The sequence below is a fragment of the Nothobranchius furzeri genome, chromosome 3 (genome assembly GCF_043380555.1).
Source record: "Nothobranchius furzeri strain GRZ-AD chromosome 3, NfurGRZ-RIMD1, whole genome shotgun sequence".
NCBI lineage: Eukaryota > Metazoa > Chordata > Actinopteri > Cyprinodontiformes > Nothobranchiidae > Nothobranchius > Nothobranchius furzeri.
The window spans coordinates 51,499,512-51,571,600 of record NC_091743.1 but is presented as its reverse complement, the minus strand read 5'-3'; the positions used below and the strand labels follow the sequence as shown (position 1 = coordinate 51,571,600).

The 72,089-nt window shown below is 41.1% G+C and overlaps 1 protein-coding gene across 3 annotated transcripts; it reads right to left on the bottom strand.

Annotated features, from left to right (window-relative positions):
* Positions 1-21,357: 21,357 nt before the first annotated feature.
* mdfi (MyoD family inhibitor) lies at positions 21,358-55,459 on the bottom strand. 3 transcript variants are annotated; one of them, XM_015959567.3, is made up of 5 exons: positions 54,857-55,459; positions 53,483-53,687; positions 36,424-36,570; positions 24,169-24,534; positions 21,358-24,009 (listed from the first exon to the last, which is right to left on the bottom strand). In XM_015959567.3, exons 2-5 carry the CDS (start codon positions 53,619-53,621, stop codon positions 23,756-23,758), a joined length of 906 nt encoding a protein of 301 aa, XP_015815053.3. In that variant the 5' UTR covers positions 53,622-53,687; positions 54,857-55,459; the 3' UTR covers positions 21,358-23,755. The 3 variants fall into 3 exon arrangements, with proteins under 3 accessions (XP_015815053.3, XP_015815054.3, XP_015815055.3); XM_015959568.3 differs by having other exon boundaries at positions 53,483-53,662; XM_015959569.3 differs by having other exon boundaries at positions 53,483-53,637.
* Positions 55,460-72,089: the final 16,630 nt, after the last annotated feature.

Here is a 72,089-nt window from a genome sequence, read left to right as displayed (position 1 = left end):
AACAAAAAGGCATAACCATAACAGAAAGGAAATCAAATAGATAACGGTCAGTAAATAGCAGCACTTACCACTGATTTGAGACACAGTAGAAAGGGTGAATGCAGCAGGTGAAGCAGATGTGTGCAAAAGGAATTAATAAAGCCTACAGAGGGAAGCAAACATAACTGTTGATTATAAACACAACAAAATTAATGACAACTACTTTGCAAAGCCACTAAATACAAAGCTCACCAAAACACCATCTGCACAAGAAGAATGTTGGGATTCTCCATGGTGGTAAGATTTTTGATTCTGGAAACATCTGAAGTGAACGTGAAGTTTTCTTTCTACACCAATAATCATGCTTGGTGATCCAGGTCTTATCCAATCAACAGCCTTCCAAAACCATAGCTAACATCTACTGAGGTGTTTGTGCAGCTCAAACATTACCAGGCTGGTGATCAGAAATAATTGGTTCTCTCAGATGATTTCTGATCATTGTTCTCATTGACTTCATTGTATTATTTACCTAAACGCTCCAGACCATCAAACTGCAAAATGTTTGATCTTGTAGAAGTGTTTGCAGTTGCTGGTGAAGAAGAAGAAGAAGAAGAAGAAGAAGAAGAAGAAGAAGAAGAAGAAGAAGAAGAAGAAGAAGAAGAAGCTATAAACTGATATTTAGAATTCCTTTAAACCAGATTATCAGGTGACAGCAGTATCACAGGAGGTAGAGCGGGTTGTCCAGTAATCGAGAGGTTGCAGGTTTGATCCCGACTTTGACCAGAGAATGCTGCTGTTGTGTCCTTGGGCAAGACACTTAACCCACCTTGCCTGCTGGTGGTGGTCGGAGGGACCGGTGGCGCCTGTGCCCGGCAGGCCCCGCCCATGTCAGTGCGCCCCAGGGCAGCTGTGGCTACATCGTAGCTCATCACCACCTCTGTGTTAATGATTGACTGTGTTGTAAAGTGCCTTGGGGGGTTGTAGAACCCTAAGAAGGCGCACTACAAATACAGGTTATTTATCATTTTTTAAAAAGAAAGGAGCTTGTATGTTTGTCATGTGCCAGCAAACCTAGCGTGTTTGCACTGTTCCTTAGCAAAGAGGTTGAACCTTAAAGGTTCTTCTCACTTGGGTGCACAGCAGCTTGGCTGACAGTGAAAAGAAATTGAAAACATTAGCATGCATTTTATAATGTCAGCTGGATGCGTCCTGCTGTTTGTCTAAGGCCATGAGTTAGTGATTATGCTAAAAAAACAACAGCAATAGCAGCAACGGCCAAACACGAGGACCGCTCCAAGTTAACCCAGAGCCAACATTGTTGCTGGGTTTTATTGTGTTAGTGCCAGCTCTGAATATCTGGCATCTCCCACCCTTGCAGATGAAAGCCCACTCTTAAGTGGTGATGTCTGCTCCAAGCACACCTCCTCCGTCTGACACCGGAGCTCTGCTCTCAGAAGAAGAGAGGAATGTCGAGCTGCGATGGAGCGAACACATGTGAATGTGTTTGCTAACAAGGTATTCATTATGCATGCGGCTGAGAGTTGCTCCATATCTCCTCCATCTTTCAATTTCTTCTTTTGCATTGTTTCGTCTCTCTTCCCTTCGTGCTGCATTCACAAGCAGCTTGGCTGAATGGAGCATTTTAATCATGCTCACCTGATTTCTTCGTTTGATTTTAATTCACCTTCATTTTGAGGCAAGGGAAAAGTTAGGGCTGCGTTTGAAATTAACACTACTACAGATTGCAGCCATGAACATTTTGGCACATGAAACGATTTTTAACCAAAAGTAAACTTATCTTTAAGGTTTTCAGGATTTCTTTACAAGATGTTCAGGATCAGTTGGTCCAGTCCAGAGTTCATGTCTTCAGTCTAGGAGAAACCCTACCTGATGATATAAGGCCACGTCCACATAGGGAGTCGGGTGTATATACATCTGGACCACGGGTCCCCGGAGGAATTAAAGAATGAATGCAAGTCAGCGGGGCTGAAAATGCTATTTTCTAACTCAGGTTGATATGCCACATGGATTTCACATACAGTGGAATGCAAAAGTTTGGGCAGCCTTGTTAATCGTCATGATTTTCCTGTATAAATCATTGGTGGTTGCAAAAAAAAAAAAAAAAAAAAAAGTCAGTTACATGTCTCATAAAGGAGCCCTGCTATGGACTGGCACTCTATCCAGGGTGTACCCCACCTGATTGCCCACTGACCGCTGGAGATAGGCACCAGTCCCCCCGCGACCCTACGTGGACAAGCGGTTTCAGACAATGGATGGATGGATGGATGGTCTCATAAAGGAGACACACACAATTATTTAAAAAGACAGATGTTAAAAAAACTTCTTACTTATTTGTGAGGAATAAGGGTCAACTTCAGAACCAACAGGCACTTCTGGCGTTAATAACTCAAAATCAATACGGTTTTGTGACTAACAACAGGCAGCATCTCATGTTAAGTGTTATTAAAATGCAAATGACAATCTTTGCCTAAACCTCTGGTTGGGAACTGATCACAGATCAGCACACTAGAATGATCAATGATTTGGAGTTTGACAACAGATAAAAAGAGTCATAAAACAAAGGACTTCACTGTGTTTTAGTGAGAAATACTTATTTTAATTAATCAGTGATTCATTATCTTAGGGATGCTCTGGCAGCCGAGGGGTCCAGCTCAGGGTATTAATCAATCTGTCATCATCTCACAAGGAAGATGTATGATCACTGTCCAGCAGAGCACACGATGGAGTAAGGGGGCGGGTTTGGACACCTACTGGACACAGATCGTCTATCAGCTGGGACTGCTATTGTCCCCTATAAATAACATTTAGCAGCAGCTCTCCATCTGAGGCGATTCCTCCTACTTTACACTTTCTTTTTCTTACTTTTCTCAGTTTAAAATCAATAAATTTATCAAAAAGATCTTTTTTTTAGACTTCACACATAACGGTCGCCTCCCGCTCACTGCTTAGCTGCTTCTGTAACAGAAAAACAAACCCCTGGTCAGCCAGCTCTGCCTGTGTCTTCATGCAAATGCCCATGTGTGTGTGTGTGTGTGTGTGTGTGTGTGAATATATTCCATGGAAGTAGACCAACTTGTGGTTCCCTCTGTAGTTCTGTAGCAACAGTAACATGATACACTACACACACATATTTGTTGCTCATCCAAGATCGTTTGCCAGCCGTGATTTTGGTTCAGTTCAACTTGTTGTAAAGCACCACAGAGCTCAGTTCAAGAGGAAAACATGTAATCAGCATTTAATGAACACTGTGTGTCATGCAGCTGAATGTACGGCCTTTTATGATGATGACTTGTTTATGTGGGTTTGTCTTTCCTTCAGCATTTTGATGGGCTCTGTTCATATTTGGACATGGTGCAGTTCTTTATGGATTATGTTTATGTTTATTTATTTGGCAGACGCTTTTATCCAAAGCGACGTGCACTTTATTTAACTTCTAGGGCATGTTGGGATCTGTGGGGGAAACCGGAGGACCCGGAGGAAGCCCACGCATGCATGGGGAGAAGACGCAACTCCACGCAGAAAGGCCACAGGCGAGTTTCGAACCTGCAACCTTCTTGCTTCGAGGCAACAGTGCTAACAACTGCGCCACCATCAATCAATCAATCAATACTTTCTTAATCCCAGATGCAGCCCAATTCACAAAACCAGACCTAAAAACGTTCTTTGCTCATTTTAACAGGCTTATTCTGATTGTTGTGCTGTGCATCTGTGTCTGCCTCATGACTTTGATGTAGGAAGCTTTTGAACTACATGATCTGACTGAGATGGCTAGTCCACACGTAGCCGTTTTTTTTAAACGAATATCCACCCCTCCAAAAACTTGCATCCACACCACCTCGTTTTAAAACAAAACTCTGTCCACACGTACCTGGATAAATACGTTGTTAAGGACATGCCAGACCTGTAGGCGGCAGTACGTCCCCCGTTCTTAACCTCGTCCTTCGTCTGTGGTCTTCCGCAAGGAGCAGTAATTCCACTTGCAAAAACAAACAAGCAAAAAGCGCTTTTACAATTGATAAAGCGAGTGCAGCTCTGAGGGCATCCATGCTGTCGGCTAGTGTAAACACAGGTCGCACACGTGATGTCAGCATTTTTTTGTTGCGGAAAGTGACGTTGCGGACCTTAAAACTCCGGTTTTGTCTGTCCACACACAGACACCCAAAACTGAGAAAACGCAGATCTTCACTTTGGCCGGAGTTTTTAAAAAGATCTGTTTTGGTGTGAAAAAACTCCGTTTTCGTGTGGATGACAGGCCAAAACTTAGAAAAATGTCTACGTTTTGGCAGATCCCCGGCTACGTGTGGACAGGGCCTGAGATGGCTAGCGAGTCACCTCCCTTCTGATTTACACTCAGTAACAGCACCACACATGTCTGCTCTTTACCTAATACTTTACACCCTTTATGTTCAGGTCTCTAATTACTTTATTACATTAATCACAAATAAGTTAATGGAGTTGAATACTTAATTTCATCATTTTGGATTAGATCATTTGATTTACTTAAGAGTGTTCATGCTAACAAAGCTGAGAAATACTAGCCTAGTGAACTAGACCAAATTCTTGCTTTGCAAAGTTTGGTCTAGGCATGCTCCATTGGAACCACCGTAGCTCCTACCAGGACTCTGGCTGGCCAATCACAACTCTCTAGAGGGGTTTCAAACACATAAAGAGCTGTGATTGGTCCATAATGGTGGGCCAATCACAGTGCTCTATCTGCTTAGTGAACAAATCACAGAGCTTTATCCGCTTTGTGGGCCAATCAGGGCACTCTATATGCCTGGTGGGTGGGATGATGCAACAGAGTGAAACAAGAGGATGTCACATTCATTGTCCAGTGGAATGCGGAGATCATTTGAAAGACAACGGTAGAACCCGCCCCACAACCGAGAGCTGTCAATGGAGCGTGGCCAGACTAAATAATACATTTATTTAGTCTGGCTTGCCAGGCTAGAGAAATACTGAAGTTAGTATCAATCATGTGGCACTGTCATTGTCAGGACCTGCTGCTGTAGCCTCCACTACCTTGTTAGTGTTGATTGAACTCATCTGCCCCTCGTTACCCAACCCACCGGTTACCTTGATTATCCTCGTGTATTTAAACCCTCTGTTTGAGCTGGTGTGTGTCAGATCCTCGTGATGTCATCCTATCTGCCATTATTCAAAGAAATCTGTTTTTTCCCTTTTCCCCCCTGCATCCTGTGCCTGCTATCACCTGCATTTTGGATCCTAACAACAAGTCCAATTGCTGATGGATCCAAAGGCTCCATCTGAGCCATCCAGTTAAGAAGCTTAGCCCAAGCTCCAGCCATCGTCAGCAGTCCCAGCTGTGCCACCTGGAGAGTTCTTGTTCCTGTCTGAGGAGCATTCTGGGTTCTTACCCTGCCCCCTTTTCCAGTTTTGTTCCTGTTTTGGGTGGTGTCTGGAGCTGCCCTTAAGGGGGTCTGTCTGTCTCTGGAGTCTCCCTTGTTAGTGTTGATTGAACTCACCTGCCCCTCGTTACCTTACCCACCTCTATCAGTGTGCGCCAGGGCAGCTGTGGCTACATCGTAGCTCATCACCATCAGTGTGTGAATGGATGAAGTGTAAAGCGCTTTGGACTCCTTACTCTGAGAGGCGCTATACAAGTGCGGGTCATTCATTCATTCACCAGTTTCCCTGATCATGTATTTAAACCCTCTTTTTATGCTTGTCTTGTCTTCCTGTCACGTCCTCCGAACCCACCATCATTCAAATAAATCAGTTCCTTTTACCTGCACCCTGCATCCTGTGCCTGCTATTGTCCACCAGCCCCGGTGATCAGCCAGACATCGCCCCTCCTCCTCCTCTCTTCCAGGCTGCTGAGGAGCACAGCTGAGATGAGTCCTTCTGATGACCAACACCTGTCTTCAGTAGTCTGGGAGGCAGCAGTGCAGGGGTTCGGCTGTCCTCCAGGCCTCATTTTGCTTTCAACCCCTTCGTTTGTGTTGAGTTTCAACTTTTAAAGTTGTAATTCTGAGTTGATGAGTTGTAAAAGTAAAACTCTGAGCGATCCAAAGGGATCTTTGGTTGATGTCAACTTGGTTGACTCTGTTTTAAAGTTAACTCTGTTTTGGTTTTTAGACTTTTATCAACTTTGTTGGGTTTTTCAAACACCTTCAGTTTTGGTAAAACTTTTAATAAAGTTTTAACCAGGTGCTGTATATAGCTGATAAGCTGTTTTTTAACTGTTAACCTTATAGAGAGACATTTTTCGTTTAGCGTCATTTTAATAATGCTCGCCATCTGTTTGCACTTTTATCACAATTAAACCCATTTTAAACCCACTATCATGTTTCTTATGTTACCCCCTCCTTCACATTTTAACACATCCTGTCTGAGACATAACAGTCTGCATTTTGGGTCCTAACAGCAACTCCACATCCTGACAGTCATGAAGCTTTTTAAATTTGTTGTAAGCATTCATCATTAACTTTTATTTCCAAACATACTTATTTTTCAGTTTAAAAGTTTAAACATACCCCAGTAGTTTTTAACATTAGAAAAAAACAAACAAACAAAAATAACTGGAAGTCTTTATGTTGACACTTTTATTAAGTAAATCAGATTGGATGGATAGGATTAGGTTGTTGGGTCAGTTGTGTTTCCTGTTCTTTTGATTGGACACAAATAACTTTAGAAACCTTCAACAGTGAGAATAAACCACTCTGCTGTGAGATGTATACCCTTGGTTATAAAAGGGGTTACACAATCGCTGAATTTGGTTGAAATTTAATCTACTTACCTGAAAAGTATGGATCAAAACAAACTGAAGGCAGAAATTACCTCTGATACGCATTCTCCCTACCGCCTGATGAGGCGTTGCGCCTATGCTTCTGCGTCTGCGTCATACGGAGACACGCAACGCCATTATCCATCCTTGAGAGCCTGCTGGAGAGCCCTCGCAAGGACGGACGGATTCGAGCCAACTTTCCAACGAGACGGAGAACACAAGCTTGTTATTGGTCAGGACGCCGCTTTTGTCAAGAACACTGCCGTTGCGCCCTCAAACCATAAAGAGAGCCTAAGTTATCTAGCGGTTGACACGGAGCAGTTTGAAGAATACCTCGAGGACAAACTCTAAAAATATGAACATTTTCTTACACCCGTGACTGGAGGAGTAAAAAGATACGCAGCAAGAGTTTTATCAGTGGATAGAAATGACGGGAAACGTGGGTGTAGAGGTGGCAAGAGCATGAAGAGGTGGAGGAGGACGAGGGACAGGTTTGTCCATGTTAAAATTGATCTGAGATTCAAAAAACACAATGTAGGAGCCAAATATGTTGTTTCCTTTTCTTTGCTCTCGATGTCTTAATTGATATGTGGGCGTGTCATTGTTACTGGTCGGAATAAAGGTAGTGATGTCATTGTTGGTGTCAGGCACTATTCCGGAAGGGCAAACAGGTTTTTGACCGCTGTGGCGTGAAGACGTTTGAATGGGAAAGTTAGCAATTACTCCTATCATTCACCTGGAATGCAATCAACATTAAACAAGCATTATCATAACAATTCCACGCTTAAGGCTGTTTTTTACGTAATTTAATCAGTCAACATCGGATCAACACAGAGCGTCAACCAGGTCCCGGTCTAGCAGCCTCAGGAGTTCGAGTACTGGACTTGACTTCTACATTTAGTCAAAAACCTCCCGTGGGATGAGTGGACGTCGTTGGACGCTGTTGTCGCTGGTCGAAAGGGAGCTGTGTGACAAGTGGAGCAACTGGATGTGCGTTGGATCACTGCGGGTCTGAAGGGCGTTTCCTGTTTGTTTGGAGGAGGAAATCAAGGCGTCGGATCAAGCTGAGGATCACCGCAGCCACAAGTCGTCACGGCGCCCATCAAAGGTATGCGTAGCGCTACGCTGAGCATGGCCATTTAAATTGTGTGCACACAAAATAAAAACAAAATCCAATGCATTGGTAACCGAACTAAGGGAGCTACAACTTTGTACAAGTTTTCATCTTCGCTGCGAACCTGGGGGGGGGTTGTCATGGAAACCGAGGAAACAAAGTCGGAGATAATGAATCCCGGGACTAACGTGCAATCTATTACTAAATCGAGTAGCCTGTCGGACAGCGCTAAAACGGTAGCGGTAAAAAGAGTGGTAAAGCTCACTGAGAAGGCACTTGTTAATGAGTTGGACAGGTTGCAATCAGGTAGAAAAGCAATATTAAACAAAGCAGCAGTATTAATGAAGTCAATACAAAGTTTGATGCAGAAAAATGAAAAATTAATGGTAAAAAATGCTTTGGAAGACATGCTTGCACTGTATGTTAAGGTAAAAGGTTTGCATAATGATTTGATGGGTTTATTGCCGGTTGATGAAAAAGAAAAACATGAAATATGGTTTAAAGCAAAAATGCTTCCTATTGATGAGTGTGTTGAGAACACTAAGGTGTGGGTTTCAAATGATGATGGTGATAAAAATGACAAGGTTGTTGATGATATAAACCCTAATGACAGTGTTTCAAATATCAGTAAATATTCAAGTCACAAAAGTGGTCGTAGTAATAAATCCAGCAGCACATCAGTGGCAGCTGTCATGGCTCAGGCAGACAAAGCAGCACTTCTGGCTCGTGCTGCAGAATTAAAGAAAAAACATGCATTGGAGGAGGAAGAATTGATGTTGAAGAGGAAAAAGGAACAGCTGGAACTGGAAACAGAAATTGCTGCATTTGATGCAAAACTGGCTGTGTTGCAAACTTCAGGAAGAAAAGGTTCTTCACAAGGATCGAGCAATGGCATGAACTCTTATTTTGAAAGGGAAAAAGGCTCATGATGTTTTAAATCCACTGGCAAAGGAATATCAACCTGGAGCATTGAAAACAACTCAAACAAGTGCAAGGCAGCTATTAAAAGATGTGCAACCTACAAAAACAAGGCAATGGATTGAGGATTCCTCAAAATATCTTCATCGTCACCAGGAAGAGGACAATATTCCAGAAACATCTCATCTTTTGACTCATCCTTTAACTGTTCAACCAATACATCAGCCACAAAGCAATAAAGACGTTTCTGAAGATATACTGAATGTCATGCATAGACAAAATGAAATATCAGCAGCATTGTTACAGCAGCAACAGTTGACCTCATTACCACCAAGGAATATTCCTATATTTGAAGGTGACCCTCTTCAATACAGAGCCTTCATAAAAGCCTTTGAACAAGGAGTGGAGAAAAAGACAGGAAAAGCTGATTGCTTGTATTATCTTGAGCAATTTACAAGAGGACAACCACGTGAGTTGGTATGCAGTTGTCAGCACATGGCTCCGGAGCGTGGCTATACAATGGCAAAGGATTTGTTACAGAAACATTTTGGAAATCAATATACGATTTCAAGTGCTTACATGGAAAAGGCTTTTTCCTGGCAACCCATGAAATCAGAAGATCTGAAAGCACTACAAGCCTATTCCTTATTTTTAAGAGGATGCAGTAATGCCATGGAAGATCTGCAACACATGCAGGAGTTGGACATGCCCGTACATATGAGAGCCATTATTGCAAAGCTACCCTTTAAGTTAAAGGAGCAATGGAGGACCAGTGCTTATGAAATAATGGAATCAACCGGACGTCCAGCATGTTTTAACGATTTGGTCCTGTTCATTGAACGTCGTGTCAAGATTTTGTCAGATCCATTGTTTGGTGAAATGCATGACCCAATCTCTGGTGTCATTGGGACAAAGGCTGTTACCAGTTTCAGAATACCATCCAGCAACAGAGTAAAAGGAAATGTTGTTGCCACCACAGTAACCTCAATGGAGGTATCAAAAGGAAATAAAGAGCCAGCATCCGATGAGTGTCTTTATTGTGCTCACATACATCCATTGGAGGGATGCAAGAAATTTAAAGAAAAAAGGCACAAAGAAAAGCTCTCATTTCTGATGGAAAAGGGGATTTGTTTTGCATGTTTGTGTACAGGGCACCTGAGCCGGGATTGTAAGGCCCGTCTAAAATGCAAAGTTTGTGGACATCTCCATCCTATTGTGTTTCATATAAAAAGAGAAACACCAGTTGAAACAGTGGATACTTCCAACCAGTTAATTTCACCCAAAACATGTGGACATACAGGGGCCGGTAATGAAAAGTGTGTGCTGTCTATCTTACCAGTAAAGGTTAAAAGCACCAAGGGAAATCAAATAATACACACCTATGCATTTTTGGATCCTGGAAGCTCAGCCACATTTTGTACTGAGCAGCTGATGCAAAGGTTGAATGTTGCTGGTCGGAAAACCAGCTTCCTGTTGAGCACAATGGGGCAAAAAACAGTTATGCCAACACACTTACTGAATGGTTTGGAGGTATCTGGCCTACACAGTGATGACTTCTACAGTCTTCCTGAAGTCCTCACACAAGTGAAAATGCCTGTCACTGTTGATAACATGATGACAAAGGAAGAACTGACAAAATGGCCATATTTATCAAAGGTCAATTTTGCAACCATAACAGCGGATGTGGACTTGCTGATTGGAACCAATGCGTCTAAACTGCTGGAACCCTGGGAAGTTATTAATAGTTGTGGAAATGGTCCGTATGCTATTAAGACAGTATTAGGATGGGTGGTTAGTGGTACACTGAATGGTAACAGTGATATCTTCAAAGATGAACCTCTCACAGCCGCAGTGAACAGAATTTCTGTGTGCAAATTGGAAGAAATGTTGGCAAACCAATATAAGCATGAGTTCAACGAGAAAGTCGTGGAGGGGAGTGAAATGTCCCAAGAAGATCTCCAGTTTATGGAAAGCATGGATCGTTCAGCAGTGTTGCAAGGGAAGCAATATTGTTTAAAGTTGCCCTTTAAAGACAAAGAAGTACTTTTACCAAACAATCTTGCAGTAGTCAAACAAAGGATGCAAGTTTTGAAGAAAAAACTCTTGAAAACCAAACAGCTGCACCAACAGTACATAGAGTACATGGATACAATCTGCAAAAAACAATATGCAGAGCAAGTACCTCACCAAGATCTGCACTGTGAAAAAGGAAAGGTTTGGTACATTCCGCATCACTGTGTTTTCCATCCGAAAAAGAAATCACTGTGTGTGGTGTTTGATTGTGGAGCTACATTTCAAGGTGTATCCTTGAACAGTAAGCTGTTGCCTGGGCCAAATCTCACAAGCTCTCTACTTGGAGTTTTACTTCGATTTAGAAAGGAGCCAGTTGCCTACATGGGTGACATTCAAGCCATGTTTTATCAAGTGAAGGTTGCAGAAGAAGACAGAGATTTTCTTCGCTTTCTCTGGTGGCCAGAAGGAGACCTCACTCAGGAGCTCTTGCAATATCGTATGACTGTGCATCTGTTTGGTGCTACATCATCTCCAAGTTGTGCAAGTTATGCACTAAGAAAAACAGCAGATGACAATCAGTCTGAGTTTCCTGAGGAGGTTACTCTGTCTATAAGACAGAAATTTTATGTGGACGACTGAGTCGACAAAGTTCAATTTATAAACTGGACCCAGTTTTGGAGCATGGGTTTCTGAGAGTGGGTGGAAGATTGAGCAGAGGATCAATGCCTGAAGAAGTTAAACATCCATATATCCTCTCCAAAGACCAGCACATCTCTACTCTCATCATCCGACATGTACATCAGAATCTAGGTCACAGTGGACGGACTCATACACTGTCAAAGGTGAGAAGAAGATTTTGGATTACAAATGGAAATTCAGCAGTAAGAAAGATCATTGGTGCATGTAGTTTTTGCAGCCGTACTGGAAGAACAATGGAACAAAAAATGGCTGATTTGCCAAAAATTAGGATTCTTCCTGATTTGCCACCATTCACCAACACAGGAGTGGATTACTTTGGACCTTTTGAAGTAAAAAGAGGAAGATCTACATGCAAGAGGTATGGTGTTCTCTTCACCTGTATGTCCAGCCGAGCCGTTCATCTGGAAGTTGCTGCATCATTAGACACTGACGCATGTATAAATGCTATAAGGCGTTTTATCAGCAGAAGAGGACAGGTGACACATTTGACATCTGATAATGGCACCAACTTTGTTGGTGCACGAAGAGAACTGAAGGAAGCCTTGGCAGCATTGGATCAGGACAAGATTCAAGGAGCCTTGTCACAGGTTGAGGTACACTGGAGTTTTAACCCACCAACAGGCTCACATCATGGTGGTGTGTGGGAACGCATGATCCGTTCAGTGAGAAAGGTTCTCAACTCAGTACTACATCAACAACGGTTGGATGATGATGGACTTCATACAACATTTTGTGAAGTAGAAGCCATTTTGAATGATCAACCAATCACAAAACTCTCAGACGATCCCAACGATCTTGAACCTCTAACACCTAATCATCTTCTTCTTTTAAAGCGTAAACCCGCTTTTCCACAAGGCGTGTTTGAACCTAAAGATCAATACATGAGAAGACGTTGGAAGCAAGTACAGTATCTTGCTGACATTTTTTGGAAAAGATGGATCCATGAATACTTACCTTTACTCCAAGAGAGACAAAAATGGAATGCAAGAAGAAAGAGTTTGGTCCCTGGAGATGTGGTTGTGATTATGGATCCTTCCGCTCCACGTGGCTCTTGGCCACTTGGGAGAGTTCTGAAAACCTTTCCAGATAAGAATGGATTGGTACGTTCAGTCAGGTTGCAAACAAAAACCAATGTTTTGGATAGGCCAGTGACAAAACTTTGCCTTGTTAATGGGGTATAAATCGACCTGATCATTATGGTTGCTCCTACTCTATTTAGTTTAAATTGTTATTGACAATAACAATTAGGGGCCGGTGTGTAGGAGCCAAATATGTTGTTTCCTTTTCTTTGGTCTCGATGTCTTAATTGATATGTGGGCGTGTCATTGTTACTGGTCGGAATAAAGGTAGTGATGTCATTGTTGGTGTCAGGCACTATTCCAGAAGGGCAAACAGGTTTTTGACCGCTGTGGCGTGAAGACGTTTGAATGGGAAAGTTAGCAATTACTCCTATCATTCACCTGGAATGCAATCAACATTAAACAAGCATTATCATAACAATTCCACGCTTAAGGCTGTTTTTTACGTAATTTAATCAGTCAACATCGGGTCAACACAGAGCGTCAACCAGGTCCCGGTCTAGCAGCCTCAGGAGTTCGAGTACTGGACTTGACTTCTACACACAATATAAACCCAATAGTAAACACAATTCTTGACCGGGTACATGCCAGGATGCCCCAGATCAGCGCTACGCCCTCTGTTGTCCTGGCGGGGAATTGCTTTGCAACACTCCCCAGGAGACGTAGAAGTCGTAGAGCTAATTATTCTTGTCAACACATGTGCGTCTCTCCCTTGTGGAGCTGACACAAAAGCATAAACTCAGCTTTAGCCTCTATTCTGTGGGAATTATTGTATTGCTAAGATGCAGGAGTGTGTGACCCAGACTGAAACAGTTTGGGAGTAAGATTCAGAGCTGCATTATAGGTGCTGGAAAGGTGAAACCTGAGGCCTCCTTCTCTATTTAAAGTAGTAGGTTTTGTATGTTTGACAGAGATGGCTCCCTTTACTCCTCTCTCAAACCATCTTCTCTGTCCAGAATGTGTCATCTTCAAAAGTGTGTCCCTTTTAGGGTTGTCACGGTATGAAAATTTAACCTCACGGTTATTGTGACAAAAATTATCACGGTTTTCGGTATTATCGCGGTATTTTTTAAACGGTGTTGCATATGTTCAGAAAGCATTGATAGTCCTGTTCCACACAAACTGAAATAGTTTTGAAAAGGTTTAACAGTGTTTATTAAACCTAAAATAACACAAAGCCTTAGCAAAAGTGCAACTTTTCACAAGTAAAGGAACAAATAGCTTCTTTTTCTGGAATATGTTACAGTAGTCAGTGCAGGTTTAAATTATACAAATCCAAAAATTCAAAACATAAACAATATGTAAACAAATCAAAGAAACACCACTTGTTTTCTCATATACTTGTTTTCTTCAGTATCAAAATGAAAATCTAAAACTCCAGTCCACACTTGACTTGAGCACTGTACAAGTCAACCTTAAAAAATATGTATTTAAAATAAATAGCCACTTTAAACAAATTACTAAAATAACTACTACACTATGTAATCAAATCCAAATGTTCAAGTATAAATGGCATTGAATAAGTAAACAAATCAATGACAAGGAACTAATTGTATATTTCTCTTCATCATCAACAAATAAGATGCTTCATCCAGCAACAGGGTGTCCGTGACACGGTTTAAATGCTGGCAGAGGGCGCTGCGGCTGCAGTATATAGTGACTACCCATCCTTTACATATTGGCGAGCCAGCCAGGAGTCGAACCGAGTCATTCCTCGCAGAGGTGAGATGTCCATTCTCCCTCAACCAAGAGTCCTCACGTCATACATTTAAGCTAAAATGCTAATGTTAACTTACCTTGCACTGGCTGTAGAGACGTGGGTGATGGTCACGCAGATGTGCCATTAGATTCGAAGTGTTGCTGCCTTTTGCAGACACTTGTTTCCTGCACGTTCTGCAAACGGGATAGCCGTCTTCTATTAACTGTCCCTCAGCATTTTTCAGAAATCCAAAATATGCCCATACTTCTGATTTAGTCTTCTTTGAGGGCTGATGGATGTCCTGGGCGCTGCCGTCTCCTCCTTCGGCCATTATTTCAGCTTCAAAGTTTTGGTTGCAAACTAAAATGTGCGTGTGCGCGGGAACTTCAGCAGAAGCGATGGTGGCTGGTAAGGGTCACCGCGCCTAAACCGCGGCCACGGTAAACCCACCGAGATAATTTAGTTTTTTAAAAACTGGACGGTTATTTTTATTGTCAATTTTTTTACCGGGGTTTACCGCTATACCGGTTACCGTGACAACCCTAGTCCCTTTGGATAACCATGACCTGGATGATTGAGAACCTTCACCAGCATTTAACCAGAATAGATGCTTGGATTACACAAAATCCCTCCTCCACTCATTTAATAACATAACGTTACCCCCCGCAGAGCATCATTGACCATGAAGAAAGCAGCTTCTGCCAGCAGAGGTGACAACGGGACATTTCCCAGTGGCCTGGCCGCTCAACTGTCCAGCTCAACGATTACAGAGTGAGAGACTGCCTCTTTAAACTCTGCAATGTTTGTTTAGTCAGTAACGCTAAATTCTGACATTGACTATGCTTTTACAACTATTTGAATCAAATTTTTATTGCTGTTAAATATCTTTTATTAGTTTAAAGCTAGCAAAACATGAATGTTTGGTTCAGATTTTATTTCTTCCTAATGAGTAAAAATCAAAGATTTGAATGTTGCTCAGATTCACTAAAACATGGATGTAGCAGAGGGAGCGACGTCTCAAAACTAGTTTAACTGAGGTTGCTCTGCTGCAGCTCATGTGATTTGCCTTACACTCCACATGACATACATCAAACATACTTCCACAGCCTGGGTGGTCTCCGTGCACTGCAGAACTTCTTCCTTGGTATGTGCGGCTACTGCTCTGTCTTCTGCAGGCTGTGGAGCAGAGATATTCTCATTATTCTTAGTTCTGCACTCTCTGTCGCAGCCTCAACTCAAAACTCTAAATATGTGGACTTAAAAAAACAATAATACATGATTAGTCTGACAAAAAAAGTACGTAGTTTTTATTGGAATTCAAAGAATTGTATTTTTACGCAGCAAATTAAATTAAAACACTTTTCAGATGTGATCGTCCTCTGTTTCTCCCACATCCCTCAGTCAGAGCTCTTGCTTTCTGGCTAAAGGTACAGACAGAATTATTTATTATTTATTGATTCATTGGAACGAGTACTCCATGCCTTTGTGAAATCAAGGCTGGATTACTGTAACTCTCTGTATGCTGGGTTGGGTCTGACCGCTCTTGGATATCTGCAACTGGTGCAGAACTGTGCAGCCAGGTTTCTGACGGGGTTTAAACAACAGGACCGCATTAGTCCTGTGCTGGCAACGCTTCATTGGCTTCTGGTTTCCTATAGGGTACAGTATAAACTTATTTTATTTGTTCATCAGTTTTTTTCAGGGAAGTGCCCCTCCAGACCTTGGGCATCTGTTAAAAAGACATGTTCCCTGAAGGTCATTGCACACTGCAGATCAGTTCCAGTTTGGCTGCTTTTAAGAGTCGCTTGAAGACTAACTTTTATCGTCTGACTTTCACCTAATCTGTTCGGTGACTGGTTTAAACTGATTTTCATAGTTGTCATTTTTGTTTGCTATTACTAGTTTTTTTCTTTTTGATCCTAGTTTTATTGGTGTCATGTTTCTGTGTTTTATTTGCGCTGTGTTCAGCGCTTTGAGTCCCCCTTGAGGACGATGGAAAACGCTATACAAGTAAAAGGTGACTGATTGATTTAAAATATGTTCTCACTCGATTTTTAAAACAATTAATCCAAAGGTAGAACAAAAAGCTCAATCTTTAGTAGAGGTTAGAGCAACGTGTACCTTTGGATTCATCTGAAAAATGTTAAAATTTGGAAATGGTGGTTTAAAAGTCATTGGGACTTTTTGGGACAGCAGCTGACAGAACAGCACAAAGTCAAAAACAAAATTAATGCCTATTTTATAAACTTCAACTTAACTTGTGTGTATATACACTGCCCCCCCCCCCCCCCCCCCAAAAAAAAATATAGTCCCCACCTGGATTTAACGAAGCAAATAGGTACGAGTCTCTTATTGAATAATTACTGCAACGGTGTTTATCTTTCAGCTGGCAATACGTTATTTAACCCCAACTTGTGCAATGAGCTGCTTCTCATTGCTACTCATTTCATGTGGAAACACACATCTGGTGGTCATGGAAAAGATGTTAAATTGTGAAAGAGTGGTTCAGGGAGCACGAGACATCATTTTCATACATGGATTGTGTTAGCTATATTTTACCAAAGAACACACACCAGAGAAGATTGGTAGGTTTAATGCGCTGCAGCGGAGAGTGGAGAGCGTGATCAGAACATTGCTTCCTAACTCTGCAGTCCACTCCCACCACAGCACTTTTTTTAGAGACAAACTGAGGACAAAGACCTATTCATCATGTCCTACGCTAACCAATAACGGCGTTGCTTCTACCTAAGGCGGGACCTTCTAAAAAGGAAGTCTCAAGTTACATGGGTGACTGCTAGAACCTAACATCCCCCACTGAGACAGAGCAAAATTGATCTCTCATTAGACATTTCAGGGCCCAAACACTTAAAAAGAACATTTAAGATGAGTGAAATATTAAAAAAACCCTAACAAATTGGCCACCACAGAGTCCAGAACTTAACCCCACTGAGAATCATTGGGATGTGCTGGAGAAGGCGTTGTGCAGACTCTACCATCATCAATGCAAGATCTTGATGAAACATTAATGCAACATTGCAAGGAAATAAATCTGGTGACACTGGAGACATTGATTGAAACAACACCACAGCGAATGGGTGCTGTAGTCTAAGCTAAAGGCGAGCCAACAAAATATTAGAGTATGTGACCTTTTTTCTTGGTGGTGACTTTATTTTTTGGCCAGGCAGAATGTTGGGCAAAATGTCTTTCCTGTGTTGATTTCTGATTAAACAAGTCAGTCTTCTGATTTTCTTTTTCTTTTCTTGCTGCAATGTTGTATTGTTGGAGAACAGAAGCTCTGCAATGAAATGCATAAAAAATAGTTTTAAATAATCCACATGTGTTGAGATCGACAGGCGGATTGGTTTGGCGTCTGCAGTGATGCGGACGCTGAGCCGATCTGTCGTGTTGAAGAGGGAGCTGAGCCAGAAAGCCAGGCTCTCGATTTACCGGTCGATCTACGTTCCAATCCTCACCTATGGTCATGAGCTTTGGGTAATGACCGAAAGAACGAGATGGCGAATACAAGCGGCCAAAATGAGTTTCCTCCGTAGGGTGGCCGGGCTCAGCCTTAGAGATAGGGTGAGAAGCTCAGACATTCAGGAGCGACTCGGAGTAGAACCGCTGCTCCTCCGGATCGAAAGGAGTCAGTTGAGGTGGTTTGGGCATCTGGTCAGGATGCCTCCTGGACGCCTCCCTGGGGAGGTGTTTCGGGCATGTCCTGCTGGCAGGAGGCCCCCGGGTCGACCCAGGACACGTTGGAGAGGTTACATCTCCAATCTTGTCCGGGAACGCCTTGGGGTCCTGCCGGAGGAGCTGGTGGAGGTGGCCGGGTTGAGGACGGTCTGGAGCTCCCAAGTTGGGATGCTGCCCCCGCGACCCGGACCCGGATAAGCGGAGGAAGACGACGACGACGACACGTGTTCCTAGATGTGTTTCAATTTTTAGCTCAGATACACGTGAATGTTTCACAAATTTCATTTCAAATCTCTGCAGCCAGATGTTCTATCACCCATCTTGAAATGTGCTGCCTGTGTGAGACTGGTGATATGTACAGAACTGAGAAGATTTCAGAGTGAGACACAATAGCCGACTGTGTAATAAAAGAGCCATAAGAAGGCTGAACAATAACCCCTACAGATGTAGCCACACCAGAAGGTTACACGGTTGTCTCTTCATACAATAATCACATCAGAAAAATATCTGGCACGCTGGAAGAGTTCCATGTCTGTTTTGGCAATCCTTTGACCCACTATTAATAATAAATTGAGCATTTCCTTCTTTCGGTGTCTTTCTGACTTCAGTGGAGGAAGGTTTGGCAGGAGCCAAGGGCGAGTGGCTTGTCGTGTCAGGGGTATTAATTTATGATTCCCATCCCAGCTTCTGACCTCATCACCTCCATTAGAATGCAGCCTTTGTAATTTCATGCTTAATATTCAATAGCCACTTGTCCCCTGTGTCTGCTTTGGGCTTGTGAAATGTCTGAAGGGAGAAGTGGATCATTTTTGATTTGTGTATGTGTTTGTGCATGTGTGTGTGTGCGTGCGTGCGTGTGTGTGTGTGTGTGTGTGTGTGTGTGTGTGTGTGTGTGTGTGTGTGTGTGTGTGTGTGTGTGTGTGTGTGTTTGCGTGCGTGTGTGTGTGTGTGTGTGTGTTTTGGAAAAGGAAATAAAGACCGACTGGAGAATGGGTCCCTGTAAAACAGTTGCAGATGTCCAGAGACGTCCTCTGTGTCTCTACTCCCACCAAGATGCTTGAATCGTCTCTCTGTCTGACCTGACTCAGTTGCACTGCAGCTCTCTCTCTCTCTCTCTCTCTCTCCTTCTCACGCACGCACGCACGCATGCACGCACGCACGCGCGCGCACGCACACACACACACACACACACACACACACACACACACACACACACACACACTCACAGTTGCCTCAGGGCTATACTCCAAACCTTTTGTATGAGAACTCAACCCACAGTCGATATGAAACAGAGGCTTCTAGACATCTCACACCCTGTGGACAACACACACACACGCACGCACGCACGCACGCACGCACGCAAGCAAGCAAGCAAGCAAGCACGCACACACACACACGCATACACACACACGCACACACGCACGCACGCACGCACGCACACACAAGAACTGAGACAGAGATTACAGCCGTGTAACATACAAAAACAGAAGACTGAAACGAAAAAAGAGAGTTTTGTCAAATAAAAATAACTCTCTGATGTATTGATGACCTGATTAAACAACAGCAGAAGGATTTTCTCTCAGCAGGGAGGACACTGATAGGTAATTTCTGGGATTTATTGATGCACCATGTTGCAGGTCAGTGATTTAAAACATAGGGGGTGCTAAAGAGCTCAGGGGCAGCATGAGGCTGTAATCTAATGTACTGTATCAATACCATGTTTGACAAGTTTAAAATAAAAGAGCACCAAATGATCATCATAAGTGGGTGTTGTTGTTGTGTTGTTGCATGTTGAACTAAGTGATGAATATTAAAACTTTTTTTCTCTCCCTTCGTTCAACGAGACCAACAAACAGGAGGAGCACCCTGAACGGGACTTTATTTACAAACTTAAGGGCTGAGTTACAGATTGTCAGATGGAAACCTGAATCAGAAGTTTATTTTTAATATTTGCTTATTTGTGCAGCCACGTAATATGGTACTGACACGGTCACTGGACATCTCTCAAGCAATAATGATGCGTGATTCAAATTCACTGTAGTGGAGAGTTTTTACCCGAAGGAGCAACAATTATGGTTTTAGGCTGACTTTTTAAAATTCAAATAGTATACACTAAGATGCCACTACACACTTCCACAGCATGATTAGACACTCATTTATACAGTTTATCAGCAAAAACAGTCGGTTTGGGGAGACTTGCTCATTAGGTGCAGTTTCTGTTCAGCAGACGGTTACAGAGTGGTGTCCAATAAGTCGTTGCTCAAGTTTCCAGCTCAAAAACCACTGAAACCAGTTTAGAAGCAGTAGCTTAAAGTGTCTTAAAGGGTCTTTGCTATGCTTTAAAAAGGACTTAACACTTTTTAAAAATATTAACGTTTAACTTAGTATTTACATTTCAAGGACTGGTTGACTTGTTTAATCAATGTATTTGCTGTGGTCTGTAGGAATGAATGCCTTGTGAATCATTCTTAGGGCGAAACATGTACCGGTGCACCATTTCTCAGACCTGCAAGATACACACATCACAGCTGAGCTTCAGACGGCACATTTTGGAGTCTTAAGCCTGGGGCACATCGGGGTCGGACACACCGCGCCACATAGTGCCGGCGGTGCCACGACATTGTGGAGTACTTTACAATAGACATTACGATGCGTAACGGCTTTACAGCGCAAACTCAGTCGCAGTTTTGATAACTTTAAAGTACTATTGATCCTAAAATTTTCTAATAAATAGCAAACTTACCCATTTTTAATTAATTAAAGTCTCACAAAACACGACGGAAAGTCTGATCATGTATAAATAGTCACTTCCCGCTTCCTGTTCTCAAGTCCCGCGTGATGTTGCGACTATCGCATGACTTTCCGAGAAGCGCTCAGCGGCGCGACATGTCCTGTGTGACCACTTGGCTTCTCAAAATCTCGGGCGTGACGCTGCGCGGTGCATCCTCCTCCAGTGTGCCCCAGGCTTTATTTTTCCGATATTTCAACATCTCACCTCAGATTGGATGACAGCAACGTAACTCTACCACTGACTTGCAACGTGGATGCTGTTATCTTCACAGAGAACACAAGCCTGAAGGGGACTCTGTCATGTGGTGAAGGCGCTAATGCTAGCTAGCTTAAACTAGCCGAGGCGTCCGTTTCTGATTCCAGCCTTCCTTTTTGTGAGATTGGTGAACGCTAATTCAATTTTAAATCTGAGATTTTCACTGTCTGTTTTCTATCAGCTAATGCAGGAGATAGGTGTAGAAGACTATTTCCATGTTCGGCCTGCATGAGAAACTCAGAGTGACTGATTATAATCAGAAAAAAAAACTTTAAAAACCGAGTCTTGTTATAATCAAAAGCATTTCATGCAACAACTTCATATCATAAAAAATCATAAGGGAGAGTGTGGAGTTCACATTGTTTATTCAGTATTAAACAAAGAAATCTGAATGTGACTTCCAGGACAGTAACTCAAACTAAATCTGGGTAATGTAAACAGAACGACATTACAGTGGACTGGAGTCTCTGCTGGGTCTTTCAGGTGACTTTTATAAGCAGCCAGCTATTCGCACCGATTTATCAATTCCACTCAAAAATAACAAAAGTCCAAAAACAGTCAAAGGTGTATGCAGATTTAACAAAACACTAATAATACTGATCAGGTATATCTGAGAATATACTTGTCCTTTTCCAGTATCAAAACCTTGAATTAATACAGGGGTAACATTTAGAGATGGTGGTGGCTTTAATAAAAACAATAAAGTCCTTATATCTAGAAATTGCTCTCCATCACTAGACCAAGTCAAGTCTGCTTCTTGTATTAAAGACAAGCTAAACCATTTATAATGTCAAACAGTTGTCAGACATGAGTATTCCATGGTAGTTTCTACTGATTTTATTTTGAAATGTGCAACCTTCAGCCTTATATGAAAGCATTAACAGAGATCTTGTGACACAAATGATATTTTTTAAATATCTGTCATCTAATTTGCAGAGAATGTTGTTAGGGAAACCAATTTTGTTTTGTTTTCTCGTGCACATGAGATGACTTTGCACACACCAGAGACATTTATCACAATTCACTCCCAGTCTGGTGACGGAGAACCGGTCCGTAACAGGAGCATCACAACTATTATTTGCACTTTTGCACGCACAAACAAATGTCACTCATATTTTCATGCATTTTTCCAGAGCTGCATGTCTTCCAGCACTGTCCAGGATTCAGTTTAAACCAGTTTCCTAAAACTCCAAACTCTTCCGGGTTGACTCGTATTTAACAGTAAATCTTTGAATTATGTGACTGTAAAGCAGCAAATTACATCATGCATGTTGTGTTTTGGTGCCATCAAGTTGAGAACTAAGTGAGTGCTCTATTTTCATCTGATGTGCTAAACTGCAACCCTCAATAGTGTAGCGCATTAAATTTATGCACAAAGGTATAAAAACTAAAGTCTGGAAAGAGTGAAGAGCATTTTGAATAAAAAGGATTTCTCTAAAGTAATTTAATCGAAGGAAAAAGATTTGTATCAAGTCACTTTAAAATGCACAACTGATCTATGCGACATCTCAAGGGGTACTGGTTTAAGGGGAAATGAAGGTGTGCGCCATAGCATATGAGAGTTTGGGCCTCTTATCAAGACTGTACCATTCATATGGCAAGCGTGGATCTAGCTTAGCATAATTTCACGAGATTCTCACTTAAGGAATTAAATTCAATGCTGAGCAACGTCTGCTTTACAGAGAGCCTAGCGAAACCTGATAACACAGAAATGTGATTTTTCACATTTAGAGGAGAAATGCAAATATCTTAACTAAAATCTACAAAACAAGGATTAATGGAGATTTGGTGAACGGCGAGAAACCTGCTGGAAATATCAAGACTTAAAGCTTTAGCCGAAACCATTTCTTCCCACCCAGAGAATGGGAGGATTATATTTAAAAAAGATGGAGATGATGGCTTTTAGTTCCTTTACTAGACGAGCAAAAAACAAAAATCTGCTGAAAACGGTCAAAGACTCTCAATAAAATGTAAAAGTAAACAAATTTTGAAAAATAAATGAGGAGAAATCTGGAAGAAAGCTCTCCCTTCACATGTCAGAGTAAAAACTGTGTCCATTGCTGTGAATCTGTGCAGAAAGACGCATAACAAAAAATAAATCTAGTATTGCCACAAGCCACTTTTCTGTTTCCTGTTTTGTACAATGCAACAAGGACAAAGACAGATTCAGAATCTCCCACTTTATGTGTTTTAACATAATAAAGGCCACTGTGTTCAATCAGAATGGAAGACTTTAACCTTGCCAAGGACAGGAGGACATACTATGCTTCTACTGAGATCTGAGCGACCGTTTTCCCATTATTCTGCTGCTCTTATCTACAGAAACACTAAAATCCGGTTAAATGGAGCCATTTTCTCATTTGCGTTTAGAGGTCATTTTGCATGCTTGAAGAACTCCAGTAATTTAGATGGCACTGGGGCTTCCATCGTAATAATAGCTGGTTCTGAGTGGGTCCAGAAGCTCAGTCTGCAGATCAGTGCAGGAATTCCCTCTGCAGCACAAACCAACTGCCAAGCCAGAGCACGAAATGAAAAGTTACTGTATTCTGATCAATAAAAGAAGTAACTTGCCACAACTTTTACTTGGTAAACCTGTAGGATGCACTGGACACAACGCAGAGCCAGCTGGTATTAAGTGAATAGGGAACACAGCTATTCTTATGTCAGGTAAGAAGCTGATTTACTGAGTGTCTGTTTTGGGGCCTTTGGATGCTTGACCGCCACTCGGTGGTGCCTCAGAAAGACCTCAGGAGGAGAAGCAAAGGCTGCAGCACTCCATACAGATCTCCAAGCAGTCCGCAGACTCGCAGCAGGCGTCAATGATGCCACAGTCCATGTCACAGGGCAGGTCACAGTCACCGCACTCCTCTGTCACACAGCAGCAGCAGAAACAGGAGTCGTCGCCTGCACAGGAGCCGCAGGTGGCGCAGTCCAGCACGATGTTGCACAGAGTTAGGAACTCACAGAATAGGCAGGCCAGGATACAGTGAACACAGCAGTCTGGGTGAAAAAGCAGAGGCAGGCGGGATGTGCTTTAGCATTATACAAAAGGCAATGTTACATTGAACAATAAACAAAAAAAGAGGATTTTCTAGCCTCAAAGAGGGATGAGGCTGTTTTTCCTCCTGTTCTCCGGCGGTATCTGTATTTGTATCTCACCGTCCTGTCCATCGGTGGGAATCTGGGAGCTGTTGCTCTTTGAACTGCTCTTACTCCTCTTGCTGCTCTGTGACGTGATGGAGGGGTTCGACTGGAGTTTCTTGCTGTGCTTGGGTCCCGCTGAAGATGAGGAGGAGCTGGATGAGCTCCCCTTTGGGAGCGAGCCCAGCTTGGGGTGCCTGTGAGCTCCCCCGTTTCTGACAGAATGGGATTGAAGAGAATGCAGGTGAGGCGTTTGTTGAGGACTTTGTGTGTGAGGGGTGTGTGTGTGTTCGTGGCTCTTGGATCCGTTGCGAAGCAGGCTGCCGGGCTGCGACCGGCATGGATCTGTGTGGTGGAAGGAAGTGGATCTGGCTGCTGGCTGAGCTGAAAAATATAAACAACAAAAACTCACTTTCAGGATTAAAGCAAGACTTTTTAATAGTGTAAACACTTTAAGCTGTTGCTTTTAAACTGGTTTCAGTGGTTCTTGAGCCAGAAACTTGAGTTCCTTCACATGGGACAACACTGTAGCACTCTGCATGGGAAGTCTCTACCTGCTTTACGGCAATAGCTGTTTACCGTGGCAGTGAATCATATAAAGGCGAGCAGTTAGCTTTCAATTAATCTGACCATCAATAAAAAGCACAAGAAGACGTTCACTTTTTTGTTCACATCATGGTGGATCCTGGAATTTAAAGGAGGTGAGGTGGAGGTGAAGCTAAGCACTAAAACCAAAGTGAACATCAGCGTGGCATACACTCGTTTGAGGACTCTAAAGGGCGCTACGAAATCCCCAGACTGATGATGAGCTGGCTTTGTTGCTACTGGATTTGTACGTAATAATATTTTTTGTCCAATGGAGTGGATCTTTTGTATGTTCCTTCTGTGTGATCTGTTAAATTCCATGAATTTTTTCTCTCTAAATCCCAGCGTAGTAGATTTGTTTTAAGCTGACGATTTTCGGCTAACACTGTAGCCTTCCTGTAGCCGATCACGGCTCTGAGAAAGACTACAGTGTTAGCTGAAACTTGTCAGCTTAAATGGTAAAAACAAATCTACGCTGGGTTTTAGAAAAAACAAGTAATTGAGTGTGGATCTTTACTTCATGCCTTAAGTATCAGTTGGCTTGCGTTAGCATTAGCGTGTTTTTAGAGCTAGCTACAGCAAGCAGTGGCAAGGTTGTTTACGACAGTTGCATTTATGTTTTCAATCTCCAGGGAGAAGCGGGAAACTTGTTAAGTGTTGCTTTAAGACATTTTTTCTAACTATTTATGTTTATTTATTTGGCAAACACTTTTATCCAAAACGACGTGCAATTGTGAATCTACAGGGCATGTTGTGATCTGTGGGGGAGACCGCGGTACCTGGAGGAAACCCACACACGCATGGGGAGAGCATGCAACTCCACGCAGAAAGGCCGCAGCCAAGTTTTTAACCTTCAACCTTCTTTCTGCGAGGCAACAGTGCTAACAACTGTGCCACCGTGCAGCCCTATTTATGTTTCTGTCTGAATTATTTAATATTTGATTAATTTTCAATGTTGCACCAGTTATGTTTTGACAGCCGGTGCCGATTTTCTTACAGCTCTGACCCCTTGATATTGATTTTGGACAATTCTAATTTAACATAACAAACTTTAACAGAATAGGCTTTAAATTCCTGATGAACCTGAACATTTTGATTCTGGAAACTGAGTCCTCTTAGAAAAACCATCCAAAGAAACAATCGGGTGGGAAAAGCCAGTGAGTGTTTCCTAAGCTGACCTCTGATTCTACTTGTCTAGACACTTGCAAAACTAGAGACCAGTGCAGCAACAATTGCAGCACAAAAAGACAGCAGGACAAGAGTTATTGTCTACAAATACATTAAAACCTGAGAATCAGACATTACCTTTAAGAATTTGGTTTTTAGAAGCATCTGATTTTGGCTCAGTGACCTGAATACTCAACCCCAAGCGCCACAGAGAATTATCAGTTTAGGAAGATAAGCAGTGCCACATGAAAACAGGAACCAAATGGGAATAAAAGCATTTTATGGCCTTGAATAGTTTCTTTTTTTTTAGATTGAAATTGTGGTATAAGACATATGGTGTGCCTTAACAGAGCAGGGTATGGTGCAAAACCTCTAGAACATTAATAAACAAACAAATCAAAGTTATAGATTGGATAATCAGCCAGAGATGTATAACTCATGCAGGCCTGCTTTGATTTGCCAGTGGTTACGGTCGTACAACAATCCAGAATTATTTAAGATTCTTTCATTCAGCATTTTCTAACTTAGCTCCAGATGTTTGACATGCTGTAGGGCCAGTGAGAAAGTGAAAGTGTGTAGATGTGCATGCATGCGCAAACCTAAAAGAAGTGGTCATAATTCCTTCTGTAATGTCTCTAATGGTTAAAAAATATTATCTTTAATTTTTATCTCTTAACAAAGGACATCTTTTCTTTCTCTGTTCAATTTATTCTACTTTTCCTTCTCTGCTGGTTTTTAGGATGATTTTGTGTTGTAACATTTTAAGCTGGCCAAGATACACAGCTCAGAAAAAAATGACTTTATAAAAAGGAAGGTTTCTGCGCACATTTTTATTATTATTCCCCTTTAGTTTAGAGTTGTGCCCTGGGGCATTGAGAGAACTTGAGAAATTCATACTTCTTATGAGTTTAGGGTGTGTGTGCATGTGAGTGTGTGTGTGTGTGTGTGGGGGGGGGGGGGTACAGCACATAGGCGGATCTGGCAGGCATACAGAGAGAGAGAGAGAGAGAGAGAGAGAGAGAGAGAGAGAGAGAGAGAGAGAGAGAGAGAGAGAGAGAGGTGGTGAGTCAGGATTATGTTAAACAGAAGTTAAGGTTTTGCCCACAAAGACACACAAATATATGCACGCAACACATGTGGATACGCGCGCACACACACACACACACACACACACACACACACACACACACACACACACACACACACACACACACACACACACACACACACACACACACACACACACACACACACACACACGAGAGAAAAAAACAAGCCTTCTTTGTCTGCAGTGAACAGAAATATGTAGCAGAAAGATTGAGAACATGAGCCGTTGCTGCTTTTGCAAATTCTCTTGGATCAGGATGATTCATGGGTGTGACTCATAAACACAATGATTCAGCAACAGAATAAAAATAACTGCAAATAAAACAGAAGTGTGGCAGCGGCATGATGGGCCTGGGAAACATCAGTATGTGACTGTGTGTTTGCGCTCATGTTTGCAGATATTTTGAGCTTGTAAGCGATTAAAAGTGAGTCATGGCCATCTAAACGCAGCAGCACCCTCCATCTTTACCTCCTTTCCTGCTTTCCAGATACCCTGTTTACACACCTCCCTCCCCAGAAACAGACAGACTCCCTCTCTCTTTTTTCTCCTGGAATGACTCATGACTGTCTGTCTGTTGTCTGAGCTCACACTAGTGTTGGAATACTCAACTAAAAGTAAAAACATGACATTTAGTATAAAAATGTAAAAATCCACTTAATATTTACTAGCAGAAGAAATGAAAGGGTGATGCTTTCAGCCACCGTTCTGATCCAGATCACCCAAAACCACCAAACTGTTTCCAGATAAATCATTTTATATTTAGTTACTGATTGACAGATCTGGACTCAGCTTCTTTGACATAAAATGAACTTATTCTCCAAACATTTTTTGCAACATTTCAAAATCCTCTCGAACTCTTGAGTGCCTGTAATTTTCCAACTGCCTCCCTCCGGTCAGAGTTGGACTGATGTTGCCCAGCGCTGACGAGACACAAGCCGTTTGACAATGATGACCTAGAGCTAATAAATTAAATTAAAATTAAAGGTGTCAAGTAACAAAGTACAAATACTTTGTTACTTGGCATTCGTAGAAACTGTGGGTATCTATACTGGAGTGATTACCTATAGCTGACTTTTTCCTTCTACTCCTTACATTTTAAAAGCAGCCTCTGCTCCTATTTCATTCCAGCTTTTCATAAAAACTCAAAGACAAAAAAACCTATCTAGATAAATTGCACCATCCAGGTACTGATCTGACATCTTGGTTTGTACTCAACCCATTTCACATACAACACAAACCTCATCACAGTCCAACCAGGAAATTAATTTGTTTTTATTTACTTAATGACAACCATACAAGTACAATAGTTACTAAGCTGTCCAGATATCCAGTTTTATCACCTGTTGACTTCACAGATTCTTGTATCTGTTGGATTAATATTTATATTCCAATAGATTATTGATGACACGGCTTTGAATCATTCATCAATTCAAACACACGTTCTCACAAGTCACCATCAAATCAACGTTTTTTGCTGATTAACAGAATACACGAGTGGCATTTTAATGCATCTGATCTAAAATATAAATATTCTGCCTAAAACTGTTATTGTGCCCCCCCCCCCCCCCCCCAGGTTAAAAATCTGCTCCACATTTGAAATTGAATCAGCCATTGCCAAGTGGTACCGTATGACGTGGCTGCACTACTGAGTCTTGACCACGCCCCCAGCTGGCTAGGCCACTCTTGAGTTGATACAAAACGATACGGCTCAGGGTTGCTTGTCTCTTAAAAAAAAGTCCTCCTCCCTTTCCTCTGGTGAAGGAGGTAGAGAGAAATCCTCCAGACTATGATGCATGTTGCTGTTTCTCCATCCAAGTGGTGTGTGTGTGTGTGTGTGTGTGTGTGTGTGTGTGTGTGTGTGTGTGTGTGTGTGTGTGTGTGTGTGTGTGTGTGTGTGTGCGTGCGTGCGCACAGTTGTTAGTAGCTTGTTAGAAGCGGGGTTTTGTATTGTTCAGTCACTGCCGCAGTGCTGCCCTCTTGGTCCACCAGACGACGACTTCTTTTGGTGCATTTTTCAAACAGGAAGAGTGGACGGAGTACAACTCTGGTAGTGGGTGACTTGCTCTTTAGTGTTTTAGCATTGCACCAAAAATTGATCAATTTTCAAATCATTTCTGCTGCTGAAAGAGTTTTCTAGTGTATGCCAAAGTTTTCAACATATTCATATAACAATATTGTAGTCATGGCGTGGGTTTTTCTTTGTTGGACCTTTTTGCTTAGAATATATTACTTTTACTTTCATACTTCAAATAGTTGTGCAACCAGTACTTTTATTATTTTTACTCACCTCATTTCATCGTGTCTGAAAGTGTCTGGATCATGAAGACTGCCTTTCATTTCATATTAAATCTTGTCAGGGGCAGACTGGTGGATGGGGTTTTTGAAACCACTAACAGATGTTGTTGTACTGTGTGCAGAACGTGGTTAAGTGTCTTGATGATGAAGTGGTCCAGGTGGCAGCATGCTCACTCTGCACATCACTGGTGTCACATACTTTAATCACAGGAGGTGCACTTTGGCTGTGTCGAAAGAAAGTTGGATGATTTTCTCTGTAGTTTGATGACACAACATCCGCTCAGGATTTCGAAACCAGATTCCTCAGAACATACAACAGTTTTCCACTTTGTCTCAGTCAATCATAAAGCTGTGAACCGTGTTCTCTAAAGTGGTTTCTGGAAGCTCGTCAGAACCAAACATAAAATATGGGGTTTATTTTGTATTGGTGTTTGGGAGAAGAGCCCTAAGACTGCAGATGTTTGATTTTCATCATTGTTACAGTTATGTTTTGGGTTTATTGAACAAGGACAAAAGACAATGTTGCATGTAAGGACAATGCAACCGTTGTTTGGTACAGTGTTCCACACATGTATTTATCAAGATTCTCTGAATATTTAGAACTTTTTATAATTAGAGAAAAGTGATGCTCCTTTCAGTGTTTGAAATTTCAAAGGTTTAAAAATTATTTACAACTTGTTTGTTCTGCACATGAATGTATCACCTAGAAAGGGATTGTTCACATGGTTCAACGTCAAATAGTTCCCAATACATATTTTAACAGGCACTTGCAAAAATAACAAGAACTCGTCCATGTTGACATGTGGTATCTGTTTTTTTATTATGTATTTAATGTCGTTTCTATTTGTTTTTATTCTATCCTGATTTTACCCCCATTTGCATTATTAGAACTTTTGTGTAATTTTACCAAACCTTTGCAGAAACATTAGGCAGAAATCCCCCCATAACGTGCAAGTTCACGCCACTTAGTGGTCTCACAGAGTGATGTAAAAAATCTGTGCTTTGTCTGGTCCTTGAATGCCACATTTCACATCACACAGCTGCTCACCTCGTCCCCTGAATGGACGTCATACTTTGACAGACTCAAACTCTTAATGTTATTAATGTCTGTGGATGCCTTTTGGTGCAGATCAATGCCATCACTCACTGCTATATGCGGGTATCCTAGCAAAGTCCTGAAAAGGGCGATTTTGGATGGAGACACAACGGCTGAGGGGATTGAGCCACCGTATCTCCCGGCCCCTTTTCTTCCTCCCAGTTTCCTAAAGAGGAAACACAGCTTTTGTGGCATTTTGGTCAATGTTATTGTTTGCAAAGTGCATTATAAATAAAGTTCATCTGACAGTTTAGAATGTAAATGTGCACTCACTGGCTATTTAACTGGCTCGTTTTTGCAAATGTACTAGCAAGGTGTACCCAATAAAGTGGCCAGTGTGTGTATATGCTAAAAAATATCCTGCATCAGCACCAGGCTGCCCACGGATGTGCCTGTTTTTTAATGGGTTTTACTAAAGAGGTACTGGAAATCGACCAACGCAATATATAAGGAGTATGGGTGCGATGTATCAGCCGACTGGTAAATAGGCCGGTCTACCCCTATGAAAACTTGCAAAAATGTTTTGGTTTCATTAGTTTATTTACAAGCTAAAACTCAACTCACAACATTCAGTTCTATTTAGTTTGACCCAATTATTTGAGTTTTACATGTTAAATGAAGGGAAAGTCTGTGCAGGTATCAAAAGAAGAAGGTAAGGTCTGAAATGAGTAGAAAACATGAAGCAGCATCGTGTTCAGCAACATTAATGGCTGTCCTGACAGAGCAAACCACCACCTCATCCTCACATGACCTTGTGATGTCACTCCCCAAACCAAAGGAGCATTTTCCTGCTCAGGTTCGTGTTCTGCTGTTTGTCAGCAAATGTAAAACAAATTTAAAAATGACAGAATTCAGATTCAGAAAAAAATAAAGCCAGAGAACAAGTTAGTCAGCTAGAAATGGAAAATGGTCTCAGTCCATGTGTTTGTCTCTAATCAAGAGCAGTGTCACCGTCCTGCTAGACTTTCCATCAACAGCACATCACTCCTCTTTCCTGACAAGAAGATAATAACAGATTTTCCATCACATACATTAAACAGGATGTCTCTTTTTCCTTCAACATTCGTTTAAAACAGTAAAAACAAACAAAAGCACACAAAGTGAAATTATTTTAACATACATGCTACTGGGATCCTGTTTATAACTAATTACATGTGTGAGGTTTTTTGGTTTCCAGTTAGGAGTGTGAGCTGCTTAACATCTGCGAACATGTGTATCCTGCTGCGTCCGTGACGTCAAAGACAACACTGTTTTCATGACATCACTCAGGCCAAGTGTGTGTGTGTGTGTGTGTGTGTGTGTGTGCTAAAATCACACTCTCACACATGTTGGTCAACCTCTCTGCACGCTGCTCTCAGACAGCTCGTCACAGGCTTGCAGCCAGATGCATTCTGCTCCTGTGAGGTCATCACTGTGAGACGACGCAAACAGGAGGAGAGGAATCTTCTGTTTGCGCTTCTGTTTCCTCACTCTCCAAATCACAAACACCACCGTGTGCACTCGTAACAGATGTCGCACGGGCGTGATCTCAGACGCAGGTCTGAGTCACGGCGATGTCACACCATATACACGCTCATTACACAGCCAGATAATGCACAAGGATGATGGATTTATTGTCTGCAGATGACAGAGACCACATTTAATGGGCGATTGCGCCTCTCGAGGCTCTCGCAGGACACACAAACCACCTCACGCAGACATAACAAAACTGAATCAAGATTTAACGGAAAAAGGCAGGTGGAGATACTCCGAATCTTAGTGAGAAAATCTCACAGACTGTTGGCGAGAGAGAGGGAGAGAGCGAGGGATGAAAGGAGGAGGCACAGCAAGGCAAAACCAAAGTAAATGAAAACGGGTACATATGGTGGTACAGTTTGTTCAAGCCTGCAAAAGTTGCATAATCTTCCCAGAACGGCATATGGAGCTGCCGGGTGTCACAGGTTTCACTAGAATGCTGAAAAAGAACTGAAAACGGGAGAAACAACAAGAAAATCCGGCTCTGACCCCAAAAATAGACTCACAGGTCAGGACAGGTAAAGAGCAGACGTCTGCTCAGTTCATAACTCACTGCTTTCACCTACTTATTCATTTCCTTCCTAAAACGCAAGTGATTCTGTCACCACAAACTAGCTATTATGATGTCATCCATGGCTGGCCTTTCATGAAAAAAAAAACCCTGATAGTCGTCTAACACATACTCAGATGTCAGCTTATACAACCCTTTCCTCAGCCCTAAATTCCTCCTGTCATTCATTCCTCATTCTTAAACCATCCCCCTCTTTACAGCAAATAACAGGAAGGACAGATTTAGGCTGCTCTGGAAGGGTTTAAATGTATTTTTACTGTGCTGTTAGGTTTGTGGTTAAGCCTCGAGACAAGTTTGCTAGAATTGTGTGGGTGTTATCAATGCTGAGCCTGATCTTCATAAAAAAAAGGAATAAACATACCAGAAATTAGGTTAAGAGTAAGGCTGAGTTTCATCTGGTTTCAAAGTAGAGAAATAAGTGCGGTGGAGGAATGGGATTGCACACTTGTGTAACGTTTGGCTTTGCTTCACAAATTTGACTGTGACTGCACATCAAGGAGGAGAGACAGACAGCCTCTCTCTCTCTCTCTGCCTGTCTGAGGCAAAAACCACAGGACCTGAAGGTGGTTGGTAACACGATGCTGCAAAGAAAACTTCTAGGTGTTTTGATGCTGCTAATCAGTGAAATGAGACGAGACGCTTCTGCTTTGTACAAACGCAGAGTTTTGTGGGAGATGAATGTAAACACACTGCAGACAGAAAGATACAATATTTCTCTCTTCTTGCAGATTCGGTTTTTAACTCAAGTTAAATGAAAATGTTTTAAAACTGAGTGGGAACAGCTTCAAAGAGACGATGTGTAGTTTTGACTGTTCATTTCTGGAAATATCCATCAAAATGTTGTTGAAAATGAATGAAATGATGCCCAGTTGTTGCTGTTACATCTCATCTAGAAGGTTTGAATCCCAAATGGGGCATTCTCCTTGTGCGTTCTCCGGGTTTCCTCTCATAGGCCAAAACATACATTTCTGGCTAAATAGACAATCTTGAATTGTCCCTAAGTGTGTGTGTGTGTGTGTGTGTGTGTGTGTGTGTGTGTGTAACGTCTAATTTGTCTCTGTGTGACCCTGTGATGGACTAGTGGTCTGATCAGGGTGTCCCCAGCCTCTCATCTGATGGCTGCTGGAGTTAAGACAACAGCTCTTTGTGACTCTTCTGAGAAATAAGCAGTCCAGATACTAGATGGATGGATGGAACTGGGTGCACAAGTTTGAATTTGGGGCAATGGTGGCTCAGGAGTTAGGAGTTCCCTTTGTAATGGGTGGGCTGCTGGTATAAACCCTGGCTTCATCCATGTTAGTTGTTGTGTCCATGGGCAAGACACCTCACCCTCTTTGCCTGCTGGTGGTGGTTGGGGGGCCGGTGGTGCCTGTGTACGAGAGCGTTGCCTCCCTCAGTCAGGCCCAGGGTGGCTGTGGCTACGATGTAGCTCATCACCACTAGAGTGTGAATGTGGCTGATGTAGGAATGCTGTACAACATGTTTATGATCATTTTATTAATATATTATGGATTTTTCTTTGTTTTGTGTGTGATTTGAACTGAAATGCGACACCAAAAATACTCCAAAGTGGAGGCTTTATGGCCCCAAAGTGGCCCGCATGCACAGAGGACAAGAAGTCACACACAACACGCCCTGTGGAGTCGGAACCAGGAGAGGTGGAGGTGTGTTGCAAATGGCTTCACTGACAGTTCATCCACTATTTCAGGATCACACTTGTCAAGTCTTCAAACCATTTACAAAGTATAAACTGTAACTACTCTGGTCTGCTCCGTACTGACGTCCACACCATTTATGTTCTTCACACGCATCAAAATGTTGTGGCACACCGTGAAAACTAAAAGAAAAACTGATATCTTATTTCAAACCCTTAATCATCTCAATAATAAACATAATCACAGCATTAAAAATATCAGATATGTGTCACATGTGGGGGGTGGGGGGATGGGACTTGATGCACTTTTGCCTGCAGTGTGAACGTAGTCAAGGAGAACCAAGAAGAAGCTCCTGTTCCCAATGAGACACCTTCAACATTGAATGAAATTAGCAGATGCCCTCTTGACCACGCCTTTTAATCAAAGCTTTTTTGGTCAGAATAGATCAGTACTGAGCTATTTGGCCACAGTGACTAAATGAATGCTTGAATGGTGCAGGGTGAGGCTTTCAAACCTAAGAATACCAGATCAACTGTCAAGCACGGCGGTGGCATCACCCTTTGGCACTAGACCAAAAGCATCAAGTTTATGAAAGGTGGAAGACTGTTCCCAAATGCTTTAAATTCTCCTAGATAGTTAAATGGTACAAACTTGGTCACAACTGGATGTTCCACCAGGAAAATAAGTCAAAACAGACATCAGGACCGGTTTCTGACTGAATCAAGCTTCTGAAATAGGTCTGCCAAAGCCTCAACCTCAATAAAAATTTGCGAACTGTACTTAAAGATGAGTCTGCTCCAGAAAACCAAACATTTTAAATGATGTCTACCAACTCTGCCCAGAAGAGTGGTCAGATATCGTAATTAGGCCAGAAGCTTGTTGATGGCTGCAGAAAGCTTGTGGTTGAGGTTCTAGTTGGTAAGAAACATTTAAATAAACACTAGAATGGATGAAAATGAATATTTGAGCATTTGTGTATAAATGTAACCCTTAATGGAAGAGAGAATAGCCTGAATAACTGTAAACGTCTGCATCCCGTTCCTGTTTTTAAAAACCTTTTCATAATCATTTAATACTGGAGGGAAAAGGATTCAGTTCAGTCATTAAAGCCCCAAATCAACTAGCATCCATGCCCATGATGAGTTTACGTGGACCTCCGACCATGACTGCACAGCTGTGCAGTCTCCAAAAGTCTCTGAAATAAGACTCTAATAATCATTATTATTCAAAAGCCTACACTGTGAGTAAAACATGACCAACTAAAACAAATGAAACCAGGCCACATAAAAACCAGAGATGGTGAAGAATATTGGCTAAGTGCCCAAGGTCAATGTTTCTCTAATCACAGTTTTTCCGTTGAAAACTCCACCTTTTAGGTTTGTTTTGCCACGGACTCAAAAAGCAGCTAGCACTAACCTTTCCTCTTAGGTGGGGTTTGTTAGTGATTCATAAATATTCTTAAAGAACGACAGCTTGTGCTGTAAACAACTGGCATTTACAAATGGTGTAAAAGTCACTTTTTTTTATTATAGGGTGTTTTAGAATGATAGTTTTCTTTTATTGATTTACGTAGGAACTAGAGTAAACAGGAAGCAGAGGGTTGGTTTGTCAGCGGTGAATCAGTGCATCTGCGTGCGTGTGTGTGTCTGTGCGTGTGTGTGCGTATCATTGTTTTACAAAATGTCCACATCCTCCTGTGTAGAGGTCAATTCTGCTAACAGGCTTTAGACATCTTTATCCTGGAACCATAATTTGATTTATTTTTGAACAATTTTTGCTCGGAAATTAATCTTGTCAAAGTGTATCTAATAAAAATCTGCATATGTGTGAGCAAGGTCAAAGGTCAGCTTTTATAAGGCTTAAAAAGGGATTTGAGCAGGCAGCAGGAACATGTGGAACACAGTTTTAGTACTTTGTTTCTTTATTATTTGATTTATTTTTGTTTAAATGACCAATAAGTCCAGCCAATCTTTAATAACAGTGGTGACTGGGGAAACGGCCACACCCAAACAATTCATGTCCCAACAAAGAAAGGCAGGAAGACAGAAAATTCAGAGAGGAAATTGAAAAAAGATGAGAAACTGTATTTAAACTGTGGTAGTTTGTAATTAACGGCCTCTTTGCTTAACACAGCTGTGAATGTAGACATTTTCTTCTGTGAGTGTGAATACCTGACCTATTTCTCCAGGGTGAGCAGATGTATTTGCTTAATGTCAGGATAGTGTGACTCATCCGACCCGAGATCAGTAAAGTGTATGAATGTGTGTGTTGGTGTACTCACACGTAACACTCTCGCTGGGCATAGTGAGGGTCGAATGCGAGCGGCCGTCGCTGTGATTGCATCTGTCTCCATCCTCGCTCAACAACAACCGATCCGGGGTACCGTTGACCCTCAATATGAGGGGCTCAGTGTAGATGTGGGCCACATCTGCAGAAATAAAGCACACGCACGCACACACACACACACACACACACACACACACACACACACACACACACACACACACACACACACACACACACACACACACACACACACACACACACACACACACACACACACACACACACACACAAAGACTATTAGAAGGAACTTAAATCTGGGAAAAGTAAAAAAAAAAAAAACCTGAGATATATTCCCATACCTGTAAAAAACGTAACTTCCCATCTACAAACACTTAATTAATTAGGAGAGGAGTTTGCTGACTTCAACAAAGCCACATTTTGTCTGTGTGTTGCTGTGTGCTCAGTCCTAAACTTCCATCTGGAAGCAGTTAAATTCAGCCCCTTGTGGCTGTTTAGGGGTCTACGTGAACGCTTGTGAAACTTGAAATCTGTGTTGCTCAGTGTGTGTGTGTGTGTGTGTGTGTGTGTGTGTGTGTGTGTGTGTGTGTGTGTGTTCATGCGAGTGGGTGTCTGTTTAAAGTGAGCACATAGAAGACCATATACATGATATGGATGCTGTAACTGTAAGAGGGAGGGTTTTATGCTTTCAAAGACACCATGCAGTCCACTAATTAAGCTGTTTTTTAAACACACACACACACACACACACACCCACACACACACACACACAGTGACAACACAGAGGCCTTCAAAGTGAAGCAGGCACAGGCCTCTGAGAGGTGCATACTCATTCCTGGGTAAATGGGAGCCAGCTGGGCTTGATAAACACACACGCACACAAACAGAGCCACGTCCTGTGCATGGACTCAACACTTCCCGGCGATGTTTATTTACTCTATCCGCTCTCCCTCACCTCTCTATCTGTCCTCTCTTTCCTGTCCCCTGGCTCTCACATTGCTTGCCTCTATTTCTCTTTCCTCTGCACATTTGACCAAATTCCATGAATTGATTGCCACGGTTTTGGCCGAGGAGTTATCCTCTTAAATGCCAATCTCATCTGTAGAGACTTGTAATAATGCATACGCACTGAGCTTCAAAGGGATATTTGGTTTGTTTTTTAAAGTCTGGGTGGGTGAAGTGCCTATTCAGTATCTTATCTGCAGCAGACAGCAGTCAAGTAAATGTTTAGTTTGGAAAAGCAAAAAGGATTTGTGACAGGGTAGTGGAGTTAACTGCTGCTTAAAGCAATGGTTCAGTTCTTTTGAAGTGGGGTTGTGTGGAAAGGTTACGAGTAGAGATGCACTAATTGTGGCTTTGAGGGCTGACACTGATTATTTTATAACTCTGACAAACCATCATTGGTTTGGTTCAGTTCTGATTTATCCCAAAGATCTATACCTGATAAAATACATTGTAGTTATTTCTACTTTGGTTAAACATCCAGATCCTATAAGTAAAAAATACTCACACAAATTAGAAATGGTACGTTTATGGACTGGGGATAAATAAGACATGACAACCAAAAATGAAGCCCAACATGCTAAAATATTGGCCAGTATTTGATTAATTAATATGATTAACATGAATCCAAATAGCTTTTTGAATGAACTCAGTTTGCAGAAATAGAGGTTGATTTGAAAATCCTCTCATAGTTATGTCACACTGTGAATTTGCATTCATGGCATTGGCTCACACTCGCCCACAGGAAGCCCTTTAGAATTTTTTTTACAGCAAGCAGAGAGAGTGGAAAGTGTCTTGGTGATAGTGACTTTGAAACATGGCTGAACACATTCTGTTAGCCAATCAGAAGTGAGGTGTGTGCACATCATTAATATTAATGAGTAATCCTACTGCTTTCAGCCTCTGCACCAGCAAACGTCTGCTTCTCAGAACAGAAGCATTATAGCTTTTTTTTTAAAGTTACTCACGAGGCATTGATTTACACTAGAGAACACTTTCAAGTCACCTAAGGTGTGCGACTCCGCACTCGCGCTGATGAAGCATAAACCAAGCTTTAGAAATCAGCCTGAACCTGCTCCGATGTGGGAGGAGTCTCTCTCCCTTGCTCACCTACAGTGCCGTTATTATCGGCTCTAGCAGCGCTGTGTGTGGGAACATAAAACAGGAAAATAACCTGAACATGCAGCTCTGTCAGCTGTGAAGTTGGGCTCGGCTCTGGACAGTACACCCCAACCCCCTCCCCCATGCTGGCTTTTACCGCCGCTATAACACGGGTGGAAAACCCTGGATGTAAAAAAAAGTTACACAACTGAACCTGGATCATTCAAAACTGCTAAAACCGCAGCTTTGAGGGTCACGTGATCGTGCTGTTTGAAATCGCAATTTAGATCCAAAAACGATCGTTCAGCCATATAAACCACACCTTTAAGTGAATCTGAAAACAGTCAAAACGTTTCTAAATATAAAGTTATTTTATAGAACATTAAGTTTGGTGCCCGTATACATGCCTGTGACACTCAGAATTAGAGAATGAGGTGAGAGGTGGGTATAATAATATATATATATATATATATATATATATATATATATATATATATATATATATATATATATATATATATATATGCATATATATATATATATATATATATATATATATATATATATATATATATATATATGCATATATCTATCTATCTATCTATCTATCTATCTATCTATCTATCTATCATCTATCTATCTATCTATCTATCTATCTCTCTCTCTCTATATATATATATATAGGTATATATAGATATATATAGATATATATATAGGTATATATAGATATATATAGATATATATTATACAGTACAGGTCAATTGTTTGGACACACCTTCACATTCAATGCGTTTTCTTAATTTTCATGATAATTTACAAAAGGGCAACAAGTGTTAAACACCTCTGGGAACTCCTTCCAGGCTGCTGGAAAACCATTTCAGGTGAGTATCTCTTGAAGTTCATCAAGAGATTGCCAAGAGTGTGCAAAGCAGTCATCAGAGCAAAGGATGGCTATTTTGAAGAAAATAGAATATAAAACATGTTTTCAGCTATTTCACCTGTTTTGGTTAAGCATATAACTCCACATGTGTTCATTCATAGTCTTGATGCCTTCAGTGAGAATCTACCAATGCTCTCATGAGTATGGAATTGGGCATTTTCAACACACGTCTTAAGGCTGTGGTTGGCACTAAATGCACTGGGATTTATTATCCTGTGATTGTTCAGTAAAGCAATGTCGATTTTATATTTCCTCATTAGGATGACGCAGTGATAGCTTGCTCTTGTTGTGTTGTTGTGTGTCCCGTTTATTGTTTTGTTTGTTTTTTTCTTTCTGCAGGTCTAGAAGCAGACATTTGTTCATCATTGATTGTTTGTTTCTGCGACACCCCCCTTATATTATTATTATTATTATTATTATTATTATTATTATTAATATTATATTTTATTTCATTTTTTCATTTCATTTTTTTGTAAACACTGAAAACCTGCATTGTTGTATTTCAATGGATCCCCACTAAAGCCACAGTGCCATCGAAGCACGCCTTTAGTCATCTGTGTGTTGGTACTGACATCAAACCACCAAACCACTCGACCTCAGAGACGTTCCTGAGATCTGAAAAAGATGAGCCTTAAATCAAAGTCAGAACTGCACAATCAGGAACTGCTAAGGACAGCTGGATGTGTGTTTAGGATGAGTCTATGTGTGTGTGTTTGTGAATGCCTCACCGTGTGCCTTGATATGTTCAAAGTGCATTTGGAGATGTACATGTGCATTTGGCCCTAAAGGGGCGACTTAGGGGAATTTCACCCTGCAAGTAAACAGTTACACATTAAAGAAAAAACAAATGGATGCCATGATTAGTGAATAAAAAGCAAGCACAAAAACAGTTTAGATGTGTTGGAGAATGATGTTTTGTATCCTGTTTCACCTGCAGGGGAGCATCCTGCTGCTCCTCAGGCTATAATCTCATATAAGAAGCTCTGACTGAAATGGGTTTTCCTGTTTCCTGTTAAACACACTCAAACCTGCAGCGGATGCTGTATTAGACTCCAATTATCAACACCTTGGAAAGGAAATAGAATTGTTATGCAGTTTCAGATTTTTCAACTGTATGTCTTTAGCGCTTACAAATTCTACTTTTGTAGTGTCAAGGGTTCATTGGGTCCTCACAAGATGAATTATCTGCTACAGTTAATCTTATAACCTAGGTTCACTGATAAATCAGTTTTATACTTGTTTTTTATTTTTAAATACAATCAGTCACTCTGAGATTATTGTGCAGGCTAAGCATGAAAAAAGCTTTCTACCCCTATTTCCTGCATTAGCTGCTCATAGAAAATCAGTGGAGAAATGCTTGGATTAAAAAAGCCAGTCAGATCTATGTCACTGTTAACTTAGCATTCATGAACTCAACTATCTTGGTTCACGATGGGGAAGGCTGTTACTGATTTAGCGTCCAGCCTCAGCTTTCTGATTGGCAACACAACACATTCAACAGGCAGCACACTTGTTTGTTGTTGAAAATTGGACCAAGACTATCCAACACATCTGATAGCTCTGATTTAGGGTTGGAGAGGCCCAGATGTCCATTATAGCAGACCAAAGAGCTCTTAACACACCACACACTGCAGGAATATCTGATAAGATTGTCTTTAGAGCTATTACAATAATTTGACATGATTGTCAGAATCTAGTTAAAAGTTAATCAATAAATAATACTTAATTTATACACTAGGTGTACTTTGCAGTGTAAAAAACATCAAAAGCTTCAAAAGGTAAAAAGAATGGACTTAATTTGAATACACTGACATTTTTACTAATTTTCACACACACACACACACACACACACACACACACACACACACACACACACACACACACACACACACACACACACACACACACACGTAGGCAAGCATGATCTGTTGCCATTTTTAAAGAGCTACTGAAGACTTATTTATACTCAACAGCTTTTAACACTCCTGGTTGACTTTGTAGTCCTGCTTTTTACCATTTTTTATGTCTGATTTTGAATGTATTGTTTTTGGGGTTTTATTATGCTTTAAATTGACTGCTTATATTTTAATGTTTTGATATATTTATGCTCAGCATTTTGAGCATTTTTATTTTAATTTACCAAGTTTGTCTCTCGATGCAACAGGGCCTATAGGTTTCTCTGAAGTCCTCCCAGAACGTTAAGTATCACCTCTAAACCTCCATTCTCTTCCATTGCATCTGAGCTCAAGATTTACTTTTAGATTTACTTTTCAAAACTCAGAGTAAAGGATATTTTTAACATGTCATATCATACATAAACCTCTGTAAACATATAAAAAATGACATGTTCAACAGCTAGATGCATTTGACTTGTTCTTTTTTAACAAGACCTCCAGTTCCAATCCAATGAATGTTTGTCCAGGGCTTACACTTAAGCTTCTGTTTTTGTCTTACTGAGCATGTTTCATGGTTAGCACGGTGACGTCAATGCATTTTTTCAACCTACATTGTTACAAATTTAATCCTCAAATTGCTATTGGACTTTAGACAATAAAGTATGCATGCAGGAATATTGTGCAAAATTTGGTTGGAAATCTTCCAGTGTTGCAAACTGCTGAATGACATAAGAAGATGTGCGAGATGGGAAGAATAATGGCTCCTAGAGCAGTGTTAGAAAAGAAGATGTCTTAGTTACTCTTGGCCAGCATTAATGACTGGAACCAATCAAGACCACACACAACCACAGAGGCACGATTCAAAAAGAACATTCAAATACAGCAGTGGTGTGCTTTTTGCCTTCATCCCTGGACAAATATTCACACATACATGAACAGAAAAAAGAGTGCACTCCTGCCAAAAGCAAAAAAGATCACACACACACACACACACACACACACACACACACACACACACACACACACGCTGAGTGCTGCACTGGAAGATGTCCAAAATCAGAGATTATAGTTGCTGTGAGAGAATGAAGCAGTGTAAGCCCATTAAGGACAAAGAAACTGCCTGCAGATGAACAGGCTTTAGGGTAATTTAATTGTTACTTGGTTACTGAGAGTCTTCTGGGCCATGGGAAAATACGACTGCTTCGTAAACCCAGCACCGTACTGCATAAATACAATATACCCTACGACAACATCAAGCTACAGTATTATCCCTGACAGTGCATTAAAAGGGTGGCATGACCAACTCTTAAAAATTATAAACCAGAGCAAAAAACACAAGAAAACTGCCCTATTTATTCTCTTTGCATTAAAGTTTCTACCACAGCTGAGTATTTTCTGTCTTCTCTCCTCTGAATTTCTCACGTGCACTAGTTATATTGTCACTTTATCCGTTTTCTTCGTTTCAGAGGAAGTCAAGTTGCAGAAGATTAAATCGAGTTGTTTCCAAACTGCCTTCTCCTCATCGTTGCTTTCCCGTTCCCCCGGGTGATCAAGGTGATTCTTTGTCAGATGAGATATTTAATCCCTCTGGTAGGTTCCTGGTCTACCTGTCACCTCCTCTTCGCTGAACAAGCCCGGAAAATGGCTGATGCCTAATCCAACTCACGTGGCTTCTTTTCAAGTGAAGAAGCTCAGGCTCAGCTCTCTAAAGTCAGAGCTTCTATCTCCAAGGAACACTGTACTATAGAGACGGCCATTTTGGATTGTGACAGCATTCTTTGACCTTCAGTCAAAACCTAAACAGTGTGATCATATTTGGTTGGAGTAAATTGAATCAAATTGTTGTTTTTTTTTCCCAACTAAGTGACACACATACAAATGTTGTGTTTACACTGCTTTGAACTATGCAGCCTCTGGCTAGATTTTGTAATCTTCAGATAAGATCTTTTCAGAGGAAGACAGTAGCTCACTCACACTTCTCGCTGCCGACTGCAACTGGATAATTTGCATAAATGTTTGATAATAATATAATCAAGCTACAAATTCAGATATAGCAACTGACTTAATTGCAGCCTGTGTAATGACTAGAGCTCTCTAAAGTCCTTTAAACCTTGAGGCAGATGGCCATCCATGATGAGCCTGGTTCTGCTAAATGTTTCCTCCTTCTCTTGGTTGACACCCACCACCAGATGCTTACTCTGGATGGGGGACTGCATACAAGTTTGATGCAACCGGTCTAAGGGTTATGCTATTCCCAGCCAAGACAGAATCCTCACCTTTTGAGGATGTTTGCACCAACACTTCAAGGAATAATTTGAAGAAAAATAATAACAAAGGTACAATGTAATATTATCATTGTAATTGTAACCTTCGACCACTAAAAACCATGAATCAAAAGGAAAAAAAAACTAACAGACACAGACATTTATGTAAATCTGGTATTGAACGAGTATTGAACACATAATGAATATTGCATTGGTGTTATTGTGTACCAGGATAATGCCAGTACAGCTTAACCTGAGGAGTTATACACTCTTACTTCAGAGGGGATGAATGACCTACGGTAGCGTTCTGTCTTACATCTGGGATGTCTCAGTCTGCCTCTGAAGGAGCTGTCCATGGTCTCCACAATAGAATGCAGTGGGTGGGAGGGTTTTTTTTTTAAATTGTGGTCATCTTCCCCGGCATCCTCCTTTCACACGTCTCCTCAGCTGGATCCAGTGGGCAGCTCAGAGCTGAGCTAGTTTTGAAAACTAGCTTGTTCAGCCTCTTTCAGTCTCGGTAAGAGCTGTCTGCACCCCAGCAGATCACAGCAGAGTGGACAACAGAGCCAACAACAGAATGATAAAAATATTTTAGCAAATGGAAATTAACTCTGAAGGACCTCAGCCTCCTCAGGAGGTGAAGGCGGCTTTTGCACTTCTTATACGGAACATATGTGTTGTGGGGCCAGTTCAGTTTATGTTGGGATGAACATCCTTAAATACCTAAAGGTATTCACCACCTCAATGTCTGCTCCCTGGATGTTTACTGGGAGGTGAGGAGGAGTTTTCTCTGGAAGTCAGTCACCCTTTCCTTAGTCTTACTGGTGTTCTAGTGAAGGTAGTTTCACTCACAGGTCTACAGTACTACAACATTAAACCTGCAACAATAACAGCATAAAATGTCTCAGAAAGGAAAGTGAGTTTGTCTGTTAGTTTGTGTTATGAGATGGTGCAGTGGTTAAAATTGTTGTTTCGCAATAACAATGTCGCAGGTTCAAGTCCTTGCTTGGGTCTTTTTAGGCCTGCGACGATAATACATTCTGCTAAGTGGTAAAATGGTAAATGGCCTGTATTTGTATATAGCGCCTTCTTATGGTTCTACAACCCCCCAAGGCGCTTCACAACACAATCAGTCATTCACCCATTCACACACACATTCACACACTGGTGGGGATGAGCTACGATATAGCTACAGCTGCCTTTGGGCGCACTGACAGAGGCAAGGCTGCTGAGCACAGGCGCCACCGTTCCTTCTGAACACAACCAGCAGGCAAGGTGGGTTAAGTGTCTTCCCCATGGACACAACAGCAGAATTCTCTGGTTGGAGCTGGAATCGAACCTGCGACCTTCCCATTACTGGACAACCTGCTCCACCTCATGAGCTACTGCTGTGCTGGACGATATATTGTCCAACAAATTATTGACGTTAAAGAATATTATTGTCGACATCATCAAGACCAAAGTAACCACTTATGCAATGTTAATATATCATAATGATGCAAGTACACCTTTTAAAATGCAACAATTAAACATTTATTTACATTGAAATGTCCAGAACCAGAATTTCTTAATAAATAAATGAAACAAACAAAAATAAATAAATAAGGAATTTCACTCTCCGTTAGAAAATATTGCACCAAAAGCCATAAAATAGACCCTGTCTCGCCAAAACAATAAATACAATGGCCTATCCAGCATCAACAACGAAAACTGCACTTCAATAATGACAATACATAACAATAATAGAGTTGTACATTTCCTAACCTTGATATATTGAGGTTGGAAAAATTATTGAGTTCATTTTCATATATCGTACAATAATTGATTTATTGATTATCGTTCCAGCCCTAGGCCTTTTCTGAGTGGAGACTGCATGTTCTACCCATGCTATTTTTCTTTCAGTACTCTCACTTTCTCCAGCAGGCAGAAGCCAAGCACTTTAGAGTACAAGTTTTTTTAAGCTGGTTCAAGGAGTGAGAGAACAGGACAAAAATGAGTGAAAACCAAGGGTTTAAGATTTTAGAGATACACTTGTGAGAGAAAACGAGGGAGACCACAGACCACCAAAGCATCAGCAGTCCACAATTTTCAAATGTTTCGCAACGTCGTAAAGAAGAATATAGTGTTCTTGTTTTTGTTGTTCCAATATGCCATATAAATGCCTTCAGCAGCTCCCAGCTTATTTAGATTTCTGTAAGAAACCAAATTAGCACAAGCCTCAACAAACCTCAGGCACTAAAAAAAGAGGAGCGAGGAAAAATGGCCGACACGTTGAAACAAAGAAACAGTTGAAAAGGAGATGGAAAGGGTTCAGGCTGCTGCTGTATGGCGGACACAGAAAAACACGCTTTAAGTAAATCTATAAACACAGAGGTAAAAAAAATAGTCACTGACTTTTATTTTTACAGAGATGTAAATGTGGTGAAAAATTGATTCGGTTGTTAACCTCATAGGGACAAGTGTGCTTAAATAACTACAAATCCTAACTATACTATTATTTACCTGGTAGCCCAGTTGTGATTTCTGGTTGTTTGAACTTATCCAGTCTAGTTGTTTGGCCTCATTAAAGTTAGCATCTGACTCAAATCTGAAGAAAAAATCTGAACATGTCATTAATTTGAGTTAATTTAGTGTGTATCAGAGACAGCAAGATAAGGAGTTTTTAAATACACATAAATAAAGAGACAATGTGTCGATTTTACCAATAATTTTTGGAAATATGCATTGAAAAGTTGTTGAAAAGGAACTAAATGATGCCCAGCTTTTTAACATCTAAACATAAAAATTGGGTATGAATTATGGGAGCAGGTTTAGACGACGCCATATTAGATGCCATGTTTCCTTCTACGGGAGCCCATGAGGGCAAAATGCATTTGCTTAATTCTAACAAGCGGTTACAAAACTTTCGCCATTCATAAACGTTGTTGCTTTACACATTTACCTCTTCGCCCATTGCCAGTGATGAAAGGGAGTCTGATGTGTTTGTCATTTTGCTGGAGGTTGAACCATTTGACAAAGTTCTTGCTCGAAATTGTGCTCCCATGGATTTTTGACCCTAATGGCCATCCGTTGGTAAGGTCTTACTCAAACACAAAGATACTGCTTGCTTGCAATGATTTAGGTGTATACTGCCCCCCTATCGCCAGGGAAAAAAACACAGTCACTTTAAAAATAGCCACCAACATAGCCATTCTGGCAATATTATGAAGCAATGACAAATGCACCAAAATGTTTAAACACTGAATGATAGTACTTAGTTTGAGGTTCTAAACTGAATCATTTCAAGTGCAGTTTGGGGGTGGAACTAAGTTGCAGGTTGTGGCTAAATTACGTGAAAGGAAAGGAAAGTTGTTGGTGGTGAAAGAGAACTGGGAAGTTTAACATGTGGTGATGAGAGGCTCCTACTGTATAAACAGCCTGACTTCATCTTCATGAGCCACACTCACAACATGAGGCACACATCTATCAAAACAACACCATCAGCGTATCGCTGTTTAACGACTGAACAGAATTTAATTCACTGAAATAAAGACGTGGATTAGTAAATGATGCGCTCTTTGTGACGCTGTAATCGTCTTGTATGTATCAGAGATGGTATGAACTGTCAGATAGAAATGTTGCTCCCATCACACAGATGGGGATGGAAACACTTCTGGACATAGAAATAACCAAACTTACGTTTATACAAATGGGAACTTCTTTTAAAGTAGCTTAAAATCTGACAACTATTGTCAAAAGTTTTACCAGGTAACTGAGGAACAAATAAAGAAATGCTTCATATTAATGCACCCTTCAATAGAGCTCTATGAAATCTGTCAAAAATGTTATTTTCCTAATTCTCTTTCTTATAAGTTCCATATTTTTAAAATTTGACCATATTTTTATCCTGAAGTGTGTCTTATTTTATGTTGGATAAATCAAATTTAACTGAAAAATATCCAGAATTTCATAAATATTAAAACATTTTCACACAAATACCAGAAAAAAACTGTTTAAGTTCAATGGAACATTTTTAGTAAGCAGCTTAAACTATGCATCTCAATTATGAAATGTTCCAGTGTTTTATATAGGAGAGAAATAAAACAGACTTCCTTTAGTAAAATAAAGCACTTCACCTGTGAAAGTTCACAAATATAGGAGAAAACTATTGTTTTGATTTGTAATTGTGTGCAATTATGATAATGTTCAGGGTGGAGGAGATTATAGAGCTCCGGACCCCACGTGACTCTCAGTTAGTAGACGCCATATTGGCAGGTAAAAGAAGCTAAACAAACACGGATCTTAACTATGAACATGAACGGGATCGGCTTGGATTTTACTTCGTCGGAGTTTACTTCACACTTTAAAACCGAAGAAATCGTTTTATATAGTCAGAAATTAACATCTCTGACCCTTACCGTGCCCCTGGGATACTTTTTAAAAACGCCAGAAGCTGTCGGAGCGGACTTCTTACCGGACCTGGCCAGGGAACCCCTTGGGATTTACCCGGAGGAGCTGGCTCAGGCGGCTGGGGAGAGGGAAGTCTGGGCCTCTCGACGCTACTGCCCCCGCAATCCGACTCCGGATAAGCGGATGAAAATGGATGGATGGATGGACAAATAACCGATTTACACGTAAGAAGTTTAAATATAGTGCTGTGCTGTTTGAATGTATAAACTGAACACCAAGAGAAATCACTAGTTTGATTTTTTTTCCGTGAATAAAATAAAAATGTCAGGCAGGAGCGTCTCAGGATCTGTCTGAGATGTGTCTGAGTGAGACAGATAATAGCAATCCAAAGTGCTTTTTATGTGTGATCTGACAATTGATCAACCATTGCTTAAAAATTAAATACAGCTTAGACGGTTAATTGCTGTGATCATAAAACACGTAAACGGCAGCACGCAGAAATCATGAGGCAACGTTTTACGTGATGTTTACTTGTTGCTATGAGTAATAAGACAGAAAAAGCCACGCCAAAATAAGTTTAGGAAGCCCACTAAGAATCGTAATAAAAGCATTTAAAATAAACACCATACACAGTTGAGGAAACGTTGGTTTAAGTACCTGATATGAAGCGGTCGCTGCGTAAGCGAAAACCTTTACTCTCGGGATCCCACAGTTTCATTTTAGCCCGGTCACTAGCGCGTTTTATTACAATGGTCCAACGTTTGTGGCGCTCCGGATCTTGGGGAATCCTGTAGATGGCTCATTCCTTATGTCGTCCGCGTCTGTTCTGCATCCTGGGGCACAACAGGAATCTACCATATTTCCTGTCTGATTCAGTTTTCTGACAATAACAAATAGTCCAGCTGCCGGCTTCTACCTGCCAATATGGCGCCGTTTTGATTTGAACTGTTGCATGCCGGGAGAAGTGACGTCAACTCCCGGAGCTCTATAGACATTTTTAGATCAGGTTCATTTATTAACTCATTTATTAGCACATCCCAGCTCTAAAGCCGATCTTCATCTGTGTAAGTCACACGTCACGTGATCAGGAAGCAGAAAATCCATGTGTTAGGAGATCGTTTTGGGCCGTTGCTGTAAAAAAAGTGAGGCACGAACTGGAAAAGCTTCTGCCGATCACAATTCGACAACGAATTATGAAAGAACGGATAACGCTCGAGACGCGCAGATTCTTCCTGATATGAGAAGTGAGTCTACTCGTTTTTTTTGGTAGTTTTGGCGTTGACATCATCATAGAGCCCAACGTTCTGTGACTCTTAAAAAAAGCAGTGAAAAACACTGGCAACGAAGGGCTTTTCTGATCAGGAAATGGCTGGCAGTGAATGAGTTAATGACCATAAAAAAAAGTTGGTGGAATTTTTTTTTCTAGTACAGCATGGCATGCTCACAACTCTGTATCTACAGATAATGTAACTACAAATAAACAGACATGCACAACTTAGGCAGATATTTGGTTAAGTGACATTATAGCTGAAAAGGCCCCAAAACAGATTTTGAATCTAGTTGATTGTGATTGCAAAGACCTATAGCATCTTCCAGAAGGCAACGGTGCCAAAAGATGATATGCAGGGTGAGAGGGGTCCGAGATGATTCTTCTTGTATGACACGTCTATGGTACAGTGTGCCAGTGGAAGGGAGGGTGTGGCCTATAATTTTTGGTGATTTGTCTATTATGTTTATTAGTTTTTGACATGAGTTGAACTCCAAATTACCATACCAGATTATTATGGATGAGGTGAGTATACTTTGAATAACGGCAGTATAGAACTGTAACAAGATGTTGTGACTTATTCTAAAGTTTTTAGTTCTCTAAGAAAAAAATAATCTTTATTGGCTTATTTTTGTAAGTGTTCTGAGTGCTTAACTAGAAGTTCTGCAGCACAGCAGTTGAATAAGCTGCGTTTCCACTACAGTAGTCCCAGGAAATTTCTGGGAGAAGGTAAGGTGACAGGGAAAATACGCTGACTTGGTATTCTCAGCTGTTGTGTCTCGATACTAAATTGTCCCTTGCAGGACTAACCCTAACCCTAAGACGTCAGAATTTCATGACTGTTTCGGAAGTTAGTGAGGTCACTAATCAGTACCAAAGGGCGTCCACGAACATTAATAACATAATTTTTTTTTTAGTCTTTCAACGTTTGTTGCAATTTAATCTATTTAGGGACCAGGAGAGAGACAATAGAGACAATTTGCAGCAGCTGTGTCTTCTCGCTCCGGTGCTGCCATATCTAATGCATCTGTCACTTGTCTCCCTCTCCCCCACAGCCGTGCATGCACCGCCACAGTTAAAGACGGCTCACAGCTTTCAATACAGCGACTACATGTTCTTAGCAGGGCAAGCAAGAAAGTTGCAGGAGCAGATTTTCCCCAAATGGATTTGCTTGGGCTGCCAGATTGGCTCGGGGTCCTGCGCCTGCCGATGACGGTACGATAGAAGATTGGCTAAATGTGCATATGCACATGTGCTTAATCTGCCCGCCTGCGATGCGCATGAAGACTAGGGTTTCAGATAGCCTGTTTTATTGTTTTTGTCGCAGGCTCTCTTGCTTTTAATGTGATTCTTGTTTTTAATGAAAAAGTTTTAAAAAGTTGGTACTGTGTGCTTTTACTAACTTTTATCCTTTTTCTTTTATGTGTGGGGGTGTTTCGGCTGCCAGCTTGGCCAGTGGGATGCAGGAGCCAAGATCACCTAGCCCCAGTGATCAGCCTGACACCGCCCCTCCTCCTCCTCTCTTCCAGGCTGCTGAGGAGCACAGCTGAGCTGAATCCTGTTGAGGACCCACACCTGGGATATAAAGGCTGTGCCTTCAGCAGTCTGGGAGGCAGCGGTGCAGGGGTTCTGCTGTCCTCCAGGCCTCATTTTGGTTTCAACCCCTTCGAGTTGAAGAGTTTTAACTATTATAGTTTTAACTCCAAGTGATCCAAACGGATCATTTTGCCAGGTGTTTGATGTCAATAGATTGTTTTAGAACTTTTATCAACTTTGTGGATTTTGAAACACCTTCTGTTTTGGTGAAACTTTTAATAAGTTTTAACCAGGTGTTTTTAATGTTGGTAGCTGCTCTTTTAATGTTAACCTTTATGAGAGTATTTTTCGTTTTGCATTATCTTAATAATGCTCGCCATCTGTTTGCACTTGTTTTTTGAACCTTTTATAACAATTAAACCCCATTTTAAATCCACTGTCACAATTCTTATGTTACCCCCTCCTTCACATTTTAACACCTCCTGTCGGGGACATGACACGCCTGGTGCTGCACAACCAGTAGGCTTTGGTCACTGGACCTCAGGGACCTGATGGGGGTGTAGGGACTAAGAAGATCACCAATGTAAGATGGTGCTTGTCCATGTAAGGCCCCATAGACCAGAACCAGGATCTTGAAATGAACCCTGAAGTTAACCGGCAGCCAGTGAAGCTGGAGGAGAAGCGGGGTGATGTGGGTGTGTTTGGAAGACTTGGTCAGAAGCCGAGCACAGGCATTCTGAACCACCTGTAGACGGTTCAGGGAGGTTCTGCTCATACACGTGAAAAGAGAGTTACAGTAGTCTAAGCGTGAGGAGATGAAGGTGTGGATAACTGTCTCAAGCTGTAAAAAGCTATAAAAACTGTTGTGCTTTTTGGCAGTCTGCTGTTGGTTTCATTTCAAATTCTTTACAAAATGAAGACAATATGGTGTTTTATTAACAAAGTACAACTATGAAGAACACATTTAGGTACTAATTAACAAGAATTTAATAACAAAACTGCTAAACTCTTTCCCTAAAACCTATGTGTGAAAGAATATCGAAAAGAGATGCAATGTATTTTGGCATAGTGGATTTGCCGTAGTGTGATGTCATCGGCAGGTGCAGGACCCCAAGCCAATCTGGCTGCCCAAGCAGATCCGGTACCTACACCAGCTCCAGACCCCACACAACGTTAGAGGGAGGAGGAAAACTTTCAAATCAAAGTGCAAATGCGAAATGTGGAGCATTATGTCTTGTATGTCTCAGAATGACTATGGAGTGTCGACCACAGTTTATGCATGTAAAAATGTTAAATTTTAAGCTAATATGAACACTGGCGAGAATTATTACTGATAAAGACATTTGTGAACATGATACACAGAATTTGGTGATAAACAAGATAATTTATTACACAATGTGGCTTTAAAGAACATATTTGAGCAGAAAATGTGTTGTAATAACTGTAATAATCAAGGATTACAAATAACTCACTATACAGTGGTACTGTGGTAAAGCCACATGACCAAACCAAGAACAGAGATGCTCATGTAATTAGAAAAACAAATCTATGTAGTAATGACCGCAGTTCAGACTTCGTTAGATTTTTTTAAAGAGGATTAAAATGGTGGCATCAACCATCAAAAATATTTGTGGTAGGTTCCCATGGCAACAAGCCACTTAAATCTTTGCACACTGCCCTGATTGTTAACCACACCTACACTAAATACCCCATAAGACCTGCACTCTAATATGCAGTTAGCACAGTTGCTTCCTCTGTGAAACTTGAGGGAACTTGAATCGGCTAATCCAGGATGAGTCATCCAGGCACATAACTGGCCTGAGCTGAGTCCACATCCCCTTCCAGCCGTCTCAGACAACTTCTGCCATGACTAAACTCTCACAACGAGAGAAGGTCATGGGTTCATTCCCAAATCCCCACGAGTGCCATCGAGGAGTTTTTAGCGTTCCACTGGGCTGAATTGGTCTTGACCCCTCGTATTATCCAAGGCTGCACCATCACCTGAATACACAACTGTTTGCTGCTTTGTCACTACATATATCTCTCACTTTACAAATCACAGGAATTATGAAAAAAAAACGGAAATGCTAAAATTATGTAATTTTCTGGAGCTTAGCAAGTTGACTGAAAATAAATATGAAAAAAGCATTGAATACAATCATAATTTTTATATTTTCTAGGTTTTATGACTTGTACATAAAACATAATTCATTGCTTGATGCTCTGTGTCTCTACCCTGACTTCTACTGTAAGGAGTTACAACTGCGGCATCATGAGTCATGCAAAGCTACAAGATCTTTAGATTAGGTCCTGTGCACCAACATGGGCTTCAATAATAATAATTTGGTCTGCAAAAAATATGTCAAACTGAAACTTTCTATGATCAGTTTTTGTTACGGCACTAAAAAGACAGCAGGAATGCAACTTTCTCCTTTGCTAAATCCTTATTTTCCATAGCACTCCTTTGGATGACCAGAATTCATCGAAACAAACACTTTGTGACTGTATTCAACGATCCAAACCATGTCCTGACACGTCTTCTGTTTCCGTTTTCTAGAGAGACCTGTGTGCAGGTCTTCCAACAGCTACTTGCTTTAATAAGATGCATGCTGGTGTGTTTTCTTTTGCGTTCACTTTCTTACCGTCACCAGGACAGGAGGTTGGGTTAGGACAACGGTGTTCTCCCTCTGTGCTCGAGGTTGTTTGAGCTGGAAGTAAAACCGGGTTTTCGTTATCAGAAGGCTCTTTGGAGACGGCAGTGGCGCTCCTCTCCGCGTCCATGGGCGTACAGGCCTGGCTGTTTAGGGAGGAGGTGAATGAGCCTGAGGCAGCAAGGAAAGATGGACTCTGAAACATTTAACCATTTTGAATACACATTAAATTCAACACTGAGACTGACTTGCAACAGTGAAGTGCTGGAGGCAAATCAGATCATTGATATAATCACTACACAGGGGCTTGTTTGTTTTCTTTTGTTCAGTTCACAGTTGAATTTATAATTCCTTCAGGACTTTTTCACCTTTTCCCCTGAGAAAGGATGGATGTAAACAGGAAATGAAGATGTGTTTACGTTTTTTATTTGATCTTTCTTGTTCATCATAAAAAATAACAGTCACATAGTAATTATGAAACTGAACAGTAAAACTGGTAGAAATATCAATTATTTTATACTAGCAGAAACTAACAACAAAATAATGGTGTGTTTACAGACCAGAAGAAAAAAAAGATTTTTGAATGTTAAATTAATTTAGTCTGATTCCAATCAAATGTAAGAGTTATACTGTAAATTGAAAGAGATTAGCGTGCACGTTTTATATATTTATGAGACAACATGCCGCTGTTGTTCAACCCACCAACTTTTTTTGCCGTAAACTAGTAGAGAAAATCACACCTTCATTAATTTTTATTAAAAAGTTGCATAAATACGTCATTATTATCAGCTCTGTAGCTTAATAGCCACAGAACCATGAACCACGACTTACGTTTTAGACCAGTTTAAGTAGACTCTCCTATCACGTGCTGGTTAGGATGAGCGCGCGCCTCGCCCGCTCAGCTAGCCAGCTGTTTGCGCGCTCCCGCGCCTGACGTGCACCCACTGCCCCCTGACTGATTCGCTTTGACAGCCTACTGCGAATTAGTGAAAACGAATCATGACCAGATATTTATTATAGTCGTTTTGATGAACGACTTCTAACGCAAACACAATAAACTCGATGTGAGAACTTTGTGAAAACTTTGGAGAAGTTTCTGGAAAGCGGAGAAAGCACGCTCCGCACAAAGCGCTAACATATACAAGCTTTATTGAGGATCAAGTTTAAGTAGGAATGTGCACTTAATCCTAAATCCAGCAGATGTGTCTCTTAACAGCGACGTCTGTTTACCTTGACGTGTCTGCGCGTTTATTCAAAAACGAGTCTCTGCACGTTGAAGCCAAACTTCTCAAACTTTTTCTGCACAGCTTCTCTTTAATAACAATAATAACCGGCTTTCAGGTTGAGTAGCGAATTAAATCTTACCTTCTCTTTCTGGCTGGGACTCTGAAGAGCCGAGACTTTTGACTAGTTCATCTCTTATCTCCTCTCAGGTGGACCCCCAGCCCTCCAGCTCCTGTCGGGTCCTCCTCCGCCCAGCTCGTCTCTTTTCGGGGTCACTAAACCTCTCCTCGGCTCATGCAGGTGACATCAAAGTCCAGAATCAGAGCATTTTTCCTGAGCGGAGGTAAGTGTGCAGAGCGCCGCTCCTCTTCCTCGGCTCGCCCCGTCCTCCGGCCGACCAGATGTTGGGGATTTTGCAGACAGCTCGCAGAAATCTCTTTGTCTGCAGCCTCGATCACCTCTCACGGCGTTTCCGTACAGGCCAGGACCAGATACACAACCGGACCAAGTTGATTCAATCTCAGAAAGAGTTTTAAGTCCTCTTTGCCTCTCCGTCCTTCTGTGCTACTGCTGCTTGTAGACAGGAAACTCCAGTCAGCAGTGATTGTGCTTCCTCCAGGCTCTATAGGGCTGAACTGTGCTGTCATATAATTACCCCCTTAACCCCAACCAGATAGAACACTGTCACAGACAAGATCTCATCAGAAATAACAATAATAATAGAAACAAAACAAAAATCCATGAATTCAATATAACCGAAGCAGTGATTTTCCTTCATTTTACCACCAGTTTATTTATAAAGCACATTTAAAAATAGCATGGCAGCTAACCAAAGTGCTGTACAGGAGAGCAAAAGACTCAAACACAACAACAAAGACAGCATAGGAATAAAATATAAAGCAAAAACACAAAAGCATTATACATTTTTACAATTTCAGTGGCATTACTTCCCTTTAGATGCTATAGTGTATTTTTCTTAAAATACCTGTTTGGTTGATGCAGAAAAATGATAATTTTTGGATTGTTTTTATTAGAGGATGCTCTCTTTGTTTTTTCCGAGCATCCAGGAAAGCATTTACGAGACTTGACATACTTGCTGCATAACTTTGTTTCGTCTTTACGAGGCTTTTTGTTTGAACAGGACAAGAGCGAGCGCACTTAGTTTAATGGGGTGTCTCTGTTTTTATTTTCTTTGCTGGCGTGGCTCACTAAGAGAAGTTCCTACATTCATCGTAGCTCATCACCACCAGTGTGTGAATGAGTGTGTGAATGGATGAATGATACACTGTAGTGTGAAGCGCTTTGGAGTCCTTACTCTGAGAGGCGCTATACAAGTGCGGGTCATGTTTCACAAATTTAAGAAACAAATCGGGCTGGGATTCATCCACGAGATTTAAAGTTTACTTCCTCATTTACAGTTTGTGAAACTCGCTACAGCATCTGACACACTGATGTCTTGTAGACAAGTAAAAAGCAGTATTTGGAAACTACATTTTAAAGTAGAAATTAACATGCATATGTATTGGGTCATGGGAGTATTATTGCCTCCTACATGTACTTACAGAAAATGTACACTGACACTAAGAAGAGATTCAAAATATACACAGGTTTCCAACACGGGAGTGTTCCTGCTGTTATTGGTCAAGTAATGATAAACTACTTGAATACCTAACTGTTGGGCGAAGTCAACAACACAGTGACACATCATCAGGCACATTTGGAGTCAGGTTAAGGTCAACCTACATGCATGGGCCTGTAAGAGGAAATCTTCAAAGAAAACGCACGCACGCACGCACGCACGCACGCACGCACACACACACACACACACACACACAAAATGTTGAAAACTGAAATTTAACCCTAAACTTTTATTATCTCTTGATGCCAAAAGACAGGCACTAATGTTTTTGTCTGTGTGAATGTGCTTTACTCCAGTAGCTCCTCCTTAAACATTTTGGTATTCAGAAATTGTTTTTGCCAAATGCAAACACGTTTTTTTTTCCAGTAAACAAAGTTTAGAAAAGTTTTTTTCATAGAAAAAAAAGTCCCATTGTTCCTTTTCTTTTAATTAGAAAGACATTTTAGCTATAAACATGATTCAAGTACTGCAACTACTAATTGTTTATTTAATTATTGTCAAAACTCTAATAACAATAAAAAACAAAGCATTAAAAGACCAAATTAAATTATAGCTTTGTGTGCTATTTTTCATGTGTGTTGAGGAAAACATTTTTAATTTTAACAAAATCCAGATTAGAATCACAATATGGACAAGCTGAAATTCTAATTTGATGATAAAATCTCTCTTAAATTGTATTTATTCTGGAACTACAGTTATCACGTAACAATGTAGCAGCAACGTTGTTATTCAAAGTGCCAAATAAGTTACAGAGAGGACATTTAACAGAAGCTGTAAAGCGACTTTCGGAAGACGTTGTAGTGTACCAACAACGCCCCCTGTGGAACATAGTAACCAAAACGTAGCAGCTATGTTGTCACTATGTCACAAACGAAACGTCGCAAAATGCGACGTTGTGGCGAATTTCTGTGTTAGTAGGGAGGGCCTCAGTGATGCAGTCATCTCTAGCTTTGGTTTTGGCAGGGGACAGAGAGAAGAGGTGCCTGCGAGGGTAATAGCCAATTGGTTTTTCATGTCATAGGAGAAATGAGGTGGAAGAACGGCGGCCTCTTGTTTGTCAAAGTCTCCAACAACTTGAGTGGGTATGGCTTCCTGGTTGGGACTCCCTTGGTCAAAGAGCTTGGTGGGAAGAACGATGGTAGTCAGTGATGCACAGTTGGCATCCAAGGTGAGCAGCCGGCCCAATGACCAGGAGTTATGAGGGTCATTTAAGCGGAGCAAGAAATGGCCCAGAATGAGAGGTGATGAAGGGGCCATGACAATGAGGAACTGAATGGTCTCCTGATGTTTTCCTATTGTCATCTGGAATGGTTGGGTTTGGTGTGTGACAGGGAAGGGATGAAGTGGAGGGCCGTCCACAGAGATGAATGGTATTACGTGGTCCAGCCGAGCCAGGGAGATCTTGAGCCAAGAAGCCATGTCCTTGTCCATGAAGAGCTTGGCTGTCCCCGAGTCCAGGAGGGTCTCAGTGTGGGGTGGCATGGAGTCAAGGTGGAAGGACACCTTGAGATGGAGGCGCAAGGTGTAGGGATGGTGCAAATCTAGGTAGGAATCTCTTGATGCCTTCCTGGTCTCATCATTTCCCAGGTGGAGGGGGCATTGGGAATGAAGGTGTTTGGCTGACTCACAGTAGGCACACTTTCCCTCACACCAGTATTGTTCTTGTTCCTCAGGTGAGAGGCATCCTAGCTGCATGTATTCCTCCCTCTGGGTCATCTTTGGTTCCCCTCCGGAGCGAGGGGTTTGACCGGTAGCGGAGAGCATGGGATAGCCTAGTGTGCAGGTGTGCAATGGTAGGGAAAGACAAACATGTCCTTAATCTAGGAGGACGTTTCTCAATTGGCAGCAAGAATGTGAAGAAATTACTTACTGGTCAGGATGTTGAAAGTTGAGCGTTGAAGCTCTGAGTTCTTGGCATGTATCAAAGGATTTGACAACTGTGGGTGGGATGAATGGCGTGCCTTCGGTAGGTAGACTTTACTGTTGTAGGTCTACGTGGCCCATCTGATGGAATGCTGGGAGATGGAGTTCCTGACAGTAAGTCTCCAAATCCTGCTATTATCTCCCCTACTTCCTAAAACAGGAGCACCAGAGCTATTTTTCAACTGAAAATGGAACGCAAGGCCTTCATTTATACTAGAGACCAATGCATGGACAGACGTGAGGCTGCCGTGACAAGAAACCAGGGTGAAGGTTATTGAACAAGGACTGCAAATGACTGAGTGAGGTGGAGACCGGCAATCTTCCCATGCCACCATGGCCAACCATTATCCAGGGGTGGCGCCACTACTTAATGCACTGTCGTATCTTTTTTCTCATTTATGTAAATGCATAGTATTTTTCATCAGCACCCATTTTTGATCATTTAATCTTTTAACTCACCGTTAGAATGTGGAGGCATAAAAATGATTCAGTTCACTGTTTCCTAATTCTCTCGTGACATTTTAGAAAGCAGCAGTTGTCTGTCTTGTGGGAAGACACTCACACATATCTGGTGACAGTCACAAGGTCTCTATTCCAACTGTTAGACATAAAACATCTAGACACAATTCATGATCAGTTTCACAGTTTAAATGTTCGTTGAAACCATAGAAAATGACTGATTTAGTCAGTTATCTCAAACCCATTTCAGGTTGCTGATGTCAAATTTAACTTGAAGTCTCGGATATAAAAAAAATAGCTTTCATTGAAAGTATCAATGCCTAAAATAGTTCAGAAATGTAATTTTTCCAAATGATTTAGTTCTGTGAGAAATGTCTAAATGAATGGTGGTGCTGCCTGTGTTAATGTGTTAAATGTCATGCTTAAAAAATAGTTTTCGAGGAAAATATTTACTTTACAGAAAATACATTTCCCAAAACGTGACTGAAACTCTCACGAAGCTCATTAACAGAACTAGTAGACTTAATATTCCTGCACTGGTGCTTTGGAGGAGAGAGGATGGCTTATATCTAGCCAGACTTCTATTTCTGTAGCTTTTTTAAAACTGTTGGTCTGTTTCTAGTCCTCAGCTGAGGACAAACAGGTGTCTGAACTTACATTAGATGTCAGGCTCTGTCTGGACACACACAGGACATGTGAGACTAGATGTAAAAGTGAGTAAAGGTGAACTCCCAGAGGTTAAAGTGGAGCACGAGAATGAGTCTGAAACTTCAGAAATGTGGAGAGAGAGAGAGAGAGAGAGAGGGAGAGAGAGAGAGAGAGAGAGAGAGAGAGAGAGAGAGAGACAGCGAGAGAGAGAGAGACAGCGAAAGAGAGAGAGAGAGCAAGAGAGCAACAGTGAGAGAGAGAGAGTGACAGTGAGAGAGAGAGTGACAGTGAGAGAGTCAGAAAGAGAGAGAGCGACAGCGAGAGAGACAGAGAGAGAGAGACAGAGAGAGAGGGACAGAGAGAGAGAGAGAGAGAGAGGGACACAGAGAGAGAGAGACAGCAAGAGAGAGAGAGAGAGAGATACAGACAGAGAGAGAGAGAGAGAGAGAGAGAGAGAGAGAGACAGACAGAGAGAGAGAGACAGCGAGAGAGAGAGAGAGAGAGAGAGAGAGAGAGAGAGAGAGAGAGAGAGAGAGAGAGAGGCAGAGAGAGAGAGACAGCGAGAGAGAGAGAGAGAGAGAGACAGAGAGAGAGAGACAGAGAGAGAGGGACAGAGAGAGAGAGAGAGACAGCGAGAGAGAGAGAGAGAGAGAGAGAGACAGAGAGAGAGAGAGACAGAGAGAGAGGGACAGAGAGAGAGAGAGACAGCGAGAGAGAGAGAGAGAGAGAGACAGCGAGAGAGAGAGACAGCGAGAGAGAGAGACAGCGAGAGAGAGAGAGAGAGAGAGAGAGAGAGAGAGAGAGAGAGAGAGAGAGAGGTGAGAGTAAAATGTGGTTCCAATCATTCACAAAGATGCTTTTGTTCTGTAGCTGAGGCCCTCTGTCTTCATCTCTCTCTCTGTAGCTGTTTCTGCCACACAAGGAGTCAACCCAGAGAGATAGAGACCTACCGCTCTTGAGGAGGTTTCCTACTCATGAGATGATGAGACAGCACCTGCTTACCTGTGAAACCAAGATGGCACCCAGCCACCCAGTGTGTAAGGTGTGCTAGTAGATAAGTTTACTACCAGATTTTTAGCCTGTTTTAAGGTTCCCTTTTGTTCCTGCAAGAATTTCCTCTGGCTGCACTGATTTTCCTCCTCAGTCTGGTGCATTGCATGCACGCTGATAGATGCATTTAAATAAGATTTGGATGTTGTTGCAGATTCACGGTAATCATCAGCCATGGACAGCTGTCAGACTCCAGGAACAAACACAATATGAATCTCTCATGAGTTCAGTTTTCAACTTTTTTAAAGATTATGACTAAAGACACAAATATGCAGAACAAAAGTCCTATAAACCCCTTAAAGTACTGGAACAGAGGAACAGACATTTAAGGCATTTAAAAATTATTATCACTCAACAACAGAGGAGCAGAGACTCTAGTAAACAGTCAGCTGCTATCAGTTTTTGTTAATTATTTAACAAAATAAGTCAAAAATGTATTTTTAAAGTGTAAGTTCACTGGGATAACCATTTTAGCTTGCTATTTTTGAAACATGGCTGTTGACTCTTGAGTTTCACATGCAGGCTAAATGTGAAAATAGTCTTCTACCACTATTTACTGCATTAGTTGCCAATACAATATGGACAGGTAAACAATCAGATTAGAAAAGGCAGTTCTACATGACTATTACAACCCGGCTCATGGGACTGCAACAAAAGGAGGAGGTCTGGACACAAGGTTAATGTTTAAGAGTATAGATCTTTTTGATTAAAACCAAGCCTCTAAAAGGCCTCACCAAAAAAGCCGCACAGGCAAGAGAAAAAGGGACAGGAGCTGAAAAGTGGGAGTTCTTGGAGGAACTCTTTTGAGAGGGGAGGTGTTACAACCCCTGCTAATGGAAGAAAACAAGAACCCATCCTCTTAGGGGGCTGCTGTGCCAGTGCAACCAGCTGATTGGCTGCTTCAGATGTTTCTGCCGACGTCTTTCTGCTTTATTATTGGTGTGGCTGTGTGCAGCCTGGATTTTGTATGAGTGGCTGCACCTATGCAGCCTAAAAGTGGAGGGACTCAGGAGGATCAGGAGTTGAGGCTGATCAGAGGGAGTTCCTTTGGGAACTCTTGCCTGGGTGGCTTTTTTGGTGAGGTCTTTTAGAGGCTTGGTTTTAATAAAAAAATAAAAATATACTCTTAAACATTAACCTTGTGTCCAGACCTCCTCCTTTTGTTGCAGTCCCACGAGCCGGGTTGTAACAAATGGGGGCTCATCCGGGATCTTTTGTTCCCACAACCTGACTTGGATGCATGTTCTCTGGTTTATCATTCTTATTACTTATGTTTTACATTTTGAATAGTTCACAGCCGCTCCATTCTGAAACCTTGGTGGTGCATGGTGTGGGAGCGGGGAGGTGACACTTCAGTTGTGCCCTGGAAAACGGATCTGAATGATGGATCATGAGAGGGGTTGATCTTCAGTGGGTTAGAAGAACCCACTTGGTATGGGACGTCTGACTGGGACGCTACTCCAGCGGCCAGGTGGTCGCTCTGTTGGAACCCCTCCCTTCTCCGTTTTTCACAGATGGAACGCTCCTGCTGTGGAAGCCTGCCTAACGACTCTGGGAAAAGGAGGTCAGAATTCATTATCTTCTCGCTGTGGAGTAATTCTTTGTGGTTAAGACTTTGATAGAATCATGTCTGGGAGAACGGAGAGAGCAGACAGTGGATCACCATCGAAGAGAGAGTTCGGCTGGACCCTGCATGATCAGTGGATGTGGGACTTTTGGGCACCATTGAGTCTGCATCATCAACCCATCACTGATCGTCACCTTCCCACTGCATGTTGTTCCACTGAGGGAATTTCAGAAGTGGGGGTTACTTCAGATGGCACCGTAGGTCTTGAGTAAAAGAAAAAGGGGGGATATGTGATGTAGTGTAATGAAAGTGTGTGAACTGGAGAAGTGTTATGGCCCAGGGCCATTTGGGTTTTTCCCTGTGTGTGTGTGTGTGTGTGTGTGTGTGTGTGTGTGTGTGTGTGTGTGTGTGTGTGTGTGTGTGTGTGTGTGTGTGTGTGTGAGGAGATGCAGCACCTGTCTCCCATCACACTAGATTGCCTCCCAGTTAGACTCCCCCAGCTGTTTCTGATGATCAGCTCTGCCAGCAACATAAAAATCAGCCAGCCCTCAGTTCAGGTAGACAGCAGACCAGAGAGGTTCTCATTTGGTTTTGTTAAATTAAGATTTATGTAACAACTTTGGTGGGTGCTTAGAAAATCTCTCTGTGTTTAACTTTAACCCTTTTAAGTGTAAAGGTGACTTTACACTTTGCTTTGCTTTAAATAAGACATCACTCGGTTAAGGAAATTATGTGATGGTCTTTCGGAGTTTTATTATTGATTTGGCTAACGAGAGAGTTTAGTTGTTACTTGTTTTGAGTTGCTGCTGATGTGTGCTTGTTTTGCTAATCTGTGTTTTGTGTTTATATTTATGTAAATAAATGTTGTTCACTTTAACACGAGAACATGCATCCTCAATTGTTACCCCGGGCCCCCTAGACAGCCTGGATCGTAACAGTGACATTGAATATTAACATTCATGGAGTCCCCCATCTTGGCTCGCAACAGGATAGGCTGTTGTTGGTTTATCATCCAGGAAACAGCAGAGGACGTCTCGGCTAGCAGAAATAAACAGTTAGCATTAGCAAGTCAACAACAGGGCAGAGCTCCTTCAGGCTTGTGTTATTTATGGAGATGAAACATCAGTGTTGCAGAGCAAACATAGGCAGTGGTAGAGTCACGATGCTGTTATCCAATCAGAAGCAGGATATCCGAATATCAGGATAAAGGTGTTTTCTGCACCTCTGCTCTGGCTCACTTCTACTTCCTGGAACAGGAACACCAGGGCTTATTTTCTACAGAGATCAACTCACAAGAAATTCATTTCAACTAGAGAACATTGCAAATGTGCGGATAAAATGAGAACTTGGTCTTCAAGTTCTCTGCAAAAAGTTGCTCCTTTGCAGCATTTTGTCCAATGTTGAATTTTATTTTTTTTACTTTTGACCGTCAAGAAATGGTGCATTTAATAAACTATAAATTCTGAGTTTAATTAAGTAATTAATTAATTAATTAATTAAAAATATATTAAATACATTAATTAATTAATTAATTAATTAATTAATTAATTAATTACTGTATTTAAATATATTTTTTGGAAGAATTTTACAGGTTGCAATGTTTGCAGTGCTGGAAACATTTCCTGCTTCTAGACCTCTGATGAATCTGGTTGAACATTCTGGTCTTACAATAACAGCAGCCACTAATTCAAGATTTGACTGACGCTGGACACACATGTGCTGGATACACATGCGCTGTCACAAATGCGTTTGTTTCAAGAAGTCAGCTGGAGGAGAAAGTAGCTTCAGACAACAGGTATTGGAGTCTTATTTCCTGATATTTGGGCATCTCACCTCAGATTCAATAACAACAACATGACTCTACCACTGACTCAGTTTGCTCTGCAGTGTTCATGTTTTATCTCCACAAACAACACAAGCCTGAAGGAGTTCTGCTGTGTGGTGGAGTTGCTAATGCTATCAGTTATCTTATACTAGCAGAGACACTGTATCACTTGGATTATTTTTATCCTTGACACGATGTACAGTTGCCTTTTGTTGCCATAATAAACATTTTTGCTGGTCGTTTTCTTCGTTTCACCTCTTTACAAACAGATTAAAGCCATTTAATGATGTGAATGGTCCGCATACCATCTACAAAGCAACTGAGGTATAAAAGAAGAAAATGGTGCAGATTTATTTTTATTTTCTTAATATTTTTATGCAACTCAAACACATAGAGGTCTTTAATTTAATGACTTTCATTCTCATTTGTACACATATAGTTTGCTGTCACAGATTTTTTTAAGTTTATCTGAAAAAATATCATGTTTGATCTTGTTACTGCACTCAATTTGATTGTTTTACTGAAACAAATGACAGATGTCAGAAAAATTCAATGCATCTCCAAGCTTCTTTTCTATGAATAATAATGAGTTATGCATAAAGGTTTTTGAGCCCTAATGGTTTCACCTTCTATTTTCCTTCACAATTACATTGTTGACACATAAAAATGAAAAATGTTCGAAGTTTTTCTAACCAATCTCAGAATTAAGTGATTAAGAATTAAGTGTGGAAAAGATTCAAAGGAAAAAAAATATGCTGGTTTGAGCAACAATTTAGAAAGAAGGAAGCGTAAGCAGATCCATGTGGTAGCATGCAGCAGCAGATAAACGTGTTGTGTTGTTCCCAGCGTCTGGAGGACGGCCCGCTGATTCAGCCACAGACACGGAGGCGAAGAAGGGAGAGGGATGACAAAGTGAACCAAGGCGGCTCTGAGTGAATTTATTTTATGACTCACAGGGTCTGCCTGGACCTCAGTGCTCTCCATGCTGTTGGGACTCGCAGACATTCACACCCTCTGCTCACGCCCTAATCTCACAAACATGCATATTGATGTAGCATGGCATGTTCATGCACATGGACTGGCAATCAGATGCATCACTCTGCAAACACACACACGCACGCACGCACACACACACACACACACACACACACACACACACACACACACACACACACACACACACACACACACACACACCTGATGTGCACTCTGTCCAGATTAGCATGAAGAAAAATATTTCTTTGCCACAAACCTCCACTTTGTGCCAAAAATAATCTGCTTTTTTTGTTTGTTGCTCTGCTCCTCGGCTCACCTTGTACAAGTACATTGTGCTAAAGTTTCTGCTCAGTATTCAGAATGCTTAAACGCTAGTGAATGTGTGTGTGTGTGTGTGTGTGTGTGTGTGTGTGTGTGTGTGTGTGTGTGTGTGTGTGTGTGTGCAGACGCGTGTGCTTGCGGCTATATGGGAGGCTTAGAGAAGGGGGCTCTCCCAAAACCAAATGTCACAGGGATTTAAGTGTCATGAGTGAGTTTGCTCCCTGTGGAATAACAGAGAAGTTCACTAAAAGCACAGGATTAAACAAAGTTTCAACTTTCCCAGAAAAAAAAAGCATTCAGCCACTTTCCATTTTTCCTCCCTGTGGCAACACATCCACGGTGCAGAGCTGAGGTTTAAAGATGAGCTGCAGGGCAAATGACTCACCTGCAGAAAAGACATACCTGAAGAGGAAAAGGAAAATGTTTCTAAAATAATGCAAATATATATTTAAAATTTGCCACTTTTTTAGTGATTGCATGCATTGGAATTCCCTAAAGGTGTCCATCCACCTGTTTTCATGTCCTTCTTCTCCACAGTCAAGACGTCTCAGAGGTTTTTGGTGTTCTGCGCTCTCTGGCCCACCCTGTTGGCCGTATCATGTCAGTGGAGCACGGGGCTGTTTATTGCTGTTTGTTGAGATGCTGCTTGTGTTTTCTGGTTTGTTTACTCCTCCTGGTGGCTGCTGTCTGTATCACAACAAACTCTAACCTCAGCCAAGGCCTGAGTGACGCTGGATCAAGTTTGCATTAAACACCAGCAACTGAAGCAGACGTCTTAAGAGGTGTGCTTGGATAAGGGGTAATTAATGTGACATGATTTAGGCTAATGGTTTTTGTACAAGAAACTTTAAAATGACCAAATTATCAGATAAAAGGTTATAATTTCTCCCACATGAAAATCTGAATAATAATAGTAATAATCCATTCATCCATCCTCTGAACCCGCTTGTCCACGTGGTGTCATGGGGGGGGGGGGGGGGGGTACCTATCTCCAGCGGTCAATGGGCAATCAGGTAGGTCACACCCTGGACAGAGAGCCAGTCCATCGCAGGGCAACACAGAGACACACAGGACAAACAATCACACACACTCACACCTAAGGACAATTTAGACAGACCAATCAACCTAACAGTCATGTTTTTGGACTGTGGGAGGAAGCTGGAGTACCCGGAGAGAACCCACGCATGCACAGGGAGAACATGCAAACTCCATGCAGAAAGATCCCAGGCCGGGAAGCGAACCCGGGACCTTCTTGCTGCAAGGCAACAGCTCTAACCACTGCCCACCGCGCAGCCCAATAATAATAATAATAATAATAATAATAATAGTAATAATAATAGTAATAATAATAATAATAATAATGATAATGATAATAATGATAATAATAATAACAATAATAAACAAAAACAAAATGAAGAAAATTCATATTTAGAAAAGCTTATTTTAGTTTAGGGTACCAACTCTCAGAGGTGGAGTTGTCCTCAGACCAAGAAAGGAAAATAGAAACAAAAATGAATAAAGCAAGGATTTATGGATCTGATAAAACATAGTTTAGCCAAAATTAACTCTAAAATATTAAACTGATGAACGAAGACTGTCGCGTGGTTTCTGTTATGCCATTCATCCTAAACAAATGGCTGTTAGCTGTGCAGAAAAGAATAAAATAAAATGTGGAGATTTGTATAAAAACCTCCACCTTGTAATAAACTTTATGACTGAAGAAAACGCGTGGGCGTTCCTCTTGCTAATGGAAAAGAGTTAATGGTGTTGGCAACAGCTGTCGAGCAAAAAAAAAAAACTTTATTGTGAAAATCCTTCTTGTCTCACTTTTATGGCAAGCCATTTTATCATTTGCTAAATAAGATTATCAAGCGGACTTCCACAGTTCAGTTCTTCCAAGTCAAAAATAAACGCTTCAGCTATAATAACGAGTTTCTTTTCAGATATCCAAATTTAAAAATGTTCCAGTTATCTGATATCGAAACAAGAAGCTGCAAAAAACAAAGCATCTGTATTCATGTTACGACAAGTTCAAAAGCAAAGTTAGACATCATTTATTCAAAAAATGACCTAAACAGTATAAAAACAACACACACACACACACACACACACACACACACACACACACACACACACATATATATATATATATATATATATATATATATATATATTTATATAAAACAACACATAACATATAAAAATAACTATGTTGGGATTTTTATGAAGAACTTTGTGCAATTTTAACATTCATGTTTAGAATATTAAAGTAACTTCTGTGTAGACCAAGGATCAAGGGTCAAGTTGCTCCAGGATTCTATTTTCAGACATTACATCAGAGCTTAAAATACTTCAGATTTAATTAAGTACTTGAATACTTTCTTGAAAGTATTTGAAACTGTAACTGTAATTTATTGCATTGAGACAAGAGAGTGAAATAACAGTTTTTAAGCCTTTCTGTACTCCTGGAAACTGGGAAATCTGGAAAACGTCTCTTAAAATACCTGAAAAGTGTTTAAATATGATTTTGACTATTATGTGAGAATTCATTCAAGATGTGAGGAATTCTGGTGGATTCCTGGAGCTGAAATCAAAATAACACAAGCATGAGAAAAGTGTTTGTCCTGAGAGGGATTCCCTTCTGAAGTCAATCAGTCTGTCAACAAGTAAACAAAATAAACAAATAAAAGTAATGTTGCGTTAACGAAAGGATGTGGTAGTACCGTCTCGGTTAGAGATACATTTCCAGTTTAGTTTTGTAAACATTTTAAAACCAAGTAGCATAAAATTGCTTTAATTGACTATTTATTGTTTGGATTTTTGTCCTTATTGTATTTTTATTTTTATGGTATTAACCCTCTGGAGGCAGGCGTTTGCAACCTTTAAACCTACCTGGTTACTGCACATACGTATTTCATGAGCATTTTTAACTCAGAAGTACCTGAAGGACTTAGTTGTTCGTCCTTTTTACAAAACTTATTTTGAGCCTGAGAGGGTGGAAACTAGCATCTTCCTAAATCTGATTGTTCATTATTGTGAAAAAGAAATCAATGCAAAAGTAAAAGAGGTAAATCTGCCACAGTCATCCGTCCACTGTGTGTTGCTGTTGTCATCTAAATGTGTCAGACTTTTAAATCTGATGAAGGAAACATCTAAACATCTGACCTGCCACAGAAACGGCAAACATACACAACAATAGATCAAGAGTACTAAGATCTACTAATTTAGAAAATAAAATACCTATAAAACAATATAAAAGCAATACATGTGGATAGAGTAATAATAACGACAAGTTAGGTAAGTAGAGGGCCTCACACGTGCTTCATCATAATCTGCTTCTAGAGCAAACATGATTTAAATTTGTGCCATTTCTTGTTTTTATTTATTTATTTATAAATATACATATTCATATAAATAAACTCTGCAGACAAAGGAAAGTGTCCATTAATCAACATCCAGTCAGATAAATAAGTCTGGTACTGCTGCTGCTGATGGTGATGATGATGATGATGATGATGATGATGATGATGATGAGGATGATGATGATGATGAAGAGGAGGAGGTACAAGATGCCGAATCCATTAAGTTTAACCAACATCTCTTTAATTTGCAAACCCTTTCCGAGGTTTAAAACCATTAAAAATGTGAAAATAATGAAATCTAAATAATCTCTCGTCCCAGATTTGAAAGGGATTATGTATAATTATTGCATACATCTACTTCTATTCATAATCATTCTGGTTGCAGGGATCTGGTCTGAATGGATTTATAAAGGGAACAGGTGCCTCTGGACTGTGGGAGGAAACCAAAGTAGCAGAAGAAAAGAAGAAAATAAAACGAGGATGAGAATAAAGGAACTAGTGCTGAACGACTGCTGCGCCGTGCAAATAAACTAGAATTAGAATTGAAGTCAAAGATTTATGTTGTTATACGTTGAAATCAGATTTGACATTAATGGTGTTTCTCTAAAGTGCAGAAGGAAAATTTGTGCAGTGTAGAAAATATTTCTATGTAAAACCCAAACAAAGGAGAAGAACACAACCAAGGACAGTGTAATAAGTATTTTATTGCATTTTATAATGCCATTGTCAATAATTAGTACAGATTACATGCAACTAGACCTACTGTACAGTTTTTTATTGTCTGCATGGACAGACACAAGAAGATTCAGGTTACAAATACACAGATATATGTGTATGTGTGTGTGTGTGTGTGTGAGTGTGTGTGTGTTTTTATACAGCATGAAGGAAAGGGCAGTGACTGGCATTACATGGCTACCCCGGGGAGGAGCATCGGAGGGCTGGGCTCATCTGTCTGTCTAAAGCAAGCACCCAGTCCCTGTTCCCGCCTTGTCCTCGGGTCACACTTTTCAAATAACAAGAAAACAAACAAACAAACAAAAGAAGATAAAGAGGTAAACAGGTAAACTCAACTAAGAATCAATAAGAGTCACTGCTGAAAATGTACACACGTTCCTAAGGTTTAACCAGAGGAGAGCAGAAGTGGTAGATCCATCAGAGTCTGGGACCCTGAACCCTCATGTGACACCTCAGAGCTGTCCAATCACACGCTAGGATTTCATCTCCCTCAGTCCTTGAGTCAGACACCAGCCACTGGGTGCTGTTGTGCAGATGGATGAGGAATAACAGCTGTCAGTAATGGAGATAAGTGAAATTAATGAAGAGTTTTGGAAGTAGCTCATTTTTTTATTTTTATTTATTTTTTATTTTTATTTGGTTGGTTAAGGTTGTGGCATTGGTTTAGTTACAGTTTGGTTACAGTTCCTTAGTTTGGATTAAGCCATGTTGGCTCACAATGCCTTTGGTAGTCAGAGCTGCACCTCCAGGAGCCATTGCACATTTTGGTTTTGGAGCTGAGCGAGAGGAGGGGTAACAAAAGTGTCGGTTAATAGCTTTACAGCCACCGGTGAGGGGTTAGACTCTGGGACGGCCTTTTGGCTCCTGCAGATGATTGACAGGTCTGTGTGTCAGAGTTCAGCCGAGGAACAACAGAGGTCAGAGGTCAGAGGGAGGGGTCACACGGAGCAGGAACTAATGTGGCACTAAGAATCCCCAACAGCACTGCCTTTCTATAGCTCCACTGTTTTTGTTAAAGCAAGAGAGGGGCTACATTTTCTTACTTAGTTTTTCCTCCTTCTCTTTTTTTTCCAGAGGTTTTGGTCCTGTCTTAGAGAGAGTGAAAAAAGTCCTTCTGAGGTATCAATACACAACGAAGAAACTTTTAAGTTTTTCCTTTTGTTGTTCGTTTTTTTTTCTTTCCATAAAAATGCATAAATGCAGTACAGAGACAAAAAAGTATCAAAATAGATCTAGCTAAGATAAATATACAAACAAGTCATTACCTAAACACTGATCTAAATGTAATTCTTTTTTTTTGATAATACACCTAAAAAATCAGCGTCCCAGACGTTTTTTATATAAAGAACAGAAAAATGGAATCGAAAAACAAACTATAAAACCAAGATACCTGCAGCACTTAATATGATAAATACATATACTCAGCATTAGCAGTACAGCAAAGGAATCAGAGATGGAAGGTTTACAACAAACAGGTGCAGAAAGGCAAATAAATCAAATCAAAAGAGCAAAACCGGAAAAGAGCAGAGAGAACATTTACAACTGAAGAGTGAGCTGTGATGAGAGGATTTCTGTAGAAAATGCTTCTGTTTGAAGGTTAAACCTTAAAGCACGGATGCAGCAGTTCCTCCTGGTCTGGATCTCTCTGTAGGGGTGAGTTTTACTGGGGTTGCTGATGTCTGTGGGTCTTTGGATCAGTGAAAGGTCTGAGCTTAATCGTGCACACGTGAGTGTGTGTGTTTGCAGGACTACCTCTGATGATCAGCTTTGGTAAAAAGTCTTGGTGCTGATCAGAAAACTTCTCATCACCTCATAAAACCCTTTCAGAAGAGAAGAGGTGTGGTTTAAGGAGAGGTAGTCGGTATAAACACCGTTTTTGTTGTTGTAGGGCTCGAGGAGACACACAACAGTCTTCTCTTTGCTATTTGTGTTTGGATCAGCCATTAAAAGAATTTTGGCATTTCATTATTATTTCTTAGTAAAAATAAAGAAAAAACAACATTATAGAGCACTTATTCTCCCACTAGCTTTGTGTTAAACAGTTTGGAAAAGGAGGTAGTGTTATTTTTGGTTTTTATTTTGTTTTATTATTATTATTATTATTATTATTATTATTATTATTATTTCTCCACTCTGTAAGACAGCCAGCCTCTAATGTGACAGAAATCAGTCCCGTTGAAGCAAGAAAACCCCCAAAAAATAATTTATCTTTTTTTCTTAAATAAGAAAGAGACATCGGAAGTGCAAGACAAAAACTGTGAAAGCATGAACCCATCTTTGAATAACTACGCAAACCTTGTTTGTGTTTAATATTAGCGTTATTTATTAGTTTTAGCTGTTGCCTCTTTATTCTGACACTGAGAAATAACTCTTCTCTTTCTAAAGGTCAGAGTTTTCTGAACCAAGATGGAGGATGTTTTTAAAGAAAAGTGTTTTTTCTTCCTTTTATTGTCTTTAAAAAAAAAGCGTACATGTAAATGTACGCAGGACCTGTCCCAAAATGTTGATTTAAACACAGTTGGGTCTGTGTAAGTGAGAGAGATGGGATTTCACCATTTTAAGTGCTTTTATTTCTTTATACTTTGTTTAGTTAACTTCCGTTCTCAGGTTTTTTTTGTTTCCCAGAGGAACTGTGCGAAGTTTTCTTTAATACTAGTCTTTTCTTTTTATTTTTATTTTTTTGCCTCCAACCTAAAGTGTTCATACTGAACCCTCTCCAGATCCTACTCACTTTGGTTTTTGGAATGGTCAGCACTGTAAGCAGTGGCGCCCCCAAGGGGTGGCCAGGGGTGGCCACGGCCACCTCTAAGAAACTGCTGGCCACCCCAATGGACATTCCAGGGAAGACC

What these genes read in the sequence shown, in the direction of transcription:
- mdfi (XM_015959567.3), bottom strand. Translation starts at nt 53,621, where the DNA reads ATGGACGCGGAGAGGAGCGCCACTGCCGTCTCCAAAGAGCCTTCTGAT. An exon ending in AACCTCCTGTCCTGGTGACG is followed by an intron (nt 36,571 to 53,482) that starts GTAAGAAAGTGA and finishes TTATTTCTGCAG; the next exon opens with ATGTGGCCCACATCTACACT. An exon ending in GCCCAGCGAGAGTGTTACGT is followed by an intron (nt 24,535 to 36,423) that starts GTGAGTACACCA and finishes TATATTTTTCAG; the next exon opens with CTCAGCCAGCAGCCAGATCC.